The following is a 71,709-nucleotide window of genomic DNA, read 5'->3' on the forward strand; positions in this document are numbered from 1 at the left end:
GAGCTTCTTCTTCGACGCATCTTCACATAACCATGACCACCATGTGGATTGCTCCCCCATAATCCACCATGGGAGAGCTTCTTCTTCGGCGCATCTTCACATATCCATGATCACCATATGGATGGCAAGACTCAAGCAAAGGATCTCTTCGAGATGGCTCATCTTGAACTTGCACTTCATTTCTCCATGGCAAGCTTCAAGCTTATGAACTCTTCGAGTTGGCTCATCTTGAACTTGCACTTCATTCTTCATTCTTCATCATATTGATGTCTTGAAGTAACTTGAGGGCTCACTTCATCTTCATCTTCAAGACATACTTGACACTTGATATCATTCATCAAATTCTTCTTATTGCAACCTTGAAGCCAACATATGGTTCAAGAATTGCCTATGGACAACTCCTACAAATATAACTCAAATGCAAACATTAGTCCATAGGGATTGTCATTAATTACCAAAACCACACATGGGGGCTCCATGCACTTTCAGGTGTTGAACTTGAAAAGTCGGGATCGACCGCCGATAATCCCGATGAGATCGGAATTTCGAGACGATACGCTCCTTCTTTCTCGACGCGAAAGTGGAACCTTCCGAATGTCATCTCCATAGGCTCCTCCAGATACGCATATGCATCCAAACGGGAGGGCGGGTGAGGAACAAAATCGACTAGACCAGTTTCGATCTATTTACCTCTATCCATCGCGTTGCTTGCAGTTGACGAAGTCGACGATTTTGAACGTGCCATCGAGATCAGATCCTTGACGCCTCTAATCCCCACGGACGGCGCCAATTGACAAGGGATTAACTTATCAATGCCTACAGGTTGTAGACTAGGGTTTTAGTCGAAAGTAGAGGGCAAGTAGATCTCGAAGGTTTCAGCCAAAAAGTGCTCGACGATATGAAAACTAGGGTTTCGTGAGACAATGAATCGATGCTTTCTTTGTCCCTCGACTCCCCCTTATATAGGAGGCGGAGCCGAGGGTTTCGTAATACACAAGTTACAGAGTCCGGGAGGGTTTCCAACTCATCCCGCAAGATTACAAGTATTATTTCCTAATACAACTCTAGCTTTCCTTAATAGTAACTTGGGCTTCCGATTCTTCTTATTCTTCGAGTCGTGGGCCTTCAGTAAACCCCGGGTACCATCTTCGGCAGGCCCATTGGGGATGCCTATGTCACCTGGGGTGTACTCCCCTGTGACTCCGCCGTAGGCATTCCCACCATCAGTATCCGACTCGATTAGTATCGGATACTCCTCATAGTCTCCCCTACTATACTGATGGTTTTGAAACTGGGTTGTGGCGTCCTCATCCATCTCAGGATTACACCTGACTGGATCGCTATAGGTTCCCATGAATGATCCCCAACACCAACCTGTAGAGTTCTCAATAGGAGTCTCGGAACGCTGATGGTTTCCGGATTGCTCTCCACCCTCATATCCGCCTTGGGAGCTACTAGGAAAGTACCTAGGTGTTATAGGTGTGGTTTGTTGTTCTGGATGATCAATGCTAATGAAGTCACCAGCTGAATAAACTGGTGTGTGAACCTCACCCTCCATTGGTTCCTTTCCCTTCGACTCCTCCTTGGGCTCAGTGAATTCTTCCAACATTGTGTCAATTGCCCCCGACAGATGTCGGTTCAACTGAAAGAACAATGTCAGTAGGTTTCGGCAGTTATCCATGTACTTAGCGGCTTCTGCAGGTTCGCAAAGTTGAAGTGGTTCAACATAGGGTCATCTTCCTCCTCCATATGTGGAATATGTGCGAATTCGGAACCAATAAGCTCCTTAGTCTTATGTTCCCGAATATCTGTGATGGCTTTCATTATGGCTATGTGGTAGGCTGTTCTAATGGTTCTAGCCTCACCTGTTGGCATCACTACACTCATTCCTAGGGATTCTGGGAGTCTTAAGCCTACCCTACACTTTACCAATACTCTACCGTCGTAGTACATGTATTTCATTACTTGGATCTGGGGATCGCACCCAAATTCATTACTTGGATCTGGGGATTTTTTTAAATATTTTTTTTAAAAAATAATTTTTTTGAATATTGTTTTTCAAAATTTTGAATTTTTTTATTGAACATTTTTGAAAATTTGAACATTTTTTCAAAAAATTGATTTTTTCCAAAATTTGAACATTTTTCGAAAATGAACATATTTTAATTTGAAAATTTTTCGATTATGAACATTTTTCGATTACGAACAAATTTTTAGCTTTGAACATTTTTTCGTTTTGAACACTTTTCAAATTTGAATGTTTTTTTTTTTGCTTTGAACTATTTTCGATTTTGAACTTTTTAAATTTTGAACAAAAAGAAAAGTAAGCAGAAAAGAAAAGGAAACAAAAAAGAAAAGAAAAAGAAAAAGAAAAAACAGAAACAGAAAGTGAAAAAAGAAAGAAGGTGAAAATAGGTCAGGTCGAATACCCGACCAGGGGGTGCGGTGCGACCTGATCGGTGTATAGGATTTGCCTGTTCTTTGTTGAGAAGAAAACCAGAAACCATCAACGTTTGGCATGGGCCGTAGTCGACTACTCCTTACGACAGCCCACCGGGCCATCCTCGACCTGGCCGTTTGTAGAGATGTACGTCGGGCCGAGATATCGCGTCGGAAGTCTGGATCTGGGCCTGGATGCTACTGTTTGTCCTATCCATTCCTCGCTAGAAAATGCTCGTCACATGAGCGAGCGAGAAGAAGACAAAAGACGATCCAAACAAAGCCCAAAAAAGTTACACATAAAGCTGGCAAAAGCAAAGCCCACTCTCGCAAAGCGGACGCCCGCGTGCTCGGTGCGTGCGCGCACGTCCGTCATCGGCCTTTCGCTAGTGCGGCCGCTGCCTTTTTCTTTCCCTGAAAATGAATGAAAAAGACGACGCTGGCCAAAGCCACTTTTGCTGCGGATGACATGTGGGCCCTGCTTCACGGGGAGCCCACGCCTCAGTGGCTTGGAGGAGATCGCTGCCTGCCTGCACCAAAACCCCTCGGCTCCGGCGGCGCACTAAATGTGCGTGCGCGAGTCCAGGAGACGGAGAAGGTCGATACGCTCCAGACTTGGTCTGCTCCACTCCGCTCCTCTACGCCGCGCGCCCTGCTTCGAATCGCGCTCGCGGCGGCCGCCGCCGCCGCCATGGACTTCCTCTGCCCCGCCGATCCCACGGTGAGACTCCCTAAACCCCTCGCAACGCGCCGCCTTCGCTGCGCCGGAATTTATTTATTTTGTACAAGAGTCGGATGGAATGCGGGTTTTGATCAGGACACGGCGGTGGTAATGGATTTTTTGTTGGGGATACGCGATTTCGATGCAGGTCTGGGACGGGAGGCGGTTCGCTCCGTGCTTCGCGGATTTATATCCTCTGTTTTCCTCCTTCGCTGAGGCCACTGGTTTTGCCTGCGGCGATCGCGAAATGTTTTTCTACGATTAATTTATTTTTGTTGGCTTGCTGCTCCTTAACTTTCTCTGCGTCGTCCTCGCACGGTGCTGGGGCTCGGCGGGAATGTGGTTGCCACCGTCGCCGTCGTCGCGCTCTTCATCGCCAACAGGAACGCGCCAACAACTCAGGTACCTAGTCCTCAAATTTGGCCCAGAGGACTGACGACTTAATAAACTCGATCCTTAGATATACAAATCTCCCTCCACCTCAATTTTTATATAAGATCCCCCGTAGCCTTTTTTTATTCCAGCACTACATGTACTTCAGAACTCACTCAAGGTCTTTGTAGGTGGTTGTTCTATACCAACTAACTCCGCAAATGTTGCTGAAGTGTAGTCATCAAACTCATTGTTAGCAAGAGTTCAAGTAGCTGGCTGTACAATTATGCTGCAATATACAAGTTAATGTAAAAAGATCCTAGGATCCTACACGAACCAAAGTAACTTCAGATAAGAATGTCTGTTAGCATTATTTCAACATACTAATTCATATTCTAAGAATCTGGAGAAGCAATAGGGGCATTTGCTTATTTGCAACAATGGTAATAGTTGACTATTATTGCATTGCCATTTAATTATATACTCTTTCTCTCTGCCATGTTCTATCAACCATCGTAAATCTGGCCTACTTTTTTCAGAATGTCAGGAGACGTTTGCTAGAGAAGTTGTTTGTATTTGGCCTACCTAGCTTTGCAGCCTGCCTTTCTTTGCTTGGGTTAGCTGTGCTTGTAAAGAAGAAAGTTGAAGGCATAGATGTCCCAAACCATGAATTATTGTTCAGATGTTCCCAGTTTCTTGCATGGGTAAGAAGTCCATTACAGTAAGGATTTTCTGCTCTTTCTTTCCAGTCATATGAACAAACGAATACAAACCATTATAGTTTGTCCTCTGAGTAGGTATCTGTGAGTCTTGTCTCTGCCAATGGACCTTGGTTCGAAATACTCTACAACACATTCATATGCATCTGCTGGATGTTGAAGATTCTACTAGAGATACCTCATTTGGAATACACACTCACAGTAATAAAGGTATTCCCGGAAATTCAATTCGGCTCCCGGGTGCGTATTCTCCCTCTACCAAAAAATTATATTTCGAAATGTCAAAAAATTTTGACAAAAAATTCTACATGTGGATCTCCACAATATAAGTGTCTTACAATCTTGCTTCCTTTCCCTTCGCACCATGCTTCTTTGATATGGATACCAATTACATGACTCTAGTCTACAATTTTCTGCCTTATTATGATAACCTATTAATTCTCTGCCCATTCTAGTGTTCCTTTAGCTGGAACGCTACTGCAAGTTGCATGTAAATTGACATGAAATGGCAGCTACACTAAATAGAAGAATCTAGTTTATGTTATATTTTGGTTTCATTGCAGGCAACGTCATATTTTACGGAGATCCTCTCATTCTCAACATCAATTACATTTGGACTTTTCCTTATTGTTGCAACTGCAGCAGGCCGATTATGCAACAAAAGGTACTCGGTTTGTAACTACCTCCAGAAGAGTATTACTTTTCATCTCTTGAATCATTTTTTATTCTTAGCGACTGCTGAAGTTAACTACTAGCCCAAGTGCCAATATATAACTTAAAACTGTCAATATTCTTTGGTTGGAAGTTAACCTAAAATTTCAGTGCTTTAGGTATTAGGAGTTATATTTGGATCTAGCCATGTTTTATCTCAACATGCAACCTATGTCACGTATAAATAACTTATGCTTAGTCGTTTTATCAGTTCACTCATGTGCTTAGTTTTTGTCATGCTTCATTTGATGCATGCAGTTACTAAAATGAGGCAAAATTGAACTTCAACTGTAGTTTGTTTTGGATCCCTGCTGGCTGTATCCTATATTCCTGTTGCATTTATTAATTCGAGGATTTCCCTTTAATCTAGGAATGTTAGACTTTTGTTTTGCTAAGCTGCAACCTAGCTACTTCTTTGAATAACTTTCCCTCTCTGATGTTTTTCATCGTTATAGATTTTACTGAGCTTGGTCCTCAGAAGTCCTGTAAACTGTGTACTGTGTTCTCTTGCAGAGAAGTGAACTCTATCGAAGCTCCACTCATTCTGAACAATGAAAATTCTGAGACTGAAAGCACAAACTTGGTATGCAGTTTTTAGTAATCTTTTCGGGTTTCTGTTGTACATTCAGGATGTGTGCATTTTCATTCCATTACACAAGAGCCAAGTCATAATTCTGCATTGGTTATGTTATTACTGCATTTTTTTTTTGCCTAATCTTGTGTAGTTAGTGTTAGTTTTATTGGCATAACAATATATGGGATCTTTGTTTTGCGTGCAACTGATCTGTGTCATACAAATGGCATCCCTATTTTTGCGCCGTTGCCAAAACCTAAAATATCTGAGAACCCCAATTGGCAATAGCAATGCTGACAAAGCTTACAAGTTTTGGTTGGGTTGTGTATTTGTGCTGACATGGAAGGAATAGCTGAATCAATATTAAGGTTACACCAACCTATTTTTTTTCCTCGAGAAAACACAAAGCTTGTGTCTCGATGCATTGATAAAAAGAATGTTGATTACAAGCCTAAGACTAGGCCAATACACCCAACCACTCAAGGCATGAACAGAATCAACTACTGTGAGACACATGTTACAACCAATACCACAAAACTATCCTCAGCCTACATGCCAACCACGGGAGCACATAGGGCACCACAACTCACCAAAACCCAAGGAGGGAAAAGAGATAACCAATTATGCGAAGGAGGGCAGAACCGGGACGCTCCCGCTTTGGAGAATCAAAATCAATGGCGCTGCGAACCGCAGGACTCGCTTCAAATCCGCCAACCACCATTGGCATCCTTAATGCCGTACCTCTACACATCGTGAACCTATAATCTGGACCTGCAAACATGTTCCTCTAAATGGCCATGCCAATATGTTATGTATTACTTTGATGTGGGAGCGAATATTGCACCTGCTAAGCTACAGAATGCCATATGCGTTTACTTCGGGTTGATTATTTACAACTCGAACACTGGTATTTTCTTTCTGTTAACAAAATAAAGAGGCCAGGTTCTGAATTTCTCTATATGCTTTTTGTGCTGTCCTTTCAGGTATATAAGCACCACAATATCTGGGAACTGTTGACTTTTAAGTCTGTTAATCCAATGATGGACATTGGTATCACAAGACAACTTGATTTCGCAGATCTACTTGAATTACCTTCTGAGCTCAGAGCTGATTCCTGTTATGACAAACTTCTGTCTTCGTGGACTGCTGAACATCAAAATCATCATGCTGATCCATCTCTGCTTAGAGCTATGTTTCACGCTTATGGATGGATCTACTTACGTTTGGGCATGTTAAAGGTACTTTTTAAAATAATTTCAGAAATTGTTAAGAAAATATTATACTCCGTAGAAGAAGTTGAGTAAATATATGCTGTTTATATGAATTGGGGTGCAGGGTTATAATTTTATAAATGGAGAGATTTACGATGCAAATGTACATGATCTTTTTCTGCAACCCCCTTCTGTAACGATGTTGTGTATGTGACCAGACTGACCAAGTGACGAAAAAGACACTATCATATTACTACTGAAAACTCCATGCACTAAATGCTGTGATGGATTTTATCAAATTGATATGTATCTTGGGAGACACACCTTCATTATGGGTGGATGGGGTGGGAGTGGGTATTCGGTTTATACTTTCCATTCTTTTGAATGAATGCTGGCAAACTTATCATTTGGAAAATGGAATTGACCCTTATACATTCATACATACTATTCGTCTTCTAATACATTATCATAATTTCTAATCATGCAGGTGATAAATGACAGTATCAGTTTTGTTAGCCCACTGCTACTCAACAAGTTCATAAGGCTTATTCAACAAGGTGTTTCTTCTCAAAAGTCGACAAGGCTTGCTATAAAATATTCTAAGGAAAATAATGACCGCACTACTTTTTTGGCACTAAAACATACACTACACACAGTTTTCTCAAGTATTTTCTTAGTTTGCCTCACATTGATGGTTCAGAAAAACCAAAGACCACCAGCAAGCATTTTTACAAGCTTTTGAACAAAAAAGTATTTGGGAGGTAGTTCTTGTAGAAGCATTCTATAATATATTGGGAATAAAGTAGGATATCTTTTGAATAATGATTCATATCAAAGTAGTATCCACTTTACTGGTTTATTTGTGCCTTTTTTAGCAATGTAAACAAACCAATCTAGTAATTCATACATTTCTCTCATCAGGTTCTGTTGGCATGGATGGATATACTATTGCCATTTCTCTAGGATTGACTTCGATTATCAAGTAAGCATTCAGTTCAGTTTTGGACGAAATGAACTTGCAATTAAAAATTTACAAATTGCACAAGCCTTTTAGTCACAGACAGACAGTGGCAGGTGTTAGGCATTATAGTCTTCTCCCATATTCTCTTCTGAATAATGCTGCATCACGTTAACACTTGTTAGTCTTGTACATGTAGTAAACCTCTCAGGCTAACAGAATGTTAGCCTTGTACAGTTATTTCTGTTTTCTTTTCCTTTCTTTTTGCCTTCTGCTTTGTAGCCTTGCTACGCGCTTGTTCAACCATCTTTTGACGGTTTCCTCAAAGTGTCTGTTCGAGAAAAAAATAAGTCGTGTACATGTACATTTTGGTGCTGCTTAGCTAAATTGGTTACCCCTGAATTGGAATAAGTATGATAGTGAAAATGACTTTACCAGTTATGATTTCTAATCTTCCTTTGTACTATGAGTATGGTTTTTACTTGTCATAATGAGCATGCTAAACAGTGACACGGCATAGAGGTTCTGACCTTATTAGAGCAGTATCTTTCCAAAAATGGTGGCTAACTCAGTTGTGTGTAACTAAATTTTATTCAATTTTGGTTTCCTGTTCGCAAGGTCATTTTTAGATACCCAGTACTCATTTCGTCTAGCAAAGCTCAAGTTGATGTTACGATCAAGTATCATGGGAATAGTTTACCAGAAGGTATGCCCGTCCCCAATCTGTACCTTTTGCTATCATTCCTTCAGAAAAGAAAAGAAAAAAGCAAAGAACATCGTAGCCAGCTTGCATTTCCCAATAGTAAGTTACACTGGTCATGGGCACATGCTACTAACAGGATTTATTCATTGGGTAACCTTGGCTACTATGCACTTCCCATTAATGATAGATATCAGTCAGATGAGACACCTAGATTTCCCGCTGTTCAATATGGAGCCAACTAGTAGTTTGTATGATAGTTTATACTTGTCTAGACCAAACATGTGACAGTGTACAACTGCGATAGTATATTTTCTGTTGCTGGCTGCTGCTGTACATTGCCTTCTTCCTATCCGATTCAACACTGAATTTCGTAACTTCCACTGTAATGACTTGAAGCATCATTCAAATATTACCTGACTTACCTTTGTTCCTTTTCAATTTTGATGGACCATAAAAAAGTGCCTATGTCTCAGTCTATCTGAGCGTTCTAGGTTCTCTGAAGGAGAAATACAGACCTTCATGTCTGTTGATGTTGACCGCACAATTAACTTATGTAACAGCCTTCATGATGCTTGGAGGTATATCTTTCTCTATCAATGTTAGGCTATTAATGCCTCTGAGATCATATGTTTGCACCACCTTTATTTAATGGTGGGATTGGATACCATGGTGTTTGGCTAGCTTGCCTTTGCAGATTGGACTTGCTCTTTACCTATTGTATACACAAGTAAATTATGCATTCCTATCTGGACTTGCAATAACAATCATACTAATACCAGGTATTGCTATATCTTTTAATTGTTTACTGTGAATTAGATTTCTGTACACATCTTGAGAGACTTGGCAGGTCATGCATCCCCATCATTATGTGTGTAGTCTGTAGATCATTCTTCGGCCTCTTACTTCATATATGCCTCTTTATATCTGGACCATTTATGAGAAATGCACGTATGCCAGAGTGTACACATATAAATGTGCAACTTAACGAAACTGTGATTATATAGAGATTGCATTACGTCATACCAGGCATATTTCAATCATTACTTTCAAGATTTGTGTTCAAATCATATATCATCAACACACTACTATATTATACAGTGAACAAGTCGATTTCTACAAGGATTGCTACTGCCACACAACATATGATGAAGCAAAAAGATGAGAGGTATGATAAGCCGATAAGCAATTCATCTATTACTGTTATAGAACAAAGAAACAATCCTTTTCTTTCTCATGTTTTCATATTGTTTCCTTCCATCGACATATATGAGAACACCATAAGATATTTGCTTGCATGTCATTAGCATAAACTATTGTCTACATTGAATAATAGGAATCAAAAAGAAAGTTCAAGTAATTGTGCAGAAATTGCCTAAGTAGACACAATGGATGTTATAATTTATAACTAGAATAAAGTCCATTGGTATTTCTTTATGGACAGGATAAGTTGTGCAGGAGAACTCTTAGCACACATTAGAACAGTGAAGATGTACAGCTGGGAGAAACTTTTCACCCAACGCTTGAAGAAAAGAAGAGAATTAGAAGTGATGCATCTTGCGGTGTGCAATTGCTCATTACCAATTTTAGTTTTTTTTAATAATTCACATTTTTTGGCATTGGAACTCACAAGCACTTCTTTTCCCAATAGACTCGAAAATATCTGGATGCATGGTGTGTCTATTTCTGGGCAACCACACCAACGTTATTCTCCCTTTTCACCTTTTCCATATTTGCAGTAATGGGTCACTCGCTGGATGCTGCAACGGTAAAACAATACCTTGAATTGTACGGAGTATGTTTGAGGATGCCATCAGCGTGACAAAAAGTCCTTACATGGATTCTTTCTTACAGGTCTTCACCTGTGTCGCACTCTTCAACACATTGATATCCCCATTAAACTCATTCCCATGGGTTATTAACGGGATGATTGATGTAAGTTAGATGCCATCTGTTATTGTAATGCTAGATGTGTTTCTATTGCTGTAACATCTGTATTCTCTAACATTGCAGGCTGTTATATCTAGTAGAAGACTGCGCAATTACTTGTCTTCTCCAGAGCATTGCTCTTCTGAGTTGACGGCATCAACTGACGTTGCAAAGGATGACTTTCAAAGAAATACTGAAACGATTTATGATCCCACAGCTGTTGTCGTCAGGAATGTATGTTGTTCTTGGTCTAATAGCTCAACTGCTGAGCCCAACATTATTCTCAGAGACATATCTCTGCAGCTACCAAAAGGCCTTTTCATTGCAATCATAGGCGAGGTGATTTTCAAATTATATGGCTGTCTACTTACTGGAGTGTATTTTATTTGATGGAGATAACACATATTGAAAAACATACTCCCTCCGTTTTTATATGTAATGCCACTTCGTACTTTGACCAATAAAAACCAAAAATATATTGTTGGAAACATCTTTCAAATATGAATCCAATGATATATTTTTATGACATATGATGATATAACTCAATTTTTTTGGTCAAATTGTTAGTCAAAGCTCTACCTCAAAATGCGTTGTGGCCTTATTTGGGACGGAGGGAGTATTTGAATTTGCAATACTACTACCAGCGCAACCTTCTTAAATGTTCACTGCCCACACTTGTTTCTTTCCACCAGATTTATCTTTTCTATGGCACTTCTGTAATGAAAATTTAAGTTTGATTTGGAAGCTAAGTGTGCGGTGGAACTTCAATAAGACTTTCGGTTAATCACCTTAGTGTCCTACAAGGAATAGAAGTCACCAATCTTGTATAACTGCATGGCAATTGCAGTTATTTTCTGTTAATTGGAAAAAAAGTTATGTTCATTTTCAGGTTGGTTCGGGCAAGTCATCTTTGCTGAATTCTATTATTGGGGAAATGTCTATCATCAGTGGTTCTATCAACACATGTGGTTCGATTGCGTATGTACCACAGGTTGTACTTTATGATTTGGAAATTCCTTAATCGTCGGATGGCACAAAACTGAAGTGTCAATGATATTTTTTAGGTACCTTGGATACTATCTGGTTCTTTACGAGATAACATTTTGATTGGAAAAGGATTTGATACAAAGAGGTAGATTATCTTAATGTTAGCTTTACTAGAAGTCACTTCTTTTGCTTATAGTGTTTCTTTTGTTCGTCTTTCTTAAAAAATCGAATTAACTGTATTTATTGTTTCTTAGTAGTATATTTTAGTATCCTGTGTTGCAACATTCATGCAGATATGAAGAAGTAATACAGGCATGTACCCTTGATGTCGATATCTCAGCAATGGTTGGCGGAGATATGTCACACATTGGAGAGAAAGGTCTCAACTTATCTGGAGGACAGAGAGCCCGTCTAGCATTGGCAAGGTCATATCTAAAAACAATGTGCAGTTGAGAGCGGAAAGTTCAGAGTTCTCTTACTAACACTATGATTGTACACTTGCAGGGCTTTGTATCAGGACTCTGATATATACTTGTTTGATGATATACTTAGTGCAGTTGACTCACAAGTTGCTTCGTGGATCCTTGAAAAAGCGATTATGGGACCACAAATGAAGCAAAAAACACGATTATTAAGCACTCACAATCTCCATGTAATTAATCTCACCCAAACAGATTGTAGCATGTTGCTTCTAAGTTCTAATATAAATGTCTATCATATTTAAAACACTACCTGGTAGTAAGGAGTAATGAACTGTATGTTGAAACAAGAATTTGAAATGATAATGAAGTCTGTTTCTCTAAAAGCAACGCCGTTTTCTTTTTCTTCAGGCCATTTCCGCTGCAGATATGATTGTGGTCATGGCTAATGGATTTGTAAAGTGGTTTGGTACATCGGAATGTTTCTTGGCAACTCCATATTCAACAATATTTGAGCCAGATAGTTCATGTGCTTTGTCAGCAACAATTTCACAAAAAGATAAAGGACCAAGCACCTCTGAACTCATAACTAAAGATATGCTTAACAATGATTCAGTGGTTGATCAGGAGGAAAAAAGTGATCAGACTGAAGCAGAGGCCAGGAAAGAAGGGATGGTTGAGCTTATTGTGTACAAGTGAGTTGTTCTGCAGAACTGTCAATTCAGGTCATTAAATAATGAAAGCTTCTTAATCGTCCTATTTGTACAGAAAATATGCAACATTTGCGGGATGGTCAATGGTACTTCTAATATTTCTAAGTGCATTCTTGATGCAAGCATCTCGTAATGGCAACGATCTTTGGTTGACTTACTGGGTTGATACCAGCACAGGTACCAAAAATACAAGATTTTATCTGGTAAGAATGCTCTCTATCTAAGTGAAGCGAATTTAAACACTTGCCTATAACTGGTCACACTTCTGCGTGAAATAATCTCCATGTGTGTGAATTGTCAAATAAATAAGATGGTATGCACATTCTGTTGATTCAAGATTTTGATCTTTATGTGCAGACTATCCTTGCTGTGTTTGGAATAATCAACTCCCTTTTCACATTGGGAAGGGCATTTTCTTTTGCATACGGTGGCCTATGTGCAGCAATTCAGATACATGCTGATCTTCTCAGCAATCTCATCGGTGCCCCAGTTTCTTTTTTTGACCAAAATCCCAGTGGCCGAATACTGAATAGGTTAGTATGTCAGTTATGTTCAGTAAGCTCCGAAATGTGTAAACGCAATCGATGAACTTTATGACTTTCCAGATTATCGTCAGACCTCTACGCTATTGATGATTCTCTTCCATTTATCCTCAATATATTTGTGGCCAACTTCTTCAGCTTACTTGGCACTCTTGTTGTTTTGTGCTATTCACAGGTAAATATGTAATAGTCTTAATATATTTCTAATGTGGTCAGTATTCTATTCATACAAATTAATTCACTTATCTTGTAATTCATGAACATTGCCATGCAGGTTACATTCCTACTCATCTTAATTCCCCTCTGGCTTATCTACAGCAAAGTGCAGGTACTGTAACATCCATTTATTTTTTCATTAATGACTTCATTAGTTTTAGTTTTTACTTTTTCTAGGCTTTGATCCTTCACATTCTTACTTAAAAAAACTGTTCATAAAATATTCTTAATGCATGCTATGTAGTGAAACTGATAATTGACTTGGCTCTTACGGTATCAGCTATGAAGTTCTATACCATAGCATACCTTTCAGGAGACCCTTCCACAAAACTGAAAAGAGAATGTAAAATGAGCTCATGTGCAGCTCATTGTTGTCAGCCTAAATACATTTACAATGTGGCATCTGATTTTTTATTTTTTTCTGTAGTTCGTATGACTTGTCTCACTGCACACATGCTGTACTTTTGGAGAGTAACACTAATGTTCTGTGCAGTACTATTACAGGTCGACATCACGTGAAGTAAGACGACTTGACAGTGTTGCCCGCTCACCTATCTATTCATCTTTTACAGAGATACTTGATGGTTCATCAACAATAAGAGCATTTCAAAAGGAAGTATGTTAATCACATCTAGACTATTGAACATGGAGTTACCAGAACACTTGCCTTCATTTGATCCTGGCTGTTAGAACACTAACGCTCTAGTGACCTGTGTTGGTGGTTTCTGCAAGATACTGACTGTTTGATACACAGGGATTCTTCTTACAGCGATTCATCCAACATCTGACACTATATCAGAAAACATCCTACTCTGAGCTTATGGCTGGTCTGTGGCTCTCATTAAGACTCCAGGTAGCCTTTTCCATGTGATGATAACTTCATCTTCTGTTATGAAATCATGGACCTTTCTCTATCAGTTAGGCCTACTGGACAGTCAATGCAGTAACCGGCAAATCACTTCAGTTGTTGGCAGGGTCGATCATTTTGTTCATTGCCGTAATGGCCGTCGTTGGCTTCCATAACAACTCGAATGTTAACTTTGTTACACCTGGATTGGTAAGTACTACATGAAGAAAATACGAACTTCAGGCTTAATTTTTTTACATTTCCACTCCTGTTGAAAGTATTGCTTTCAACTACATAGCGATTAAGGCTAAAGAAATTCACTGCAGGTAGGCCTGGCGCTATCATATGCAGCACCTTTTGTATCGCTGTTGAATGGCTTCTTGACCACTTTTACAGAGACAGAGAAGGAAATGATTTCTGTTGAGAGGGTTGTTGAGGTAAAAACCAAAACATATTTTAGCTGTTAGTGACAAGCCTATTTTTCTCTAATAATTTGATAATGCTTGCAGTATGTTGGTATACCTCAAGAAGAACTCCAGGGATCAGAATCTCCTCACAGAAGTTGGCCAACAGAAGGGAAGATTGAGTTTGAGCATGTAACTCTAAGGTACAAAGCAGATTTACCACCTGCTTTGAATGACGTCACATTCCATGTTGAATCTGGCATGCAGGTACGTTACTGCCTGAACATTCTTGTCGAATCATTCACAAAACCACCACTAAACTTGTCCTGGTTTATTAGGTTGGGATAATAGGAAGGACTGGAGCAGGGAAATCCAGTATACTGAATGCACTTTTCCGTTTAGCTCCAATCTGCAACGGCCGCATCTTGGTAGATGGCTTTGATGTGGCCAAAGTTGCTGTCCGAGATCTCCGTGGGCATTTTGCAGTAGTGCCCCAGAGTCCGTTCTTGTTTGATGGTTCTTTGAGGTAAAATATTAGTTGCTCTTATCTGTCATTTCTGCCTTAATAGTATTTTCACGTTTGGATTTGTGGGATATTTGGAGGAAAAACAAAAAAACATGTATATCCAACATTCTAAATTTTTAGATGACAATGTCCACTACAGGGAGAACCTAGACCCTTTCAGTATAACAACAGATCTGAGGATATGGGAAGCTCTTGAAAAATGCCATATGAAGGCAGAGATCGAATCAATAGGAGGACTTGATATCCATGTGAAGGAAAGTGGTGGATCCTTCTCAGTAGGCCAGCGACAACTCCTATGTCTTGCCCGTGCCATCCTAAAATCATCCAAGGTATACTACTTTACGGTTGCAACGGTACCTGTACTACATTGGCATTTTGAAGCTTGTGCAATTTTTTTTTTTCGAGAAAACGCAAAAGACTTTTGCGTTTCATTGCATTGAAAAGATAGGGAGTTTTACAAGCCTCCTAAGAGGGAGAGAACAGAGAAAGAAGTAAAAGCTTATGGTAGATGTTAAGTTGTGTGCCTTGTAGTTGCTAATAGAAGTTAAACCTTTTTCGCGAAAACGCAAAAGATTTGCGTTTCGATGCATTGATAGATAGAGAGAAAGGTTATATGTACATGTCCAAGAGAGGACGAACACCCCGCACTACAACTCGACCCAAGAAAGGAGACCTAGTCTAGGGGAGGAGCTGGCGGACACCCCGGGCTCCCGCGTTCGCCCACTGTCGCGCTTCGGTCTTGATGTCGCCGAGCAAGGAAGGCACTGAAGGCCGTGCGTTGTCGAAAATCGCAGCGTTCCGGTGCTTCCAGATCCACCACGCCGTAAGCATGATTATCGACGATGTACCTTTGCGCAACTGGAGAGGGGTGGTACGCACCACCTGCGACCACCACTCCGCGAAGTCCCCCTCCGAAGGAGGTCCAGAGGTGGATCGGATCCACGAGAGGACCTCGAACCAGACCGTCCTGGAGAAAGAGCACCCAGTGAGGAGATGCGTCATAGTCTCCTCGGATTGGTCACACAATATCCGGGCGCATGTGGTAGACCACGACGCGCTAGCCTCTCACCCGTCCAGCATCTGTCAAGACAGGCCAACCATATGAAGAACTTCACCCTAGGGGGCGCCCAGGATCTCCAGTTCAGCTCCCATGATGGTGAGGTGATCCCCCCCTGAAAGAGGGCCTCATAGCAAGAATGGGAGGTGTACTGGCCATCCGTCGTCCAAACCCACACCATCGTGTCATGCTCCTCCGAAAGCTGGAAATCCCTCAGCCTGCTCCAAAGTTGCACATATTGCCAAAGTGCAAGGGCACTGGGTGCTCCAGTTATGTCGGGGATCCAAGTGCGGTCTACACGGTGCTCGACGCATCAGACAAGACCTTCCGCGCCGTTTAGGAACCGCGCGTACACCTCCGGGGCGCCATCTCCTTTATGGAAACGGCCGCCCAACCATCTGTCCTCCCGAGAGAGCGGACTCTCCATTGCCAACCCTCATCGTGGGTGGAGGCCGCAAAGATGTCCGGCTCAGCTTCGAGAATCGCATGTCCACAGCCCGTTCCACGGACGCAGGGGGTCGGTGTGCATCCTCCAGAGCCGCACCCTTAGGCTTATGGCCATACGTGCCAACTCGGGGATTCCCAGCCCGCCTAGGTGCGGCGGTCGACACACCCTGCCCTTCACGTGGCGTTGACTCCATTGGCCTCTCGCCCGTCCCACTCAGAGGAACCCTCGCAGGATCTTGCTGATCCGCTGAGGGTCTTTGTTCACGGCCGAACCCGTTAGGCGGTGCGGCGGGATTGCCGCCGGCCACGGCTCTAATCGGCGCCAAGCGTCCGCTTGGCATCATGGACGCCCGCCACGTCGGCAGCCTTGTCGGCCTAGTTTGTCCACAAGCGGGCCGGAAGGTCTCGGCCGACGACGCCTTGTGGACAGGGGGGATACCCAAGTACTTCACCGGGAAAGGCGCTAGCCGGCACTCCATGTGTGCCGCCGCAGCCGCACCTCCTCGTCCGAGCACGCAATCGGGGACACCGAACATTTAGCGAAGTTGGTGCGCAAGCGAGGCTCCGTCCGAACAGCTCCAGATGCCGCGTGCACGCACTCAACTCGCATCGTCCGGTGGCAAGATCACCACATCATCCGCATAGAGCGACACGGAGGTCGCCGGATCCTCGCCGCGCCAACCGTCGCAAGACACCCAAATTTCATATGCCTTGGTCGAAGATCTTGTTGAGCGAGTTCATCACTAGGACAAACAGGATGGCGACATGGGGTCCCCCTGTCTCGGTCCCTCCGATGCCGATCGGGGGTCCCGCTCGCCATTGAGCAGACCGAGTACTAGCTGTACAACAGCGAGAGACAAGCTCTCGGGCCTCGGGCCGAACCCTATCTTCTCGGAGAACCTCCATGAGGAATCCCCAAGACACCGAGTCAAAGGCCGAGCAATATCCACTTGATCACCCTCGGCTCCTTCTCCCGTGCGGGAAGCGGGAGGTCTTTGGACCAACATGAAGTTGTCGTGGATGCATCTTTTTCGACCTCGAAGGCGCATTGGTTGCGGTCCACCGGCGACTCCATCCGGGGTGCCAGCCTAGTAGCTGTATCTTCGCCACGGCAGCGAAGATGTGGATAAGGCTTATCGGCTCGTAATCACCTAGCGCCATGGCGTCCGGGCGCTTGGGCAGCAGCACCATCAAAGCCCGATTAAGGCCTTGGAATCCGCGCCCACACATCGTGTAAAGCTTGTCAAAAGCCGCCATGAAGTCAGCCTTGACCACCCTCCAAAGATTTCGCAGAATTCAGGTAGTAAACCCATCGTGGCCGGAGCTTTGCCCCGGCAAGTGCTTGATCACCTCCCAAACCTCCTCTTAGTGAACGCCACCTCGAGCTCGGATAGATCCTCCGTAGTGACACCCGTAAAGTCTAAGTCCGCCGAGTGAGCCCTTGCCACCGAGGTGCCAAGCACCTCAAAGTGTGCGAAGGTAGCCTCGCCATGGCCGCATGGTCGAAACAACCATGTTATCCACACTCAACCGGTGGGATTACATTCTTCCTGCGCCCGTAGGCCGCATGTGCTTTGGTGGAAGAAGGCCGTGTTGGCGTCTCCCCTCCCCGCAGCCTACATGCGATCTTTGCCCGCCGGCGAGCCATCGTCCGCTCGCGAGGCCAGCCCTAAGTGGGGTAGGTCTCGCTTTGAGGTGGGCCGGAGTCGACGCTCACTCCGGATGTGAGCCGTCGGGATTCCATGGCAATGTCCAACCTCGCACCACTTCCCGCGCTAGCATTAGTCAGCTGATAGATCCAACCTTCTTGTCACTCAGCTCATGAGCTGCCGCCGTGAGTTTCAATTTAGCGGTGAGCCGCCTTTGAAGGGCCGTGTCCCCCCGACCTCCTCCCAAGCGCTCGAACCACCTCATCGAACCCGTCAAGGCGCAGCCGTAAACGCTCAATCGGAATCTTTTCCGCCCTCCCGACCGTGTGGTGCGTCAAGGAGTAGGGGCAATGATCCGCCACAACTGCCGCTAAGCCAAGACGCAGCCTACTATGGAGTCCCTCCCAAGCCACGGTGGCAAATACCCGGTCCAAGCCGAACCTCGCAGTAGGGTTTCGCGCTCATTTGACCGAGTGTAGCGTCTTCCATGCGGTAGATCTCCTTCCTACTCACATGGTCGTTAAGGAAGACGGCGGAATCGTCTCCATCATCCTACGGTTAAGGTTACCATTGTTCTTGTCCTCACCGGTAGATCATGTTGAAGTCCCCAGAGAGCCTGGGGTCCCTGGTGGATCCCGCGCGGACGTCTTGAAGCTCATCCGTGAAGGCGACCTTGTCGGCCTCACCGTGGTCCGTAGACGCAAGTCGCCCACCACCATGGTTCCCCCTGTGGGGAGCAACCCTCGCAGTAATGCTATTAGCACCTATGTGGGCGCTGTCAAGCTGCACCACCCTGCTCACCCATGCCATAATCATCCCACCCCGAGTTTCCGTCGCAGGCAAGCAAAAGTAAGCATCAAAGTCCGCGCCCAGCGCTTCCATAACAATGGCAGGGGTTACAACCGCAAGTTTTGTCTCCGGATACAAACGATAGATGCACCCGTGAGCCTACAACACTCCTAACAGCCGTATCGCGCGCGATCATTGAGGCCTCGCACGTTGGCCACCAAAATCTTAGGTTCGTACAACATTGGATCGACTACAAGGCACACCCTAGATAGCGAACATCGGGGTCAAGCTCCACGAGGCGACCACCCGACATCCTCGCATCGGCGAGAGCAGCCTACGATCGTGGAGAGCGTCCATCCGTAGAACTCCGCGATGGCCTCAATCATGTCATCCGTCATGGGAGCTCAGACATCTTGTGGTAAGCTTCGAGGGCACTCAGACGCGCCTCATCACCAGAGTAAGCCAAGCTTGCGCATCGTTCCGTACCGCCTTCATCTCGGCGTTCATCCCTCCCCGGTTGTTTCGCGATCCCGGAGCTCCGGCGCGGGAAAGTTCACTCACTCAACCGTCGCCTAACAAGCAGGGGTTTGGAGGAGAGCATCCGAGCGCGATTTCGCAGCTTCAAGGAACTCCCCAAGCGTCCTTGGTCGCGCTGCAATCGCTGCATTCTGTACCAAGGGTTGTCGCGTTCTACGGAACACCATCGGTGGCAGGCGGCGACACACTGGGAGAGGGGCCGCCAGGGGCAGTGTAGTCGTCCTCTACCGTGCGCTGTGGGGCCGGGTCTGCCAGGATCTCCTCGTCCACCGCGTCGTCGTCAACCAGAGCCTTCCCCTTGTCAGCGTCGAGCATCTGGCCGACATGTTGTTAGGGCTTGGCAGGGAAGCATCCCATCCGACGGGAGCCTGTCCACGACTTGGCCCAAGATCCCATCGCCCCTCGGATTCGGCCCGCACCATCCCACCACGTGAGGGGCGGGTGCAAGCGGCCGTGCCCAGCAAATGGCCTGGGGATGAAAGGCCCGCCTAGGTCCTCCAAAGCGTCAACCTTTGGGCGTAAGGGCTCTTCCCGTTGGCGCGCGGAGGCGCGGGGAGAGCCGCCCAACGGCACGAAAATCCCACCCACCCGGAACCTTCCCGCACCGGCGCCTCCCCATCGCCCGCAAGATGATTTGAAACCGCCGTCCCTTTTGGACCGGATCCGTCCAACGGCGCCGACAAAGTCGACTCGGCGCGCCCGGCAGCCTCCTCTGCCCTCCACCGCCCCACCGCCCCCGACGCGAGTTCGCTCCTTGGACCGATCGTTGACCGCGACTGTGTCCGGCGATCGAGCGCCGGTGCATGGACCGGGTCCATCTCCGTCCACGTCGGCCCGTGGACCGCGCCCACCACGTCCCTCGCGCTGGAAGCGCCTGCGTGCGCATCCATGGCGCCCACGACCGATATGGTGGCGGCGCTCCTCGCCGGCGTTCGCACCAAGACGGTTCCCACGGCAACCTCCGCCCGTCCGGCTCAATGGCGCTCTCGGCGGAGACCTCCAGCCAGCCCTCCGGTTTCCACCGCGCCGCCCAGGCGCTCTCCGCAACGTCTCTTTGTTCAGCCACGGCGCCAATGGCAGCCTCACCGACGTCGGCCGCCATCACCGGCGGCCAGGCAGCGGGCGCGTGCCCGCAGCTCACCCGACCTTGCGCCTCCACGCCTCCTCCGCTTGTTCGCCGGCACGGCGCGGCCGCCGGCGCACCCACGGCGCCTTCGAAGACAGACCCTCGTGGAGCCACCGCGGCCGCCGCCACCTTGCTCGGAGGAAGCGAGATGCCTCGCGATCACCGCCTCCGCCGCTTCCCGGCAGTGGTGTCGGGAACCCCGCGCGTGTAGTTGTATTGGCGGCGTGTTGGCCATGCCGGGGTGCTCCCATCACCATCGTGTGCACGGCCGCCGACGTTCTGTTCGGAGCGTTGCGGCGGAAGTCGACGGTGCCGGGTCACATGGACGATCACGATAAGCCAACGTGTTGATGTGTGGCGGCACGATCACCGCGCCGGCGCCGCCAAGTCCTCAAGCGACGGTGGCTCATCCGGCTCCACAATGTGGAGATCAACCTCCTTCGGGATCGCCGCGGGGTCGAGGCACCACGCCGATAACCGAAAAGTGCCCATGTCCGCGCGGACCTCGTTAGCGGGTGCGCCGCTCCACCCTGTGCCGCCGCGCCAGATCGCCTCCGCCATGGACGGGTTCCAAGCGTTGGCACGGCACCCTCCACTTCGACCTCGACGTGCACACGTAGGCCGCCTGACACGGCGTGCGTGCGGCGCGCCCATGGTCCGAGCAGCTCCCGAAGAACGGAGACGCGATGACCTCATCACCCGAAGCACCGTCCCGATCCTCTCTCCTCGCGAAGAAGATCGAGAAGTCCTCGTGGCGGCAAGGCGTGCACCGAGAAGCTTCCCGCCGGCAGACCGTGGACGTCTTCCGGGCCGCCATGGCTACCTCCTCCGTGGTGACCGCGCGACGGACGCCAACAATCACGAGCGAGTGCCTTGGCGAGCATGTCCTCCGCGTCGTCGATCTCCGCCGTGCGAGGCAAAGACGCAGCAAAGACGCGCGGCGTCGCGCCACCACCACCCACTCACCGGAGCACGCACGCTGCGGCAACTTGTTGATCCTCGCGGCGTGGCCTGATAGATCTCGACGCGGCGAAAGCCGGCGCAGTGACCGCGCCGACGCCTGCCGGCACCGGCGCCACCGCGCGGGCCTCCCCACGGCTCTGCCGCACACCACGCTTACCGCCGCGCATCGCTCAACCTGCGCCTTCTCAGCGACCCTTGGTGGCGGGACCTCCCCTCCTCGGCGCGGCCCTGGCCCTATGGCACGATGGTCCCACGCGGCGCGGCGTCGGCCCCGAGTGGGCCTGCATGCGGCGCGGCGCCTCCATCCTTCGTTCCATCCCGTCAGCGCGGCGCCACGGCGAGCTGGAGGCTCCCCAGCCTGGTTGGTCCCCGGCGCACGCGCGCGAGCACCGGCGCCATCATCCATGCGGCGGCCGCGGCCCTCAACATACGCCCGTCTCGCGTGCCGGCCTCACGTCCCACGGCGGGCGACTCACCTGGTCGCGGCGGGCGGGGAAAGCGCACACTCCCGTGCCATATGCCCAACCTCTCCGCGGCAGCGACACCGGCCGACGGCAGGCGATCGGCGGCGCGGTGGCCGAGGCGCGTGCAGAGGATGCGAGCTCCGCGGTACTCGTCGTAGGCGCCGACGACGCGCTCGGTCCGCGCCGCCTTCGCCGCCACCTTCCTCCCAGCTCGCCGGCCGCGCGCACGCTTGCGCGTCACATGTGTGGGTTCCTCCCACGGGTTGTCTTCGTCGTCATCCATGGGGTCGTCGGAGGTCGTCAAGGCCGTCAAAGGCGACGCCTTCCTCCTCCCGGAAGATCTCTCAGACCTTACCCGCTGCGCCCTTGACGCGATTCCGGTCGGTCGCCGTGCTCCGCCCGCCCGCCGCCGAAGCTCCACGCTCGCGACCGCGGAGTGTCCTCCGAGTCCGAGCCGCGGCCGCCGCGCCACCTGTCTTCGCGCCCGCGCGGGCCCGACGTCGGCGGCGAGGACGGGGTCGGTGAAGAAGTGGTCGTCGTTGCCATGGCTCGGCCGCCGCCGCGAACCGACGGAGGCCCTCGGCACTCGCGCAGCACTCCCTCTCGCTCTAAATGGATATTTGCACTTAAACCTGTCAATGACTCTACAGGTTCTTTGCCTTGATGAGTGCACAGCCAACGTTGATAATCAAACAGCATCCCTGTTACAGAATACTATTTCTGCTGAATGCAAAGGCATGACAGTGCTCACCATAGCCCATCGTATTTCAACGGTGATGAAGATGGACAATATTCTGGTTCTTGATGACGGCAAACTGGTAAGTCGTGCTATTATGTTATTTTAACTTCTCAGTAGTGAGATTACTCGGAAAGTCATATCTAGACACACAGTAAAATACTTAATGGAAATGAAGTAACAGTACCATAAATCAGACACCACTACTCTGTTAAAATCACTAACTGCCTTTCACTCATCAAGCTTTCATAATTATTTAACTCTATTTTTTCCTCCAAATTTAGGTTGAAGAAGGAAACCCAGAGTTTCTTATGAATGACAGATGCTCAAGATTCTCCCGATTTGCGAAGGCATCTACAATGTGATCCCATGAAAATGATGTGCTACTCTGTTATACCAGGGGAGACAGTAGGGCTTATTGGTAGCTCATTTTGATCATTAATAGGAGTACCTTATTCTCCGATGAGCAAATTTACATGGTAGTTGATTAGCCAACAGTGATCAACAGCTTTTCTTGGAGATCTTTAGTTTAAGAACTGACTGAACATTAACACAATGTTTCCTTTTTTTTGTATATGTCAACACAATGTTTCCTGATATGGATTTACGATGTGATCAACTACATTCTGGTATCCCAAAAAAGTTAAAATGTTTTCGCCAAAAGAGAGAGTTAAAATGAACTACACCAGCAACAGCCAGTGGACCAGGCAATGAGGCAAATAAGCAATCATAACTCATAGTCATAAACGATATGTTATCCACGGTAGCAGCAAAATGTGCATTTACAAGGGGCAGGAACAGGGCCGGTTCTACTAACCTAACCCCACAGAAAGACACGCGGCGGGTGAGGGAAGCAGGGGGCACGGGTGAACCGCGGCGGCTCAGGCGACGTAGATGTAGTCGTCGGGGTCGCCGTTGCGGCGGGCGCGGTCGGGGTCGACGGAGAGGATGACGTAGGCGGCATAGAGGACGCCCGGCAGGTAGCCTAGGATGGTGAGCAGGACGCTGATCCAGAACTCCATCTGCTCCACCAAGAAGAATCGAGTCAAAATGGACGTGGAGACATGGGGATGCAGCATCCGGTGAATTAGCAGGTGAGAATCATCGGTGAAGAAAGAAAGTGGGGAGGAGATTATAGAGGGGGTGGGGAATTAGTTGACGTACGGAGCAGCAGCCATGGCGGAGGCAGACGCCGAGAGGCGGGAGGAGGATGGCGCAGAGGATCTCCAGGCACCGGCAGCAGCACGAGCACAGCCCCATCTCCGGTTCTGTTGCTCGCGGTCGCCGGACTCGGTGGTTCTCCCTGAACGGCAGGAGGTCGACCAACGATGGGAGCGTGACTTGTTTTTTGCAAGTTGTGCAAGCGAGGCACGGCAGTCGGCAGCGCGGTTGATAAGTTTTGCACGTTAGCTCCAGGTTATCACACGTTCACATGGAACTCTGCCTCGTCCTGATCAATTCATTGAATTTTCTTGTGTTCCTTTTTTTTTTTTTTTGCAATTGCTTGATAATAGTCTCTGCATATCATCCATCCAAAGAGGCAAAGACTGGAGCTTATCGCATTGTATTCCCTCGCTTCCATACGGCCATTTCTTCAAAGTTCAAACACAACCATGTGTAAGATATTGGGTTTGTTTTACAACGAAAGAAGAAGGATTGGAAAAAGTACCAACTTCTTCTAATTCTATATGCCAGCTCCTATCATATGTGCTAAGACTAGTCACAATAGAAAGTATCATGCACTAGTATCATGTACATGATACTAGTTTGTGATACCACCTCCACAATGCATAGTATCATAATATGGTATCATACTTATGTCATATTTAATGTTTTGTAGAATCTCAATGCAAATGTGTGTACATGATGTATTTGTCATGAAGTTTTCTAGGTTTATGTGTCATGATACGGTATCATATTATGATACTACGCTCATCTCTCACCTCATTAATTGATGTGACACATCAGATTTTTACCAACATGGCATGCATGATACTACTTATGATATTTCCATTGGGGCTAGTCTAAGATATGTGCTAAGAGGACATTAAGAGCAACTCCAATAGTATAACTAGTTATTGGCTATAAGTAAGATGCCATATCATTTATAGCCAACATATAACCAACAAGTACAATAGTTGGCTATAAAGATGTACTACTTTTTCAATGAAGGACTCACATTTTATTCACACAACTTGCCTAGAAGTACGTGCTAGAACTAGCTCTTGCATAAGAGCCACTTATATTTTCTCTCCTCTTCTCTCTCCTTCAACTAGACACAAATATACTATTGTACTTACTCTAAGCTACCATAATGGTGAGCGGCTTTATAGCTTTAGTCGCATTTATTATACTTTTGCTCCTCGTTTCTCAAATGAAAAAAAGTACTCTCTCGCAGTTTATTAGACATGCACGCAGCACGGGAGCGGTGTTTTGGAACATGGGTGCATATGCTCCCTATATTCGAAATGCATCTTACATACATTTTAAATTTTTTAAAAAATTTGAAACTAAAAGTTTGCACGTACATCTTCACAAGCTACATGCTAACAAAGTCGTTTCATAAAAAATGGACTTATCATATGACGTGTGTGAAAAAGACAAAATCCAGTGCTAAAAATAATGCTTTTCACAGGATAAACTTTTTCTTTTTTATATAGATCACACAAAATATTAGTTTTTCGTGAAACTTGATGAACGCACGTATATTATGGAGATGTACATGTAGAATTTTTTGTCCAAATTTTTCGACATTTCGAAATATAATTTTTTGGTATAGGGAGCATATGCACCCGGGAGCCGAATTGAATTTCCGATGCACGTACTTCTATGTCATTAATTTGATCAAGTTAGCATTAGTATTATATTTTAAAAATTATATCATTATAAAGTTTAGATATTTATTTTCTAATAATATAATTTTTTGCTTTATATAATTTAAATTATACAGGTTATATAATTTAAATTATACAGGTTAAACTGATGACCTAGGGATACAGGAAGACTAGTAACACGGAGGGAGTATCTTCTTTCTGGGAACATGCTAAACCATAAATTATTATGCTCGCTGATCCAACTCCTTTGAAGCAAGGGCTAAAAACTTTTGAGCCCTAAAGCAATTGTAGCAGCTCCGGCACTCGCTTCTCCCACCAAATGGACCAAATCCTAATTGGACTTTGAAGCTACGATGACCACCGTTCAAACTGGACCTGTGGAGGCGAAGTTTTGTGTGAGAAATCAAACTGGGACAGCAGAGCTGCCAGCCAAGGTCACTTGCTGCTGCTCCATGCAGGTAATCATGATCAAAATGGAACCGACACTAAGATCTGATAGAACAAACTAGCTCAGCAGAACGCAGGGTTTCAAGTCAAGGATAGCAATAAAAATTCAGAGCAAAGCCATTTGTGCAAATGGACATCTCACAGTATATGGCCACAAGGTGAACTGATGAAGGCAGGAGTCGCCTCCAGGGCAGACCAGCATATTATTGATTTCACAACAGTAAAGCATGCAAGTTATCTCCAGCACTATTTGATTCCCTAGGGTAGTTTCTAGCTTGGAGTCGATGATGTATACTCAAAATCTTGATATATATAATGAGGATCTGTGTTTCAATTATTATGCTCCCTCTGGCACTAAATACCTGTCGCAGGTTACATGAACCTAGACATACATTAGCCTACATTTTGCCTAAATCTGTAACAATTATTTAGGGTTGCAGGGAGTATCAAGATATGCAATGTGGTATGAGGGGATTAGTGGTTGAACTTGAACATGCTATTTCGGAAAGGACATGGCAAACAATGTGCTATTCTCACAGATAAATATCTTGACTGCACCATCATGAACCAGGTTATACAATGCAATCAATACGGACTGTTGTTATGAATACCATGTAGAGAAGATAAAGAGTAAAGAGCGCTTTCTCGCAGGCATAAATACTACTTCAACAATAGTTATTCTAAAGCTGAACTTAAGGAGCAAAAGCAAAATGTGTCGCACTAGTACAGTTTTGTTCTGTAGTTGTTTACATATGGTATGATGTACCTGGAACAGCTTTTTTCTGAATGTCGTGCAACTGCGAGATTTACTTGAAAATTTGCCATTGACAGGCAAGTTTAGCAGCTATCAAGCCTAGAAAAGTTGATGTCGCATGTCGGTGTAATTTTTTTATCCCACATCTCCAAGGAAGGAATTTTGTGCATCTTCTCTACCAGTGGGCTTTGTATCAATCATGCCAGTAGGAGTAACTGTGGGAAGTCGAGTCAGCCAGATAATCCCAAAGAAGGCGGCTCCTATATATGCATCAATCCATCTTGAATCTACCAAGCAGATGTACAGACTTCTCAAGCAGTCATGAATTAGACTTTCTATAACTGTGATGGCCACTAGATCGCAGCAAGACATGCAATTCACCAAAGCAACTTCAATCCGCAGAGTCCCTTTCATCAGAGCCCCTATCACGGCGGGTAAGAGCATTCTGTTGTGGCTGAGAAATCCAGTGCAGCCCACCTAGCAACTCCGAGTACATCCTCTGGTCCAATGCCCCTCGCTTCCTCTGTTTCAGCTCCTCCAGCAACTCGAACGCATCCTCTGTCCGCGTAGCTCGGCACAGCTCCTCCAGCAGCGTCCTGTAGGTGATCATATCTGGCTTCCTCTTGCAATCCAACATATCCAAGAGCACCTCCCTTGATTCTTCGAACCTCCATTCCAACGCTAGCGCGGCTACCGCCGACATGTACACGCCGCCGCTCGGCACGAACCCCTTCTCCCTCATCTCCTTCAAATACTCCAACCCCTTATCGGTCCTGCCCTTCTGGAACATGGCCTTGACAATGTAGCCGTAGGTGAACTCATTCGGCTCGCAGCTGTAAAGGGGCATTTCCCGGAACACCTTGAGGGCGTCATCTATCTCAAGGCAGCGGCCGTAGGCCTTGATGATGAGGTTGAGCAGGTAGGTGTCCGGGACCACGCCGGAGGCCTTCATCTGGCGGGAGAGGGATCTGACGGCGTGGATGTAGACGAGCGACGCGGGCGGGCGGCGGACGCGGCGGACGACGGTGCTGAGGAGCAGCGTGTAGGTCTCGACGTTGGGGCGGCAGGCGGCGGAGGCCGGGAGGGCGCGCATCTTGTTGAACATGTCGAAGGCGATGGGGAAGAGGCTTCGGCGGTCGCAGCAGAAGCGGAGGCAGGCGTTGAAGAGGTGGAGGTCGGGAGGGCAGGCCCCCGCGAGGACGTCCTGGATGAGGTTCTCGGCGGCGACGGGGCGCTTGCCGGAGGCGGCGGCGTTGAGGGCGGCGAGGTAGGAGGCCGGGGCGTGGCGGAAGCCCGGGCGGAGGGCCGCCCAGCGGAAGAGCGCGAGCGCCAGGTCCGGGTCCTGCTCGGAGTTGATGGCGTCGGCCAGGTCGCGGGCGGTGAAGCCCGGGCGGAGGCGCGTGACCCACGCCGCGAACTGGTCGTCCGGCGGCGTGCGGACGGGGGATTGCGGCTCCCATGCGGGCGCAGAGGTCTCGGATTCGCCAAAGGAGGGGGGCGAAGAGGCGCTGGTGAAGTGGTGGGGCTTTAAGAGGCGGAGGCTGCGAGGTAGGCGGCGGGCGGCGGCGGCGGCGAGGAGCGCCATAGCAGGTGGTGTTCGCTGCGTTGGTCGGCGGCAAGGTCACACCATGAAGGTCACGCAGTCGAGAAAGACCTGTCGCGGACCGGAAACGTGGGCCGGCGTAGACGGGCCGACGAGAATAAAAAGCCCGTTAGCATCGAAAAGTAGTGGGTGGGGATGACGAATCTCTCAGACCATGGAGATGCTGCCGTCAGTACCGTCGGCGTCGCGCGCCTTCTCACGGCGGCGCCGTCGGCGGAGGCGGGCGACGAGGGAGACGAGGGCCGCGGCTAGGGCAACGCCAAGGAGGTCGGCGGCGGCGTCCCGGAGCGAGGCGCCGGAGGACCCGAAGAGCCGAGCCTCGTCGGCGACCTCCTTGGCGGCGCCGACGGCGAGGGAGGCGGCGCAGCCGAGGGGCAGCGCGTGGCGGCGGAGGAAGGGGCGGGAGCTCCGGCCGGCCAGCGCCGCAGCGGCGAGCGCGATGAGGAGGCAGGCGAGGACGTGCTGCAGCTTGTCTGGAGCGAGCCACTCGTCGCCCCACTCCATCCGCCGTGGGATCTGTTTCTCTGCTTCTCCCTCCGCTAGGCCAAATCTAATTTCTGCGCGCGCACCATTCACATCTTCATCTCCAAAAGTATTGAGCACCATTTTTTAATTTTTTTGGTTTTTGGCGCCACTTTTTAGGAGCCGAGCCGGCTGCAGCATTTTCAGATACGCTTTGCAAAACTAAACACAAGTGATGAACATACGAATCTAAATCCTTTTACAAATTTATCACGCACGTATAAAGAACACATACATTCAACATCATAGCTTCATCATCATACCATAGTTCAAAAGCATACCATAGTTTAACACAAACAAGTACACAAACACAATCAAAAGTTCACACAAGCACATGACAATCATAAAAACAATGCAACCGGCACTCATGCCTCATCTTCTCCATTGCCATCTTCGTTTTGTGCTTCTTCATTGCAAACGTCGGCGGTGTTGGGAATGTTGTGGGAGCCCACGCCATCACCCATCAGAGCTCCAAAGGCACACCACTCGTGGGAGGAACGGGAGCTACCACGTAAGCCATGAATCAACCCAGTGAAGATCAAATGTGACATGAAACTACTGCTATTTATAAAAATTTCATATCAAGTGCTCGTCTCATCGGAAATATCGAGTTGCTATGGAGGATGGGGCTCTAGCTAAGTTATTCCAGATGCGGCACAGGATGGGTGTCATTGTCCTAGTCCCCGGAGCAGGGCGATGTGATGGTCTGGCGTTGGTCAGGCGATGGATGCTATTTTTTATTCAAGTCAGCGTACGGATCTTTCTACGCTGGCTCGACGAAAGCAGTCATCACTGACGAGATCTGGTGGTCGTGGGCTCCGTACAGATGTTTCTTCGATTGGTTTGCCTCGTGGAATCGTTGTTGGATGGCTGATAGGTTCCAGCATCGGGGACTCCCTTGCCTGGTGGCCTGTCCATTGTGTAACCAAGAGCCGAAGACCTTGCAGCACCAACTCTTGGGTTGTGTGGTGACTCATAAGGTCTGGTCCTAGACGCTGGACTGTTGGGATAAGGCTGCCTGGCTCTCAGATGTGGACTCAAACTTGGTGTAGTGGCGGTCGTCTCGCTCTTGTCCTAAGGCGCATAGAAAGGACATGTCGACAGCAATCATCGTTGTCTTCTAGTACACTTGGAGGCACATGAATGACGTGGTCTTCAACAGTGTGTGTGGCGTCACATGCGGCTCTTAGAGAGAAGATGAAGGAGGGGTATGATAGGTGGCACTTGGCCAAGGTGTTCAGTAGAATCGCCTTTTACTTTCCGGAACCTAGAGAGTTACTGTAGCAACTAGGAGAGTAGGCTTTGGTTGGGAGCTGCCCCCTGGTGGGCAGCACGCACTTTGCCTTCATTGGCACTCTTCTATATGATTGATACACATTTCCAAGGTGTATTTTTGAAAAAAAAAATCTTTTTGAGAAACCAACGGGGACGATCGACCGACTAAACTCAGATCAAGTTCAAACATTGACCAAGAGAAACAAACAATTCAACACATGTAATAGGTAGAGATTTGCTTTATTCAAAATATTCTTATTATTTGATTATTAATAAAGCCATCCATGATGGGCTTCCCTCGACAAAAAATAAAAAGAAAACACTCATAAAAGGTACTCATAAAAAAATTACACCTCGAACAAAGATACCACACGAAAATTTTAGTTTTGAGCGGGAATTTCATCTTCCAAATTTTCTTGTTATTATCAACTAGCGTCTCTGGTTGGATTAGAGCTTTGTACATAGAATCCACTAAGAAATTTCTACTCTTATCTAGACTTCTGAAAGTGCATGGAGCCCCCATGTGTGGTTTTGGTAATTAATGATAATCCCTATGGACTAATGTTTGCATTGAGTTATATTTGTAGGAGTTATCCATAGGCAATGCTTGAACCATATGTTGGCTTCAAGGTTGCAATAAGAAGAAATTGATGAAGGATATCAAGTGTCAAGTATGTCTTGAAGATGAAGATGAAGTGAGCCCTCAAGTTACTTCAAGACATCAACATGATGAAGAATGAAGAAATGAAGTGCAAGTTCAAGATGAGCCAACTCGAAGAGATCATAAGCTTGAAGCTTGCCTTGAAGAAATGAAGTGCAAGTTCAAGATGAGCCATCTCGAAGAGATCCTTTGCATGACTCTTTCCATCCATATGGTGATCATGGATATGTGAAGATGCGCCAAAGAAGAAGTTCTCCCATGGTGGATTGTGGGGGAGCAATCCACAAGACTTCGTCAAGCAAGCACAATCAAGAAAGGCGTTCCATCGTGTTGCGGTCAAGATCGTCATCATCGAGCTCAAGTGGAATACGCAAGTACAAGGTTTGCTCTTGATATGGTTTCTTTCTCACCGGTCTCATAGTGTAGTTGGAGACCGGTTTATAGTTTAGTTGCCGTACTATCAAGAGGGCTCTCGAGTGAGTAACTCGATCGTATCCTTCGGAGAGCTCAAACCTTTGCATCCTTGCATCATTTTTCTTGGTTGTTGTTTGGATCTTATCCATGTGATGTTTTAGAGTTTGTGCTTATTCTCATGACAAGCTCTAGTTCATCAAGAATGGTTTTTGCACGGGCAACTTGTTGCATTTTCAAGGTTGGAGGTTTTTACCGGTATGTCTTTTTTAGATAGGTCAAACCTTTCATCATTTGTTTCTATCCTACATTGTTGTATTATGATGGTTCCCTGCATGATCTTGTAGAGCTTGTTCCTAGCTTTAAAACAAGCCCAAGATCATCAAAATCGGAGTCCGGATGCTAAAGTTATGCCCGTTTCATTTTGATGTTTCTGCCAGTTTTCAGGGGGGCAGATATTCCGGCCCAAGTTTGGGGCGGATAATCCCCCCCCCCCCCCCCGAAAAATCCGGCCTCTGGGAAAATTCAGCCAAAAATCCAGCCCCCATCCAGGGGCATGTTTTTTCTGGTCCTTAGCCGCTTTTCGGGCCCCGAATATTTTGCAAATATCCGGCCCGGAAAATCTGGCCTGAGCATACCCAAACGGTCATATTTCGATGGGAGGGGTATTTAAGCACCCCTTCTTCCTCCTTGGGCTGGTTGGTTCACTCTCTCTCTCCCCTCCATTGTTGTCCTTCAAAGCTTGCCCTAGTTCTTGATTCCTCCCATGATTCTTGCATATTCTTGAGGGAAAAAGAGAGAGGAGATCTAGATCTACATCTTCACCAATCAAATCCCTCTCTTTGTGAGGGGAACCCACTAGATCTTGATCTTGGAGGATTTTTTGTTCTCCTCTTTGTTCTTCCTCTCTTATTCCCCCAATAGCTTTTGTAGCTTTGTTGGAATTTGAGAGAGAAGGACTTGAGCATCTTTGTGGCGTTCTTGCCATGGCATTTGGTGCATCGGTTTGAGTTCTCCACGGTGATTCGTGGTGGTGAAAGCAAGAAGGTTGTTACTCTTGGGTTCTTGGAACCCTAGACGGATTCTAGGCCTTTGTGGCGATTTGTTGGGAGCCTCCAATTAAGTTGTGGAAGTGTGCCCCAACCTTTGTGTAAGGCCCGGTTTCCGCCTCGAAGGAAATCCCTTAGTGGAACCGTGACCTAGGCCTTTGTGGCGAGGGTCACCGGAGATTTAGGTGAGGCGCCTTTGTGGCTTTCGGTGTGTGGTGTGAGTACCGCATCTTGGGGTGAGGCCTTTGTGGCGTTGGTGTGCATCGAGCAACCACACCTCAAGGTGAGCCTCTTGTGGCGTTCGGGAGCACTAAGCCACCGCACCTCTACACCGGAGATTAGCACTCGCAAGAGTGTGAACTTCGGGATAAATCATCGTCTTCCACGTGCCTCGGTTATCTCTATACCCGAGCTCTTTACTTATGCACTTTACCTTGTGATAGCCATCGTGCTTGAAGTTATTTATATCTTGATATCACATACTTGCTTGTATTGCTTAGCATAAGTTGTTGGTGCACATAGATGAACCATTGCTTAGAATAAGTTGTTGGTGCACATAGGTGAACCATAGTATATAGGCTTTGGGCTTGACAAAGTAAACGCTAATTTTATTCCGCATTTGTTAAGCCCATCTCGTAAAAGTTTTAAATCGCCTATTCACCCTCCCCCCCCCCCCCTCTAGGCGACATCCGTGTCCTTTCAATTGGTATCAGAGCAAGGTCTCTCATTTTAGGCTTGACGGCCTTGAGAGTAAAGATGTCGGCTAGAGGATTAGTGCATGTTAACACTCTTATATTAGATGGCACAAATTATGATGTTTGGAAAATTTGCATGCTCAGTCATTTTCGGGACATTGACCCACATATGGAGAAAATTGTAGATATAGGTTTTTCTCCTCCTATGGATTCATAAAATCTATCTTTAGAGGATGAGAAAAATTTATATCTCAATTCTCAAGCTTCTAATGTTCTTATGAATGCTTTGAGAGATGTAGGTCTTTTTCAATTCTTGCCTTTTTGGAGCGCTCATGAGTTATGGACAAAGATTCAAGATAAATATGATGTGTCCAATATTATTAAGGATGATTGCATTGCTTCCACTTCCGGCCGTGATGAGTTCTCATCTTCATCCACTTCACCAAAGTGTGGCAAGACACAAGGTAATGATATGGTGAGTGGTGATGAAAATTGCAATGTTGATATTGAGCTTACTATTGATGATTCATCATCTCTATCTCTTTGCAATGCTTCATCTATGGACATAAACACATCTAGCATTATAAATCATCTACATTCTTGTGTTGATAGTCCTTGCATATCATGTGTAAGTTGCTTGAATAAATCTCATGATGATATGCTTGCTTTGTCTTGTGGCCATGATAAAAATGTTTCTATTTCCTCTAGTTGTTGTGTGACTAACAATGTAGAGGAAACCAAAAATTCTATTGGTCAAGACAAGATCTTGAAAGGAGCCTCAAGTAACTCTTCATCTTTATCTCACGGTTCTCATATATGCATTATGGCCAAGAGTTCCATGGTATCTCCTACTGTGGAACCTAATATTTCTCGTGGTGATAAGGATGAGGATGAATATGAAGAAGAGGATTGGGTTATCTCTCTACGCGATAAGGGTAAGAATGTATTCAAGGTTCTTTGCAAAGATAAAATTGCTAGCACTCACTTCTTTGAAATCTTGACTACCGCTATTGAGAGCCAAAAATGTATTTGGTTGCATGAGAACACCATTGATAAAATGGGTGCTCTTGAACGTGAGTATGCCAATGATGTGGCATCCCTAAAGGATGAACTTGAAGAAGAACAAACCACCAAGGAAACTCTTGAGGAGACCTTTGCTCTAGAATTGTCTAGAGAAAAGGAAAACCATGATAGAGCTCTTGAGGTGGCAAATGAACTAAAGCTAAAAAATGATAAGCTTGTGTTTGTTAATGCTAAACTCCTTGAGGATTTTGAGCAACTCAAAAAGGGCTCAAGGGTCATTGAGAGTGCGCTCACCAAACTCACCGAGTCACATGAGCAACTTAAAGCTTCTTATCTAAAAGAGCATGCCAACTTGCCTTCTCCTATTGCTATTAATAATGATGCTTGTGCTACTAACTCTACTTCTTGTGAAGCATCTATCTTGAAGGATAATGTTGAGAGCTAAGGGCTCAACTTGATTTGCTAACTAGCAATTATGGGAAATGGGAAGAAAATCATGGAAAGCTTTCTAGCTCCCATGAGGATCTTCTAGCCTCTCATGATAGGCTAAAGTTAGCTCTTGAGGCTATCATATCAAAGGCAACCCCTTGTGTGAGCCTCATGTGGATACTAGCACTACTACTCAAAATGCTATATTGCCATGTGCTAGTCCTAGTAATTCATCCACTCATAATATTGCTAGATCTTGTGATGAATTATTTTCCTTGCCTTGTTGCTCTAACAATGAAGATTCTACTTCCTCTAATACTTGTGTTGTTACTAACCATGTAGAGGAATCAAAGAGCTCAAGGCCCAAGTCACTTCTTTGAAGAATGACTTGGTAAAGAGTCATGAAGGGAAATGCAAACTTGACAAGATGTTGAGTGTGCAACAATCCCCCAATGACAAGAGTGGACTTGGATTCAACTCCAACAACAAGAACAAGTCCAAGAACAACAAGATTAAGAAGGGCCAATTACAAGTCAAAGACCCGGCCAAGATTGTTTGCTTCAAGTGCAAAATTGAAGGGCATAATGTTAGATCTTGCCCTTTGAAGAAGAAGCAAAAAGGGAAGCGGCCTCAAGCTCAAACTCATATTCAAACTCAAGTTGAAGAAATGCCACTTCCCAAGAAGAATCAAGCCAATGCTCCCATTGTTGAGAAATCTAGTGAGAAGAAGGAGAAGAAAAGAACTTGCTACATATGCCGCGAGAAGGGCCACATCTCCTCCTTTTGCACTATTGGTATCTCATCCAGCTCTATCACCATTGTGTTGCGGTCAGAAACCCACCGGCGAGCAGCGACGGCAACACAAAGAGAGCCGGGAGGCTCCCAGGACTGCGGCTGGCCCTGGTCCCTCCGAGCGACGGCCCCCAAAGACTCGGCACGCACGTCCGATGCTGGTGCAAGGGCGTGCCACCTGACCTATACCTGGTCAGGAAGGTGATGGATGTGCCTCGCTTAGTTTCCTGCATGGCATACACGTAAACATTAAATACGAGCCTCGATCGGCTCTCAGGTTGTCCTGTGAATCGGCTCAAAGAGCCGATCCACCCATGATCCGTACGGGGTGTACGAATATATGGTGGTCCTGCTTGATCAAAATAAAGCTAAAATGACCTACTACGATTTAGGGTTTTCACCACATAATCGAAACATCCTACTCGTGATTGAGCTCGGCAGCCACGCACGGTGATCGTAAACCGACCCTAGACAAGGCCTAAAAACCAACACGAAGTTGATCCCCGGAACATCCTATCTAGGGCTAGCAAACTACACCCTACGTGCCACTGGATCCTTCAACCCGTTTGTAAGGCCTAACTATGCGGATATTAAACTAATCCTTGAAGAACAAGGAGCAATCATAACGGATCGGATCTACTAAATAATGATCAAGCGGGGTGCCGCCCTTACACCTAAGATAGGTGTAAGGGCGGCTAGACGTCTAAGGGTTGCACGACGGCAGCATATGATACGATAAACAATGCTAACCCTAACACGTCTAAGATAACTACGTTGCTCGCCATCAACAAGGCTTCAGCACGAGCAACGCATGAACAGCGAATAAACATGTACTGCCTAGATCGCAAGATGCGATCTAGGCAGCATGATGCTTACCCGGAAGAAACCCTCGAGACAAGGGAGTTGGCGATGCGCCTAGATTGGTTTGTGGTGAACGTGATTGTTGTTTATTTCATAAACCCTAGATACATATTTATAGTCCGTAGACTTTCTAACGTGGGAATAATCCCAACCGGGCACGGGCCAAACTCTATCTAACCGACACGTATCCCACTATATTACAGATACACGGGCAAACTAGCCCAAACTTTGCATATAAGGCCGATTCATGTATTTCTTCCATGTATATCCTTCAATCCCATCTTTAATCGCGGCCCACCTCTGATCCGGTCAAATTCTGGTGATAACACATGCCCCCCTGGTTTTGGAAATGACAATTCCAAAATCACTCTGCTTTTCTTCATCGGGTCATGTCGTAGTAGAGCAGAACCGTCGCAGTATCCTTCATCATGATGCCTTGCCTCTTCCACTTCTCCGCGTGACCTGGCAATTTTTTTTTCTTGTTGGGCACCACTTCCTCAGAAACTGCTGTGGCATTGAATCTCCACTATATCCCCTTTTATTTAACCGCTCCAAACAGTTTGCTTCTTCATCCCCTTCGCATTAGCACTCCAAAAGCCCTCCTGCGCCACCATGTCTTCTTCCTCCTCTGCCTCATCGGGTCTTTCCACCCAATCCTCCTCCTCCCGCGAACCGACGCCGGAGTGGGACCCGGAGGAGGCCCACGCGGCCAACATCCGCCGCGCCATCGAAGCCGAGGAGGAGTCTAGTCACGACTTCTCCGTCTGGTCTGAGGACGACAAGTCCTCGACCGACGGGGAAAGTGACCTCCGCTTCCTTGCCGACGGGGAAATGGAGGAGGAGAGCGATGACGATCACTTCTCCTGTGATGACTTCACCTCCCCCGAGGAGGAGGAGGAGGAGAAGGAGGAGGAGGACAACACCTCCTCCGACGAACCACCGGCCAAGCGCTTCTGCCCCTGGCCGGGGAACCTCAGCGACTTCGACAGCGACGACGACGACGCTGACGAGGAGGACGAGGACAACGAGGGCCCTGCCGGCGGCCGCTGCAGCAGCGACGACGAGCCCGCCGGGAGTAGCGCCGACAGCGGCGACGACGGCGACGACGAGGGCAGCGACGGCCCGTAGATAGGACCCTTAGCATAGGATCAGTAGTAGTAGATGGGGCAATGTATCCCCTAGTACTTCCTTTTGAGAGCAATCAGCTCTTTATGTAAGAAATCCTATTTATCAATGAAGAATTTCCCCCAGTTTGATTTTGCCAATTTCCTTTAAGCTAATTCAGCCGATTTCCCCTCATACTGACTTTGCCCATTGTTCACTTAGCCAATGCTCAATGAGCCAATGGCAATGCATCGGTTCTTCACAATCTATCCTTCAACTCTTCGACTGATGACTTTGAGATCTGGTGGATAATGTGGAAGACCCTTGCCTTCAAGAGAGCCCTTAAATTCCTCCCACCAGCTCCAGTGATCCTCTTCTGCAAGAACTCACCATTTTTGAAGAAGGTTGCGATGAAGGACCAGCCGATGACACCCCAATCGGCTTCTAAAAACAGAGCATCTACCAGGCCAGCTGCCCCCCGAGCCTCAGTCAAGGCGAGAATAGCGGTGAGGATGCACAGATCAGACAAAGGGTTTTGAACTCAAGTAATTCTGAGACAGCCACCATGCAGAGCCAGCCAAGCTTGCCCCCATCGATCGCCTCTTCTTCCGTTGAAAGCCGATATTGTAGACGAAACACCAACGGCTTAATGAGCAAAAGGCTGCCTTGCATGCCAAAACTGACGCTTCTGACAGTACTGCTGAACTGGCGCAAAGGGTTAGAAGTCCTCGAAGAGAAAATTCGGGCACCAAAATCGGCTCATTGCAGCTGAGGAAGCTCTCATTGTTCACTCCCTCAAGGAAGCAGAAGGCCTCGAAGCTGAACTGAAGACCGACTTGGTGAAAATCCGCATCTTGAACACGCAGCGGGTAGATCCTGTGTAATTTGTACTAGAGTCGATGGTTGTGCATCGGCTTTGTTTCTCTAAAGTCGATGTCCGTGCATCGGCGGTATACCATGAGAAATTTTTTTACTGGCCGATTTTTCTATCGGCCCCCCAATATTTCACTGCACATGTATCGCACATGTTCATCTGATTAGGTGCCCCCCGAGCCGAATCTGTCAGGTAACTGCGGATATCGGCTCTGTAGTTAGCCAAGGCACTGTATTCGAACGTCGGCTCCGTTAGGACTAATGTTGACTCTCATCAGCCGACGTAAAACCGCTGCCCATTAGATCGACGTTGAACACAGGCAGAACGTGTGGTGAGGATAATTTTGGCCGATTGCTGGAATCGGCCTCCATGTTGATTGAATCGCTCAATGAAGGTTTTGCAATGTTCCTCCATAGATCTTTGGGGCCGATCCCAAGGATCGGCCTCGCCACGTTTGTCCATAGGTTTTTTCTTGCTATACGGTCAGGCCGGTGGATAAGACCAGCCTAACCCCGTCCTTCGTCACGTCGATGCGCTCGCAGTCGTCCAAATTGATGCCTGAGAGTGGCTCTTGGCCTGTTGTCTCCCAAGCGTTCATGCCAGCCGTTGAAATCTCGGCTGAGTCATCTGCATGGACGACCTCTACTTCATCTCCATCCCACTGTATTACGCATTGGTGCATCGTGGATGGAATGCAACAGTTGGCGTGGATCCAATCTCTTCCTAGCAGGACAGCATAGGTGCTCTTGCTATCGACAAGACAGAACGTCGTAGGGATGGTTTTCCTTCCGATGGTCAGATCCACGTTCGTAACACCTTGTGCGTCGACGCTTGGCCGTTGAAATCGCTCAAAGGTCACGTTGGTCTTGATCAGATCCGAGCTAGAGCGTCCCAACCGACGTAGCATGGAGTATGGCATAATGTTGATCGCCGCTCCGGTGTCCACCAAAGATCTTGTTGATAGGCTGCCCATTGATATAACCTCGCAAGTACAGGGCCTTCAGATGTCTGTAGCTTCTTTCTCGTGGCTTCTCAAAGATAACTGGCTGTGGGCCGCAGTCAAGTTGTGCCACAGGTGCTTCGTCTAATCCTGGAGCACTAAACTCCGTCGGAAGGATGAACACCATGTTTGTGCCAGCCGATGTTTTATCATCGGCTTTCTTTTGTCTGGGGCGCCACTCTTTCCTTTGTGGCCGACCTTCTTCGTCCAGGGTTCGCTGAATTTTAGCGGCCAGATCAGGCCGCGCCTTCCTCCACGTGTGCAGGTATAACCTTTCGGCTTCCTCCAAACCACGTAGTCGCTGAACCCTACGCTTTTGGGAACGGCTGAGTCCATCAGGGCACCACCTTGGCCGGTGGTACTTATCTTCTTCTTCTTCATCATCGTCTTCCAAATCCTCGAGATCTTCCACCCGAGAGGACTCAGCGTGCTTGTTCCAAGGCGGGAGAGGCCCTAGACGTTTGAACACGGACACGTTAGCTGCATCCTTCCTCTTCTGTCTACATTCTCGCGCTGCCGATTGTAGGCAATCGGCTCATTCCTGAATCCCAGCAGTGTCTGAAGAAGGGACAGTCCCAGTGCCTATCCTCGTCGTCTTGCTCCATTGACTTTTCCTTGGCGTGGCGCTCATATCTCTCCTCATCGCGATCATGCCGACGATGTCTCCTGGCGTCCCTAGCCAGACGATCTCTTTCATCATCGTCGTTGGGTCGTCGGCGTTGGTCATATTGACTCACATACTTGTTGAGGAGGTGATCAGAGAGAGGTCGCTGATATCTCACATTCCTCACTTCTCCCTCTGTGATGTAGCGCTTGCCATCGTGACGGAGCCGATCGCGTGGAACGGCTTCCTCTGTGTCCTTGCTACGAGAGCAGCTGCCCTCGTCTCCGTCCTTACCAGAGTGGTGCCCAGGTCCTACCATGTTGATGTTGAACGAGAATCCTGGCTGGCACCTTCCAGGGTAAGTACACTCCACCATGTTAACGGCGGGGAAGGGGTGTGTGTCGACTTTCATGGCGTACTGGCTGAAAATTAGACGCCCTTGTTCTATCGCCATTTGGACCTGCTGCCGCCACACCCTGCAGTCGTTGGTGGCATGGGTGAACGTGTTATGCCACTTGCAGTATGGCTTTCCGTTCAGCTCCTGCGCCGTGGGGATCTTGTGGCCTTCGGGTACCTTTAGCTGCTTCTCCTTAAGTAAGAGGTCGAAAATCTGCTCAGCTTTGGTAACGTCGAAGTCAAACCCTCTTGGAGGACCTTGTGGCTTAACCCACTTGCAGGACACGGGGCTTGTCCCCCGAGTCCATTCAGCCACTGCTACCTCTTGATCTCCCGCAGAGCCTTCGTCTTCACCTGCCTCAACCAGGACCACCGCACGCTTGAATTTATCCTGGTATACATCTGGGTGGCGCTGTTCATATACTGACAGCTTCTGCACCATGTGCGCCAGTGAAGGGTAGTCTGCTTGGGAGGCCACGTCCTTGATCGGTGATGCGAGACCCACCACCGCCAACTCGACTGCTTCTTTTTCAGTGACACGAGCCGAATAGCATCGGTTCCTAACGGTCCTGGAGCGCTGGACGTATTCTGACACTGTTTCTCCGCGCTTCTGTCGTACTTGTGCTAAATCGGCAATGCCAGCCTCGGAAGCCTCTGAGTGATACTGCATGTGGAACTGCTCTTCCAACTGCTTCCACGTCCGGATTGAGTCTGGTGGCAGCAATGTGTACCACCCGAAAGCCGATCCTGTGAGGGACTGTGCGAAGAACCTCACACGCAGCTCATCTGATGCTGAGACCGTGCCCAGCTGTGCCAAATATCGGCTCACATGCTCGATGGAGCTGGAACCATCTGATCCATTAAACTTGGAGAAATCAGGGAGCCGATATTTGGGTGGTAGCGGGATCAACTCGTACTCGTTGGGGTACGGCTTGGAATAGCCGATTTGTCCTCCTTTTCGGCACCATGCCGAACTGGTCTCTCAGGATTGTACTGATCTGATCCGCGGTGCTGGCTGCAGGAGTCGAACTCTGAAGATTCGCCGGAGTGGCATACTTAGCCAGCCATGCTTGCTTTTCCAGCTCTGAGCCAACCGCAGGAGCTGAGCTCTGGAGGTTTGTCGGAGTGGCGTACTTAGCTAGCCACGTCGCTTCTCAAGATCTGTTCCCGCAGCTTCCTCCGCTGTTCCAAGTCCCCGCTGTTGCAGTACCGGTTTGTGAGTGCCCGATTCGCAGTCTGGCACATATGTGCACGTGTATCCGTGAGGGATCTCCTTAGGCGCCTCATGCAAGAACTGGTAGTCACTAGGGTCACCACCGATCTTGTAGACGACGTATGCCGGTGAATTCGGCACTTCTGGTGCTGCCAACGCGAATGGCAGCGGTGGACGGGACTGGAGTGGCATCTCTCCTTGGTAAGTCCCTAGAGCTGGTCCTGACGGAGAGTACTGATGCCTCATGATTTCCTGGATCACCCGAAGAGCGACACGCTCCAAAGTGTTCACCAGGCTCTCAGAATGGCGGTGCAGCGAGTGAGCTACCATGAAGTTAATCTCCTGACGCAGGGACCTGGTGCGTTCTTTTGACGGGGCGGACAGGTCCACTCCATCGAGCGCGTCAGTGAGAACCCTTTCCACCTGATGCCATGTGAGCGGGTTCTGTGAAAAGAGCCGATGAGGTCGGCTTCGAGGATTGCTTTGACCTCGTCATACTTCTTCTTGAGCTCCTCGGTCAGATCCTCGTACGTGACTGGAGTGCCTTCCGCCATCTCAGATGTAGATGGCGATGCGGTTGATGTCGAAGACTGTCCCACCGGGCGTGCCAGAATGTGTTGCGGTCAGAAACCCACCGGCGAGCAGCGACGGGCAACACAGTAGAGCCGGGAGGCTCCCAGGACTGCGGCTGGCCCTGGTCCCTCCGAGCGATGGCCCGCAAAGACTCGGCACGCACGTCCGATGCCGGTGCAGCGTGCCACCCGACCTATACCTGGTCGAAGGTGATGGATGTGCCTCGCTTAGTTTCCTGCATGGCATACACGTAAACATTAAATACGAGCCTCGATCGGCTCTCAGGTTGTCCTGTGAATCGGCTCAAAGAGCCGATCCACCCATGATCCGTACGGGGTGTACGAATATATGGTGGTCCTGCTTGATCAAAATAAAGCTAAAACGACCTACTACGATTTAGGGTTTTCACCACATAATCGAAACATCCTACTCGTGATTGAGCCTGGCAGCCACGCACGGTGATCGTAAACCGACCCTAGACAAGGCCTAAAAACCAACACGAAGTTGATCCCCGGAACATCCTGTCTAGGGCTAGCAAACTACACCCTACGTGCCACTGGATCCTTCAACCCGTTTGTAAGGCCTAACTATGCGGATATTAAACTAATCCTTGAAGAACAAGGAGCAATCATAACGGATCGGATCTACTAAATAATGATCAAGCGGGGTGCCGCCCTTACACCTAAGATAGGTGTAAGGGCGGCTAGACGTCTAAGGGTTGCACGACGGCAGCATATGATACGATAAACAATGCTAACCCTAACACGTCTAAGATAACTACGTTGCTCGCCATCAACAAGGCTTCAGCACGAGCAACGCATGAACAGCGAATAAACATGTACTGCCTAGATCGCAAGATGCGATCTAGGCAGCATGATGCTTACCCTAAGAAACCCTCGAGACAAGGGAGTTGGCGATGCGCCTAGATTGGTTTGTGGTGAACGTGATTGTTGTTTATTTCATAAACCCTAGATACATATTTATAGTCCGTAGACTTTCTAACGTGGGAATAATCCCAACCGGGCACGGGCCAAACTCTATCTAACCGACACGTATCCCACTATATTACAGATACACGGGCAAACTAGCCCAAACTTTGCATATAAGGCCGATTCATGTATTTCTTCCATGTATATCCTTCAAGCCCATCTTTAATCGCGGCCCACCTCTCGATCCTGGTCAAATTCTGGTGATAACACATTGATGATGTTTATTCTCTTCGTAAGGATGAGGGTGGCAATGTGTTTGCCAAATATGTTGGTGCTCAAAGTGGTGTCAAGAAAAGAACCATTTGGGTTTCCAAGCCTATTGTGACTAACCTCTTAGGACCCAACTTAGTTGGGGACCAACAATCCAAAACTTGATCAATAGGTGCTTGTTGGAGGGCATTGAAGACTTGGCTACATCATGAAGAATTAAGGGATCTTCATCATTTATATTATCTCAAGCCAAGTCTTTTAGTTATCTTGCTTCTATCATATATTCAATGTTCCTCCTTGCGGTAACATATGCTCAACTCATTTATATTGAAAGTTACTCACCCCTTTGCATGTGTTAGTTTTGTTCCTAACATGTGGTTGTATATGTTGTGCTTCCTACTTGTTTTCCTTGAAAAATCAAGTCTATGCATGTTGGGTTGCACACCATGTATTTGTGTTTGTGTTGGAGCCACTTTGCATCTTATTGTATCTTATATGGCTATTATAAGCGATTAATGGACTATCCCATTTTGGGGGAGTGATATTCCTTTGGGATTTCACTATCCTAACAATGTGTGTACGTGAAGATTATCACTTAGAATTGATTTTGCAAGATTATCTAGTCTCTATGTGGTATGTCATCTTCATGAGAAATTCAAATTCTAATGTCCATTAATATCTCTAGTTGGATCTTATTTGCCTCTTGTGAATATAAATTCCTTATCACATTATGGGGGAGTAATAAGTTTTGTGCATATTACAAGCCTAGAAAATGTGAACATTTGAGGTTGTGTCACATAGAATTGATATTGTAAATTGTCTCTCTCCTATGTGGCATGTTTGCTCAAACAAGCTCCAATTTGCTTAAATGGCCTCATTGCTAATATATTTGTGGATCTTATTTGTGAAAGTTTTTCTTGGCATGGTTTTTCACAACATATCCCTCAATACATTTTTGGAAAAGCATGTGCTTCAAGTCATACTATTAATTGCTTTGCATGTTGGTATGACTAATTGAAGATATCAAGAAACTCTCTTTGCATTATGGTTAAATATTATCTTTTACCATGATGACCCACAAGTATAGGGGGTGTATCGTAGTACTTTCAATAAATAAGAGTGTCGAACCCAACGAGGAGCAGAAGGTGTTGACAAGCAGTTTCGATGAAGGATTCACTGTAAATGCTCACAGACAAGTATTCAGGGGGGTTTGATATAGCAGATGAATAAAGTACAAGTAAGTAAAATGCGAGAGAAATAATTGCAGCGAGTGGCCCAATCCTTTTTAGCACAAAGGACAAGCCGGTTTGTTTACTTATAATGACCAAACGTTCTTGAGGACACACGGGAATTTAGTCTAGTGCTTTCGCTTCATATAGCTGATTAATCTTCATTGTTTTGATAAGTGTTGTGTGGGTGAACCTATGCTAATGTACCGCCCTTCCTAGGACTAATACATACTTGTGATTATACCCCTTGCAAGCATCCACAACTACAAGAAAGTAATTAAGATAAATCTAACCACAACCTTAAACTCTGAGATCCTGCTATCCCTCCTGCATCGATATACTAACGGGGTTTAGGTTTCACACTCCGGCAACCCCGCAATTAGCAACTGAATACAAGATGCACTCCCCTAGGCCCATAAATGGTGAAGTGTCATGTAGTCGACGTTCACACGACACCACTAGAAGAATAACACCACAACTTAAATATCACAACATTGAATACTAACCAACATAATTCATTACTAACATTTAGACTTCACCCATGTCCTTAAGAACTAAACGAACTACTCACGAGACATCATATGGAACACGATCAGAGGTGATATGATGATGAATAACAATCTGAACATAAACCTTGGTTCAATAGTTTCACTCAATAGCATCAATAACAAGTAGGAATCAACACCGGGAGAGTTTCCCCTATCAAACAAACAAGATCAAACCCAAATTGTTGCAGCGGTGACGAGGTGCAGCGGTGGAGATGGCGGTGATGATGATGAAGATGATGGTGATGATGATGGAGATGATGTCCAGCTTGATGACGATGACGATGGCGTCGATTTCCCCCTCCGGGAGGGAATTTCCCCGGCAGATTTCAGCCTGCCGGAGAGCTCTTTTCTCTCTGGTGTTCTCCGCCCCGCAGAGGCGGCTGTGACTCTTTTCGACTATCCTATGGGGCTTAGGTTTTCGGGACGAAGACGTACGCGAAGAAAAGGAGGCGAGAGGGGGCTGTGGGCCCCCTCCTCACAGGGCGGCGCGGCCAGGCATTGGGCCGCGCTGGCCTATGAGGTGGGCCCACCTCGGGTCCCCTCGGCTCCCCCTTCTGGCTCCCTTCGACTTCTGGAAAAATAGGATTTTTCATATAATTTCCGTCAACTGTTGATCTTCCGAAATATTGCATTCTGACGGTGCTTTTTCCAGCAGAATCCTGGCTCCGGTGCGCGATCCCCAAATAATCATGAAACATGCAAAATAGATGAAATAACATAAGTATCATCTCCAAATATGAAATATATCACTGAATACGAGCAAAGTATGATATAAAAGAGTGATGCAAAATGGACGTATCAACTCCCCCCCCGCTTAGACTTCGCTTGTCCCCAAGCGAAACTGAACTCGGTAAACAAGACCACATGTTTATGGAGTGAAGAGTCGATAAATAAAATACGGACAAGAAGCATCATATTCATTCACACAAGACATTCTAATAAACAACTTCCTCATATAATTCAACTTGAAACAAGTGGAAGGTAATCACAAATAAAGGTGCATAAAGAATCATAATTGGTGATGGCAAACTTTGTTCTTGGTCAGAGAACAGTTAACAGATTATACTTATCTATTGAGCAGCGCTCTCATATTAAAGCTTATAATAAACTTGCATACTCAATCATAGTAATCTCCTCATAATCATCGATAACTTTCAAAGCTGTATTCATTCAGATAAAATTTGTACTAAACAAGGAAAAGTAAAAGGCATAATGAAATAGATCACAATATAAATGGTTTGATCACAACAACTCAAATGCTTGCCTGAGATGGAGGGAAATAGGTTTACTGACTCAACATAAAGTAAAAGACAGGCCCTTCGCAGAGGGAAGCAGGGATTAAATCATGTGCTAGAGCTTTTCGAGTTTTGAAATCATATAGAGAACATAAAAGTAAAGTTTTGAGAGGTGTTTGTTGTTGTCAACGAATGGTAGCGGGTACTCTAACCCCCTTGCCAAACAGACCTCCAAAGAGCTGCTCCCATGAAGGACGTCATCTCTACCAGCAAGGTAGATCATCCCTCTTCTCTTTTGTTTACACATGTACTTTAGTTTATTTAAGGATAACACTCCCCCCAACCTTTGCTTACACAAGCCATGGCTAACCGAATCCTCGGGTGCCTTCCAACAATCTCATACCATGGAGGAGTGTCTATTGCAAAATTAAGTTGCTTACTGATGAATCAGGGCAAAACATGTGAAGAGAATTATTAATGAAAGTTGATTAATTGGGGCTGGGAACCCCGTTGCGCCTCTTTTTGCAAAATTATAGGATAAGTGGATGAAGCCACTAGTCCATTAGTGGAAGCTGCCTAACAAGATTGAAAGATAAAACACCACATACTTCCTCATGAGCTATAAAACATTGACACAAATAAGAGGTAATAGCTTTTGAATTGCTTAAAGGTAGCATATGAAGTATTTACTTGGAATGGCAGGGAAATACCACAAAGTAGGTAGTTATGGTGGACACTGATGGCATAGGTTTGGTTTAAGGGTTTGGATGTATGAGAAGTATTCCCTCTCGGTACAGGTCTTTGGCTAGCAAGGTTAATTAGCAAGCATAAGAGTCGAGGGAAGCAAACAAATATACATGTGATAGAAACAATCATGCATCTTACTTGTAAGCACAAACAATTTTAACTTCAGAATACTAAGCTAAGAACTAACAAGAAAGATAATAACATATCTACATGTATTTCCTCTTCTCTATTTAAAACTCAAAGTGTTGTTGCTATTGACCAATGCTAAGTTTGCCAAAACCAAATGGATTTACTCAATGCTCCCAAAGTGATACCCCTACTAACAACAAGATCAATCATATAATAGAGATTGCAAACTAAAATCAGATGTGCAATATGTAAATGATAAGACTTCTCATTAATATTCCATAACGATAACTCACACCAAGGGATACATAGATAACCAACTAAAGAGAGATACTTCCATACCGCAACACATCTTATATGATAACTTCCCTACTCATGATATGACACTACTTGAAAGTAAAAAGACAAAAGATAGTGATGATGTGATACCGCGGCACTCCCCCAAGCTTGGAACAAACCAAGGGGATGCCAATACCGATGATGAATTACTCCTTCGGCGGTGGTGAATTCTTCCCATCATCTGACTTCCAAGGAAGAGGCTCTCCATCAACAAACGACATCTTGGTCTCAGGGATCCTAAAACTAGCAGCATAGCTTATGTGTTTAAACCTGTTTTCATACTCACAGTTTTGATTTTGAACATCATAGAGTTGAGCTTGGAGTTTGTTAGTGGTGTCGTGAAGTGAGAGGATGTCGTTCCACAGCTTTGTAGTCTCCTTCTCGTGTTCATCAATAAGTTCAGACACGATCTTGTGGAAGATGTCCACTTCACGCTCAGCCATCTTCTTGTAGTTAAAGACCTCTTGTTCTAGCTTCTCCATCCTGTCTTCCAAGCTTCCTTCTCCCTTAGGACCCCGGACATCTTCAATCTGCAACTCTCCATTGACGAGCAACAATTCCTTGGGGTGCATCTTCAACTCGCTCATGTACGGGCTGACGACGTCTTCAAGGAAGCTGTCCTTCGGAGTTCCTGGCGAAGACATGGTGGCTCTAGATCCGACGTAGATCCTGGCGGAAACAGCTCGACACAAAACACGACGAGAAAACGATATACGGACCTCCAGGGGTCCGGGGGATTATATAGCAAAAAATTTCACGACAAACGGAAAGTACCAGGTCGAACCAGAGTCGGAGAGGGGTGACGAGGCGACCTCCTCACAGGGCGGCGTGGCCAGGCTGGGGCCCGCGCCGGCCTGTGGGGGCACGCCCTCGTGCTTCTCCTCCACTCCGTTTCGATCTCGTAATTTTTCATATTTTCCAAAAGTTGCAAAAACATTGTTCGGAAAGTTAAACGCGGACTTTTTCTTACCAGAACTGTTACCTATTCAAAGTCGGACTCTGCAGGACTGTCAACTTGGCCTTTGATGAAAGCTTCCGGAGTTACCACTTGAATAACATCAACATCTTCATTGTAAGAATCACCCGAGATATAATGCTTGAGTCTTTGTCCATTCACCACTTGTGTGGCATTACCTTGCAGAGAGCTAATTTTAATTGCTCCTGATCAATAAACCTCATCAATGACATATGGTCCTTCCCATTTTGAGAGTAATTTCCCTGCAAAAAATCTGAGACGAGACCGATACAATAGGAATTTATCTCCAACATTAAATTCTCTTTTGATAATTCTTCTATCATGCCATTTCTTAACTTTCTCTTTAAAGAGTTTAGCATTTTCATATGCTTCACTTCTCCATTCATCTAGAGAACTCAATTGTAGCAATCTTTTCTTACCGGCAAGTTTAGGATCTTTATTTAGTTCTCTCACAGCCCAATAAGCTTTGTGCTCTAGTTCTAAAGGTAAATGACAAGCTTTCCCATAAACCATTTTATACGGTGACATACCCATGGGATTTTTATAAGCAGTTCTATAAGCCCATAGTGCTTCTTTCAATTTAATAGCCCAGTTCTTTCTAGATCTATTAATGTCTTCTCGTAAGATAGATTTAATCTCTCTATTTGATAATTCTACTTGCCCACTAGTTTGAGGATGATAGGCAGAAGCAATTCTATGATTAATACCATATTTAGCAAGAGTTTTTCTAAAACCACCATGAATAAAATGAGAACCTCCATCAGTCATAATATATCTAGGAACTCCAAATCTAGGGAAAATAATATCTAAAAGCATTCTTAAAGAGGTCTCACCATCAGCTTTCCACCCATTTAGTAACATAATCAACAGCAACAAGTATATGAGTGTTACCTTCTGAACAAGGGAAAGGACCCATGAAGTCAAATCCCCAACAATCGAATGGTTCAATAACAAGAGTATAGTTCATAGGCATTTCATTGCGTCTGGAGATATTACCAACCCTTTGACATTCATCACAAGATAAAATAAACTTTCTTGCATCTTTGAAGAGAGTTGGCCAATAAAAACCTGATTGTAGAACCTTTTGTGCGGTTCTATCTCCATGATGTCCTCCATAAACACTACCATGACATTTACTCAATATCTCCTGTTGTTCATATTCAGGAACACATCTTCGCAGAATACCATCCACTCCTTCTTTATATAGGTGTGGGTCATCCCAAAAATAATGCCTCAAGTCATAAAAGAATTTCCTCCTTTGCTGAGCTGAAAAGGTTGGAGGCAAGTACTTGGAAACAATAAAGTTAGCATAATCAGCATACCAAGGACTATTTCGCGAGCTCACCTTTATTACAGCCAATTGTTCATTTGGAAAACTATCATTAACAGGAACAGGATCATAAGCAATATTTTCCAATCTAGACAAATTATCAGCAACAGGATTATCAGCACCTTTCCTATCTATAATATGTAAATCAAATTCTTGCAAAAGAAGTACCCATCTAATAAGCCTTGGCTTAGCATCTTTCTTTGTCATAAGGTATCTAATTGCAAAGATGATCAAGATGAATTGTAACTTTTGAATCAACAATATAGGATCTAAACTTATCACAAGCAAAGACTACAAACTAATAATTCTTTTTCAGCTTGTAGCATAATTTCTTTGAGCAGCATCAAGAGTTTTGCTAGCATAATGAATAACATTCAATTTCTTATCTACTCGCTATCCAAGAACAAATACCACAAAGCAAAATCACTAGCATCACACATAATCTCAAAAGGCAAATTCCAATCAGGAGGTTCAACTACAGGAGCAGTTGTTAAGGCTTTCTTTAGAGTTTCAAAAGCTTCCTTACAATCATCATAAAAAACAAAAGGTACATCTTTTTGAAGAAGATTAGTAAGAGGCTTTGAAATCTTTAATAAATCTCCTATAAAACCCAGCATGACCAAGAACACTACGAATACCTTTAACATCCCTTGGATAGGGCATCTTCTCAATTGCTTCAACTTTAGCTCTATCAACTTCAATACCTCTCTCAGAAATTTTATGTCCCAATACAATTCCTTCATTAACCATAAAGTGGCATTTCTCCCAATTAAGAACAAGATTAGTTTCTTCACATCTCTGCAATACTTTATCAAGGTTTCGCAAGCAATTATCAAAAGAATTCCCATAGACAGAAAAATCATCCATGAATACCTCTACAATACTCTCACAAAAGCCATGAAAAATAGCAGACATGCATCTTTGAAAAGTTGCAGGAGCATTACATAGACCAAAAGGCATACGCCTATAAGCATAAGTTCCATAAGGACAAGCGAAAGTGGTTTTCTCTTGATCTTTAGCTTTAACATCAATTTGTGAAAACCCAGAATAACCATCAAGAAAGCAAAAATGAGTATTTTTAGACAACCTTTCTAACATTTGATCAATAAATGGTAAAGGGTAATGATCTTTATTAGTAACCTTATTAACTTTTCAATAATCAATGCACATTCTATACCCTACAACTACTCTTTGAGGGATGAGCTCATCATTATCATTAGGCACAACCGTCATTCCTCCTTTCTTAGGAACACAATGCACAGGACTAACCCATCTACTATCAGCAATAGGATATATAATACCAGCTTCAAGAAGTTTTAATACCTCATTCCTTACCACATCCTTCATCTTCGGAATTAGACGACGTTGATGTTCAACAACAGGCTTTGCATCATCTTCCATATTGATAGCATGTTGGCAAATAGAGGGAGAAATCCCCTTCAAGTCATCAAGAGTATAGCCAATAGCTCCTCGGTGTTTCTTCAATATTTCCAAGAACCTTTCTTCCTCAATATCCTAAAGCTTAGAACTAATAATAACAGGATATATTTTCTTATCATCAATATGAGCATACTTAAGATTATCGTGCAATGGTTTTAAATCAAAAACAGGATCTTCCTTTGGTGGTGGTGTTGTACCTAGATCTTCAACCTAAGCAAGTCATGTTTAAGAATAGGTTGACGAAGGAAAATTTCATCAAGCTCATTCCTTTCTTCCCTAAAGACTTCACTCTCACTATTCTCCAAATGTTGCTGCAAAGGATTATTAGGAGCAAGAGCAATAGACGCACACTGTTCAACTCTAAAATCATTATTAGGCAAATCAGCTTTATAAGGAGTTTTGGCAAATTTAGAGAAATTAAACTCATAAGATTCACCAACAAATTTAGTAACAATTTTTTCCTTCTTGCAATCTATAACAGCTCCACAAGTATTTAGGAATGGTCTACCAAAAATAATAGGACAATACTTACTAGCAGCAGAACCAAGTACCAGAAAGTCAGCAGGATATTTAATCTTACCACACAGAACTTCCACATCTCGAACAATACCAATAGGAGAGATAGTTTCTCTATTAGCTAGCCGAATAACCACATCAATATCTTCAAGTTCACAAGAACCAATTTCATGCATGATCTCCGTATAAAGCTCATAAGGAATGGCGCTAATACTTGCACCAATGTCACATAAACCATAATAACAATGATCGCCAATTCTAATAGAGAGCATAGGAACACTAGCTTTCCTAGACTTATTAGGATGCGAAACAATATTAGAAGCATCTTCACAGAAAATAATATGACCATCTTCTACATTTTCAGTCACAAGATCTTTAACTATTGCAACAAAGAGGTTCAACCTTAATTTGTTCTTCGTGTTCTATAGGTTTCTTTGCACTTTTATTAACCGCACTAGATATAACAGAGTACTCCTTCATTTTAGCAGGGAAAGGAGTTTTTTCAATATAAGCTTCAGGAAGAATATGATCAACAGTTTCAATTATAGCACATTTATTTATAGATGGATCAATTTTATCTTTATATGGTTCATGATACTTATCAAAATTCTTCCTAGGCAATTCAAAGTGAGACGCAAAAGCTTTATAAAGATTTACAACGACTTGAGAATCAAGACCATAAGTAGCACTCATATTACGAAATTTATCAGTATCCATAAAAACTTCAATGCATTTATAATCATAGTTTATACCTGACTCTCTATCTTTGTCGTTCTCCCATCCTTCAGTATTTTCCTGGATCCGATCAAGAAGGTCCCTTTTAAACTCTTCTTTGTTGCGTGTAAATGATCCAGAACAAGAAGTATCTAGCAAAGTCTTATCTTGAAAAGACAATCTTGCATAGAAATTATCAATAATAATATTACCAGGAAGCTCATGAATGGGGCATTTGAGCATTAAAGACTTCAATCTCCCCCAAGCTTGGGCAATACTTTCTCCATCATGAGGCCAGAAATTATATATGCGGTTACGATCTTTGTGAATCTCACTTGGAGGATAGAATTTGGAATAAAATAAAGGCACAATGTCCTCCCAATTAAGAGAATCCCTATTCTTCAGCAATTTATACCAGTGCGCTGCTTTACCAGACAGCGATATAGAGAATAGTTTCTTCCTAACTTCATCCATATCAATACCTGCACATTTGAATAACCCGCATAATTCATGTAAAAACAGTAAATGATCACCAGGATGGACAGTTCCATCCCCTTCATAGAGGTTATCCACAACACGTTCAATAATTTTCATAGGTATTTTGTATGGAACCTCTTTCTCACCTGGCGCCTCATCCACTACCTTTGCAGTAGTAGTAGATTTCCCAAAGAGGAATTCAAGAGAAGACCTCTCCATAATGAATTATGGCAGCAGGCAGAAATAAAAACATCACGTACAGTAAAGGTTTTCCTTACCAATTCCACTTACCAATAGCGCTTCACTCCCCGGCAACGGCGCCAGAAAATAGTCTTGATGACCCACAAGTATAGGGGGTGTATCGTAGTACTTTCGATAAATAAGAGTGTCGAACCCAACGAGGAGCAGAAGGTGTTGACAAGCAGTTTCGATGAAGGATTCACTGTAAATGCTCACAGACAAGTATTCAGGGGGGTTTGATATAGCAGATGAATAAAGTACAAGTAAGTAAAATGCGAGAGAAATAATTGCAGCGAGTGGCCCAATCCTTTTTAGCGCAAAGGACAAGCCGGTTTGTTTACTTATAATGACCAAACGTTCTTGAGGACACACGGGAATTTAGTCTAGTGCTTTGGCTTCATATAGCTGATTAATCTTCATTGTTTTGATAAGTGTTGTGTGGGTGAACATATGCTAATGTACCGCCCTTCCTAGGACTAATACATACTTGTGATTATACCCCTTGCAAGCATCCGCAACTACAAGAAAGTAATTAAGATAAATCTAACCACAGACTTAAACTCTGAGATCCTGCTATCCCTCCTGCATCGATATACTAACAGGGGTTTATGTTTCTGTCACTCCGGCAACCCCGCAATTAGCAACCGAATACAAGATGCACTCCCCTAGGCCCATAAATGGTGAAGTGTCATGTAGTCGACGTTCACACGACACCACTAGAAGAATAACACCACAACTTAAATATCACAACATTGAATACTAACCAACATAATTCACTACTAACATTTAGACTTCACCCTTGTCCTCAAGAACTAAACGAACTACTCATGAGACATCATATGGAACACGATCAGAGGTGATATGATGATGAATAACAATCTGAACATAAACCTTGGTTCAATAGTTTCACTCAATAGCATCAATAACAAGTAGGAATCAACACCGGGAGAGTTTCCCCTATCAAACAAACAAGATCAAACCCAAATTGTTATAGCGGTGACGAGGTGCAGCGGTGGAGATGGCGGTGATGATGATGAAGATGGAGATGATGTCCAGCTTGATGACGATGACGATGGCGTCGATTTCCCCCTCCGGGAGGGAATTTCCCCGGCAGATTTCAGCCTGCCGGAGAGCTCTTTTCTCTCTGGTGTTCTCCGCCCCGCAGAGGCGGCTGTGACTCTTTTCGACTATCCTCTGGGGCTTAGGTTTTCGGTACGAAGACGTACGCGAAGAAAAGGAGGCGAGAGGGGGTTGTGGGCCCCCTCCTCACAGGGCGGCGCGGCCAGGCCTTGGGTCACGCCGGCCTATGAGGTGGGCCCACCTCGGGTCCCCTCGGCTCCCCCTTCTGGCTCCCTTCGACTTCTGGAAAAATAGGATTTTTCATATAATTTCCGTCAACTGTTGATCTTCCGAAATATTGCATTCTGACGGTGCTTTTTCCAGCAGAATCCTGGCTCCGGTGCGCGATCCCCAAATAATCATGAAACATGCAAAATAGATGAAATAACATAAGTATCATCTCCAAATATGAAATATATCAATGAATAACAGCAAATTATGATATAAAATAGTGATGCAAAATGGACGTATCATACCACATGCTTTATTTGTTGTAAATATGATCTTACGTATACTTACAAACTACCACCGGGAAATATTTCCTAATACCTCTTGTCCTAGGACAATTGGCAATCTATTATGAGGTAGATATTTATTGATCATATTTACATTGGCTCTTGTATTTAATTGCCTTATTCATTACCATGAATTTGTTGTGCATTGACTCCCATGTGTCTTCCTTGCATCTTATGGATCTAATTTGTCTATTTAAACTTTCTTAGCATTTTTAGTAAGATATAGGTAGCGTGATGATCCTAGTTTTGTGCATTTTGTATGCACATGAAAAATCCTATATAATGCACTAATCTTGGGGAGCTCCCCTATATTTGTTAGAATGCTTAACATCTCTTGATCATTATCAAAAATTTGGTTTTGGGAGACATAAATTTTCTTTTTGGTACTTTGTGCCATCATAAAAAGTGTTGAGGGTTTGGTTTATTTGTTGGAACCTTGCTCTCTTGGGAGTTGGTTATCTCATTACTTTGTGTTTAGGTTTAATTAGCTACTTATAATGAGATAAGTCTTTGGAGTTAATCTTGTGTTCATTTGATTCTTTGATATAATTTGGACAACCATTCTCTCTTGATTTATTTGGTGTTTTGTCCAAATTGTATCTTCCTTTGGTTCTTGAAAGTATTATGCATGCATATTTAATATATGTATATCTTATGGCATGTGTTACTTTCTTTGATCTAATATATAGGGTAAACTCCATCAAATCCTAATTTGGCTAAGATGTGCATAAAATTCAATTTTATATCTATATGCACATAGTATTGTGGAGTTTGTCCTATATATTGTAGTGTGTCTAACTACTTCGGACCCAATTAGTTTGGGACCATCTTGTACTTACCTTTGTGTTAGGTACAATGGATATGCATTGGATGCTTGTCTCACTCTTGGGAAGAAGTGGTGACTCAATGGTAACTTGAGACAAGCTAGGATGGACAATGAACACATATCTACTACATTCACACCAATGCTATCTCAGTAACAAGTATCTTCTCATGCATATATTTCTAGCATCCAACCATGTGGTTGCATCATGGCATGAATCTCTTGATTTGCAAATATTGTGCTTCTTGCAAAAGTCTTAATGAAACCTCTTTATTGTGAATGTGAGTAATTTGAGATGAGTGCATTTGTTGGGAAGTATATTAAATCATGCTCATGATTCATCCATCCCAACTATGCCTATCTAGCAATTTTATTGCATATCAATTCCTCAATCCTCTCACATGTGCAATATCGATGAAAGTGCAAATTGAGTTATTTCTTTTGGTATCTTCATTTGTGATACTTGTTTCCTTTCTCAATGCATCCCAACTATCTTCTATCCCTTGTTGATATTTGTGATGTATTTTAGATGTTTGTGGTTGAAGTTCATGAATGTACAATAAGATAAAATTGAGCCTTTGGCCGTGCTATTAAGCAAAAATTCTTATTGGTATATTGCATGACTTCCTCTTGGATATCATGCTATATTTTTTGTGTATCTATTTTGTGTGTGCATGTTTCTTTGTGGATAAATATCTTTGTGATATTGCCCACGTAGAGAAACTTATACACATAAGAGATGATACATCTCCATTTGATATCGTATTTATTTGTTGCGTGTTGATTGGTCATGCTAAGCAATATAGTTCATTGAAGACTATGATGATGTTTCTTCCTCATCCTTGTAATAGTCTTATAATATGCTTTATCATGCCTTTCACATATCCTATTGGTTGAGCCTTTTATTATGGTGCCTCTTACTTGTTGCTCAACCATTTGTTTGTTGCAAGTGTTAAGCTTATTTTTCTATCTACGATCTATTGCAAATGTTTGTGTTTTAAATGGTAATGAGGGAGTGAGGATTCCATGTTATGCATATTGTATTCAAATGCAACATTTTAATTTATACATTTATCTTGGGGAGCTTCCTCATTTTATTTAAGGCACTATTTTGTGGTGATCATTAGTGTTTGATTCACCTGATATCTTTTGTTTTGAATGAAATTATGGGAGTGATGATTCCATGTTTGTGCACTTTATACTCCAATGCAAATTGTCTAGTTTTGTGCACAAACCTTAGGGAGCTTCCTCATATTATTTAGAGAAATCTTCTTGATCTTATCATAATATCTATCTTTCTTTTGGTATCTTCTTTGTGGTTCATTTGGTTGTTTGCTTCATTTGTTGAAGCTTCTTGACTTTGTTTTCTTTTTGCAATCTTTGATCCTATCTATAGTGTGATTCCTTCCGAATATTCGTCATTGGATACATGCATTTGATTCCACTAAAATTATGAGAAATGCACACGCTATGGAGGAACTCTCACTATATTGGCCTTCTAAATTTTTCACCCATTTCGGCAATTGGTGCCAATGGGGGAGAAGTTTGGCGGGTTTAAGGGAATTTGGTTATGTCTTTGCTTTGTGCTTAAGCATGTGCCTTTATTGCATTGCATCTTGTTGCTTTGCATAGTTGAATATTTAGAGGAAACTCCACTAGGCTTTGAATGCCAATATATGCAATGAAAGTCAGGATCATTCACACATGCATATATTATGGGGGAGTTTGCTCTATATATTCAACTTGTTTGTTACTTAAATTCCTTATATAAACCCTCTCAAAGAGATTGTCATCAATTACCAAAATGGGGGAGATTGAAAGTGCATGGAGCCCCCATGTGTGGTTTTGGTAATTAATGACAATCCCTATGGACTAATGTTTGCATTGAGTTATATTTGTAGGAGTTGTCCATAGGCAATGCTTGAACCATATGTTGGCTTCAAGGTTGCAATAAGAAGAAATTGATGAAGGATATCAAGTGTCAAGTATGTCTTGAAGATGAAGATGAAGTGAGCCCTCAAGTTACTTCAAGACATCAACATGATGAAGAATGAAGAAATGAAGTGCAAGTTCAAGATGAGCCAACTCGAAGAGATCATAAGCTTGAAGCTTGCCATGAAGAAATGAAGTGCAAGTTCAAGATGAGCCATCTCGAAGAGATCCTTTGCTTGACTCTTGCCATCCATATGGTGATCATGGATATGTGAAGATGTGATGTCTACGCACGCTTCTATTCCTATAGACAGTGTTGGGCCTCCAAGAGCAGATGTTTGTAGAACAGCAGCAAGTTTCCCTTAAGTGAATCACCCAAGGTTTATCGAACTCAGGGAGGTAGAGGTCAAAGATATCCCTCTCAAGCAACCCTGGAATTAAGATACAAGAAGTCTCTTGTGTCCCCAACACACCTAATACACTTGTCAGATGTATAGGTGCACTAGTTCGGCGAAGAGATAGTGAAATACAAGTAATATGGATGATTATAAGTAGTAATTGCAATCTGAAATAAAAATGGCAGCAAGCGAACATGTAGCAGAACTTGTTGGAAACGGTGTTTCAATGCTTAGAAACAAGGCCTAGGGATCATACTTTCACTAGTGGACACTCTCAACAATGATCACATAATTGAATAAATAAATGCTACTCTCAAACACTCTCTTGTTGGATAACAAATACCATTCATTGTGTAGGGCTGCAAAAGCACACCTCAAGCCGGAGTAAACAAGCTCCACAACGTCATAAAGGAATCACACATGATGCGCACACTGTCACCATCACACCGTGGAGAGTGACTCCGGAGTTCATATTAAAGTAACCTCTAGAGTGCATAATAGACAAGAGTAACATCTACATATTCAACTAGATTACAAAGCTCATGATCACATAAAGATCACACCATGGTAGAGAGAGATGAACCACATAGCTACCGGTAGAGCCCTCAGCCTCGGGGGAGAACTACTCCCTCCTCATCATGGGAGTCAGCAGCGGCGATGAAGATGGCGGTGGTGTCGATGGAGATGACTCCGGGGGCAATTCCTCGTCCTGGCAGGGTGCCGGAATAGAGACTTCTGTCCCCCGAAACTTGTCGTCGATGGCGGCGGCGCTGCGGAACTCTTAGTGGAAATTGGCTGGATTCTCTAGGGTTTTCGCGTCTGGGGAAATATATAGGCGAAGGGGTAGCGTCGGGGGAGCCAGGGGGCTCCCTCACCACACCTTGGCGCGGCAGTGGGCCCCCCGTGCCGCCCTATGGTGTGGGCCCCTGCTGGCCTTCCTCGACTCTTCTTCGGTCTTCTGGAACACTCCGTGGAAAATAGGGCCGTGGGCTTTTGTTTCGTCCAATTCCGAAAATATTTGTAAACCAACTTTTCTGAAATAAAAAACAGCAGAAAACAGGAACTAGCACTATGGCATCTTGTTAATAGGTTAGTCCCAGAAAATGCATAAAAACATTATAAAGTGTGAATAAAACATGTAGGTATTGTCATAAAACTAGCATGGAACATAAGAAATTATAGATACGTTGAAGACATATCAAGCATCCCCAAGCTTAGTTCCTACTCGCCCTCGAGTAGGTAAACGATAAAAAGAATAATTTCTGAAGTGACATGCTACCAACATAATCTTGATCAATACTATTGTAAAGCATATGAGATGAATGAAGTGACTCAAAGCAATGGTCTATAGTTTGCTAACAAAAAGATAATGACTAAACAACTGAATCATATAGCAAAAAAAAATCATGAATAGTACTTTCAAGACAAGCATCAAAAAGTCTTGCATAAGAGTTACCTCATAAAGCAATAGATTCTTAATAAAAGGTTTTGAAGCAACACAAAGGAAGATTTAAGTTTCAGCAATTGCTTTCAACTTTTAACATGTATATCTCATGGATAATTGTCAACACAAAGTAATATGATGAGTGCAATAAGTAAACATGTAAGAATCAATGCACACAGTTGACACAAGTGTTTGCTTCTAAGATAGAAAGAAGTAGGTAAACTGACTCAACATAAAGTAAAAGATAGGCCCTTCGCAGAGGGAAGCAGGGATTAAATCATGTGCTAGAGTTTTTCAAGTTTTGAAATCATATAGAGAGCATAAAAATAAAGTTTTGAGAGGTGTTTGGTGTTGTCAACGAATGGTTGTGGGCACTCTAACCCCCTTGTCAAACAGACTTTCAAAGAGCGGCTCCCATGAAGGACGTTATCTCTACCAGCAAGGTAGATCACCCCTTTTCTCTTTTGTTTACACATGTATTTTAGTTTTATTTATAGATGACACTCCTCCCAACCTTTTGCTTTCACAAGCCATGGCTAACCGAATCCTCGGGTGCCTTCCAACATTTCACATACCATGGAGGAGTGTCTATTGCAAAATTAAGTTACTTATTGATAAATCAGGGCAAAACATGTGAAGAGAATTATTAATGAAAGTTAATTAATTGGGGCTGGGCACCCCATTGTCAGCTCTTTTTGCAAAATTATTGGATAAGCGGATGTATATGCCACTAGTCCATTGGTGAAAGTCTGCCCAACAAGATTGAAAGATAAAACACCACATACTTCCTCATGAGCTATAAAACATTGACACAAATAAGGAGTAATAAAATTTTGAATTGTTTAAAGGTAGCACATGAAGTATTTACTTGGAATGGCAGAAAAATACCACGTAGTAGGTAGTTATGGTGGACACAAATGGCATAGGTTTTGGCTCAAGGTTTCGGATGCACGAGAAGCATTCCCTCTCAGTACAAGGCTTTGGCTAGCAAGGTTGTTTGAAGCAAACACAAGTATAAACCGGTACAGCAAAACTTACATAAGAACATATTGCAAGCATTATAAGACTCTGCACTATCTTCCTTGTTGCTCAAACACTTTTACCAGAAAATATCTAGACCTTAGAGAGACCAATCATGCAAACCAAATTTCAACAAGCTCTACGGTAGTTCTCCACTAATAGATTTAAACTACATGATGCAAGAGCTTAAACATGATCTACTTGAGAGCTCAAAACAATTGTCAAGTATCAAATTATTCAAGATAATATACCAACTACCATATGAAGCATTTTTTGTTTCCAACCAAATAACAATAAGTGCTGAGGCTTTCAGCTTTCGCCATGAATATTAAAGTAAAACGAAGAACACAAGTGTTCAAATGAAAAAGCGGAGCGTGTCTCTCTCCCACACAAGCATGCTAGGATCCGATTTATTCAGAGAATGAAAATAACAAAACGAAAATAAAAGCACACAGACGCTCCAAATAAAGCACATAAGATGTGACGAAATTAAAATATAGTTTCACTAGAGGTGACCTGATAAGTTGTTGATGAAGAAGGGGATGCCTTGGGCATCCCCAAGATTAGACGCTTGAGTCTTCTTGAAATATGCAGGGGTGAACCACGGGGGCATCCCCAAGCTTAGACTTTTCACTCTTCTTGATCATATTATATCATCCTCCTCTCTTGATCCTTGAAAACTTCCTTCACACCAAACTCAAAGCAATCTCATTAGAGGGTTAGTGCATAATCAAAAATTCACATGTTCAGCAAGGACACAATCATTTCCAACACTTATGGACATTACCCAAGGTTATTGAAATTTAATTGAGCAAAGAAATCCACTCAAACACAGTAAAAGAGGCAATGCGAAATAAAAGGCAGAATCTGTCAAAAACAGAACAGTCCGTAAAGACGAATTTTTTCGAGGCACTTAACATGCTCAGATGGAAAAGCTCCAGTTGAATGAAAGTTGCGTACATATCTGAGGATTACTCATGAATTTTTTCAGAATTTTTAGACTTTTCTACAGAGAGAAAAACTCAAATTCATGACAGCTAAAAATCTGTTTCTGCGCAGAAATCCAAATCTAGTATCAACTTTCTATCAAAGACTTTATTTGGCACAACAATGCAATAAAATAAAGATACAAAGGTATTGCTACAGTAGTAACAAGCACCTTGACTCAAAACAAAAAAGAAAATAAAAATAACAGAAAATAAAAACGATGGGTTGTCTCCCATAAGCGCTTTTCTTTAACGCCTTTTAGCTAGGCATAGTGATTTTTATGATGCTCGCATAAAGATGAGAGTTGAAAAGAGAGCATCAAGAAGCATATATAAAACATGTTTAAATTTAACACTCTTCCTATGCATACGATCCTTGTAAGAAAACAAGTCAATGAAGAACGAAGTGAGTAGCATAGGAAGACAAAACAAGTATAACTTCAAAAATTTCAACACAAGGAGAGGAGACTTAATATTATTGTGATATATGAAATCGTGTCTCCCTCTCTCGCAAGGACCAGTAGGTCTTAAAGTACCCAACAAATAAAAGCAAATCAAGAGAAAGCTCAAAACATTCATCATAAAGAGAAGAAATTTAGTAACATGAAGATTTCTATACCCATACTTTCCTCTCTCAAAATAATTTTCAGTGGCATCATGAGTAAACTCAACAATATAGCTATCACATAAAGCATTCTTATCATGATCCACATGCATAAAAGTATCATTACTCTCCACATAAGCATAATCAATTTTATTAGTAATAATGGGAGTAAAACTATCACATCCATCATTGTAATCATCATAAATTGGAGGCATAGAATAATCATAATGAACTTTATCCTCCATAGTAGGTGGCACCAAAATACCACTATCATTATAATCATCATAAATGGGAGGCAAAGTATCATCAAAGAAAATTTTCTCCTCAAAACTTGGGGGACTAAAAATATCACAACCAGCTTCCTGATACGTCTCCAACGTACCTATAATTTCTGATGTTCCATGCTTGTTTTATGACAATACTTACATGTTTTGCTTGCACTTTATAATGTTTTTATGCATTTTCCGGAACTAACCTATTAACGAGATGCCGAAGGGCCAGTTGCTGTTTTCTGTTGTTTTTGGTTCCAGAAAGGTTGTTCGGGCAATATTCTCGGAATTCGACGAAATCAATGCCCAGAACCTTATTTTTCCCGGAACCTTCCAGAAAGTCAGAGGGGGACCAGAGGGGTGCCCTGGGGGCCCCACACGTGGTGGCGGCGTGGCCCAGGAGGGGGGCGCGCCACCCTAGTGTGAGGAGGCCCCGTGGCCCCTCCGACTCCGACTCTTCGCCTATTTAAGCCGTCCTGACCTAAAACATCGATACCGATTAACGAAACTCCAGAAAGACTCCAAGGGCGCCGCCACCATCGCGAAACTCCAATTCGGGGGACAGAAGTCTCTGTTCCGGCACCCTGCCGGGACGGGGAAGTGCCCCCGGAAGCCATCTTCATCGACGCCACCGCCTCCATCATGCTCCGTGAGTAGTTCCCCCATGGACTACGGGTTCTAGCTGTAGCTAGTTGGTATTCTCTCCCCCATGTACTTCAATACAATGATCTCATGAGCTGCCTTACATGATTGAGATTCATCTGATGTAATCGGTGTTGTGTTTGCTGGGATCCGATGGATTGTTACATTATGATTAGTCTATCTATAAAGTTGTGAAGTTATTGTTGCTGCAATCTTGTTGTGTTTAATGCTTGTCACTAGGGCCCGAGTGGCATGATCTTAGATTTAAGCTCTATACTTATTGCTTAGATGGTATCTACAAGTTGTATGCACATGTCTATGTCCGGAACCAAAGGCCCCAAAGTGACAGAAATTGGGACAACTGGAGGGGAAGGCTTAGATATGAGGATCACATGTTTTCACGGAGTGTTAATGCTTTGCTCCGGTGCTCTATTAAAAGGAGTACCTTAATTTCCAGTAGATTCCCTAGAGGCCCGGCTACTACCGGCTGGTAGGACAAAAGATGTTGTACAAGTTTCTCATTGCGAGCACGTATGACTATATATGGAAAACATGCCTACATGATTAATAATCTTGATGTTCTGTCTTAATGCTATTTCAATCCTATCAATTGCCCAACTGTAATTTGTTCACCCAACACTTGTTATTGGAGAGTTACCACTAGTGTAGATAGTTGGGAACCCCGGTCCATCTCTCATCATCATATACTCGTTCTACATGTCATTGGAAGTAGTATCAACTATTTTCTGGTGCCATTGCTCTCATATTACTGCTACTGCTTGTGTTATCATACTACCGCTCTCATATTATCACGCTTTCACATCACCCCTGTTACTAGTGCTTTTCCAGTGTGCAGCTGAATTGACAACTCAGTTGTTAAGGCTTATAAGTATTCTTTACCTTCCCTTGTGTCGAATCAATAAATTTGGGTTTTACTTCCCTCGAAGACTTTTGCGATCCCCTATACTTGTGGGTTATCAAGACTATTTTCTGGCGCCGTTGCCGGGGAGGCATAGCTCTACTCATAAGTTCACCTGGGGAGTACACTCTACCTCTCTCTCTCTGTTTTTATTTTGTTTTGTTTTGCTTAGTTTACTTTTGCCTAGTTTATTTGTGCTTAGTTTATTTCTTCCTAGTATTATTTTGCTTAGTTTACTTTTGTTTAGTTTGTCTTGTTTTATTTCTCCTATATACCCAAAAATCCATAAAAATTAAAAACTGTTGCTATGGGAGAACCTACAACCTATTTGGAGCTTATTGAATTATATAATAATTATAGAGAATCAAGAACGGGAAAAGTTATGAGTGCTGTGATAGAAAAATTGAATACAATTGCTAAAATCTTGCTTAAACACCATGATATAAACTGTTGCTCTAAACAGGATACTAAACATCTTAAATTTCAATGTGGCTTTAGTGAGGAAGTTTTAATTAATAACTATAATTGGAATAACTATATTCATTTTGGGTTCGAAGAAGTAGAACAATTTGTTTTGTTTATGGGAGCCTCTGAGATAGAATCCTTCATTGCTAAAAATTATGAAACTTGTGTTGTTTGTAAGGACCTTAAAGATTATGTCTCTTCTATCCTTAATTTTTGCATAGAAAGCTACAGTGATAATCCTTATATCATTGATTATAAAGATAGACTCATTAATGCACAAGAATGCACTCACAATTTGCAGGAACCAGTGGAAGAAGAAATTGATGAACCTGAAAGCGCATTGGATGAAAAAGAGGAGGAAATTGATGAACCTGAAAGCTAATTGGATGAAAAAGAAGAGGAGAGTGATGAACAAAAGGAGGAAGAATGGATTAGCTACCCATGCCAACCTTCTAATGAGAGTAACTCTTTATCTCTTACACTATTTGATTGTCCTCCATGCTTACCGAAGGAGGATGAATGTTATGTTCCTGTGGATTCTCTTGAAATATTACCTATGAGTAAAACTTGTGAGAATAATTATGCTACTGTTATCTATGATAATCCATGCTACTTTGATAAATCTTATGATAATGCTTTGTTTATGCCTGATGTCGAAATGCATGGTACTAAAGAGTTTTGCTTAGCAAATGTTTATGATAAATCTCTAGATGATGGTCCTATGTTACTTGATAATAATAATTGTACTACTAATGAAAATGGGATTGGAGAAGTCTTGACTTTATCTATGAGTCCCATATCTCTTGAGATTGATCAATCATCTTGTTATATTATTGCTAAAAGTGGATTCGAAAGTTTTGATCGCACTATGTTTGAGCTTGATAAAAATATATGTTTATGGATCATGAGAAACATGCTTTATGTGATAGTTATATTGTTGAGTTTATCCATGAAGCTACTGAAAATTATTATGAGAGAGGAAAATATGGTTGTAGAAATTTTTATGGTACTAAACACCTCTCTATATGCTGAAAATTTTGAAGTTACTCTTGTTTTATCTTCTTATGCTTGTCACTTTGTTCTTCATGAATTTATTTGTGTACAAGATTCCTATGCATAGGAAGTGGGTTAGACTTAAATGTGTTTTGAATTTGCTTCTTGATGCTCTCTTTTGCTTCAACTCTTATTTCTTGCGAGTGCATCATTGAAACTACTGAGCCCATCTTAATGGCTATAAAGAAAGCACTTCTTGGGAGATAACCCATGTCTTTATTTTGCTACTGTTTTGTTGTGTCTTGGAAGTTGTTACTACTGTAGCAACCTCTCCTTATCTTTATTTTATTGCAATGTTGTGCCAGGTGAAGTCTCTAATAGAAGGTTGATGCTAGATTTGGATTTCTGCGCAGAAACAGATTTCTTGCTGTCACGAATCTGGGTATGATTCTCTGTAGATAACTTAGAAAAATCTGCCAATTTACGTGCGTGATCCTCAGATATGTACGCAACTTTCATTAGTTTTGCGTTTTCTGATTTGAGCAACGGAAGTACCTCTTAAAAATTCGTCTTTACTGGCTGTTCTGTTTTGACAGATTCTGTCTCTGTTTTTTGCATTGTCTCTTGTGGACTTTAAGTGAGGCTTTCTAGACGTAGAGAGTTGTAGCTAATGTTTTATTGAGTTCTTGCAATGTGTCACTACAGGACTAAAGTGGATTAAAGTTTTTTGAGTACTAACACCTCTAATGAAGTTTATGAGAAGTTTGGTGTGAAGGAAGTTTTCAAGGGTCAAGAGAGGAGGATGATATATGATCAAGAAGAGTGAAAAGTCTAAGCTTGGGGATGCCCCCGTGGTTCATCCCTGCATATTTCAAGAAGACTCAAGCGTCTAAGCTTGGGGATGCCCAAGGCATCCCCTTCTTCATCAACTTATCAGGTTTCTTCTATTGAAACTATATTTTTATTCGGTCACATCTTATGTGCTTTACTTGGAGCATCTGTGTGTTTTTATTTTTGTTTATTTTTAAATAAGATTGGATCCTAGCAATCCTTGTGTGGGAGAGATACACGCTCCGCTTTTTCATATGAACACTTGTGTTCTTCATTTTACTTTTAATGTTCAATGATAAAAGTTGGAAGCTATTGCATTTATTGCTATTTGGTTGGAAAAAGGAAAATGCTTCATAATGTCTTGGATAATTTGATACTTGGCAATAGTTTTGAGCTCTCAAGTAGATCATGATTAAGCTCTTGCATCATGTAGTTTAAACCTATTAGTCGAGAAATACCGTAGAGCTTGTTGAAACTGGTTTGCATGATTGGCCTCTCTAAGGTCTAGATATTTTCTAGTAGAAGTGTTTGAGCAACAAGGAAGACAGTGTAGAGTTTTATAATGCTTGCAATATGTTCTTATGTAAGTTTTGCTGTACCGGTTCATACTTGTGTTTGCTTCAAACAACCTTGCTAGCCCAAAGCCCCTGATCGAGAGGAAATGCTTCTCGTGCATCCAAAACCTTGAGCCAAAACCTATGCCATTTGTGTCCACCATATCTACCTACTATGTGGTATTTCCTGCCATTCCAAGTAAATACTTCATGTGCTACCTTTAAACCTTCAAAATGCTTCTCAATTTGTGTTGATGTTTTATAGCTCATGAAGAAGTATGTGGTGTTTATCCTTCGATCTTGTCATTTACGCCTGACAGACTTTCATAATGGACTAGTGGCACATCCGCTTATCCAATAATTTTGCAAAAAGAGCTGGCAATGGGGTTCCCAGCCCCCAATTAATCAACCTTCATTAATAATTCTCTTCACATGTTTTGCTCTGATTCATCAGTAAGCAACTTAATTTTGCAAATAGACACTCCTTCATGGTATGTGAATGTTGGAAGGCACCCGAGGATTCGGTTAGCCATGGCTTGTGTAAGCAAAAGGTTGGGAGGAGTGTCAACCATAAATAAAACTAAAATACATGTGTAAACAAAAGAGAAGAGGGATGATCTACCTTGCTGGTAGAGATAATGTCCTTCATGGGAGCCGCTCTTGAGAGTCTGGTTGATAAGGTAGTTAGAGTACCCATTACCATTCGTTGACAACAACAAACACCTCTCAAAACGTTACTTTTATGCTCTCTATATGATTTCAAAACTTAAAAAGCTCTAGCACATGATTTAATCCCTGCTTCCCTCTGCGAAGGGCCTTTCTTTTACTTTATGTTGAGTCAGTTTACCTACTTCCTTCCATCTTAGAAGCAAACACTTGTGTCAACTGTGCATTGATTCTTACATACTTGCTTATTTGCATTCATCATATTACTTTGTGTTGACAATTATCCATGAGATATGTATGTTGAAAGTTGAAAGCAATTGTTGAAACTTAAATCTTCCTCTGTGTTGCTTCAATGCCTTTACTTTGAATTTATTGCTTTATGAGTTAACTCTTATGCAACACTTTTTGATACTTGTCTTGAAAGTACTATTCATGAAAAGTTTTGCTATATGTTATCTATTTGTTAGCAACTATAGATCATTGCCTTCAGTCACTGCATTCATCTCATATGCTTTATAATAGTATGATCAAGATTATGTAAGCAGCATGTCACTACAGAAATTACTCTTTTTATCGTTTACCTACTCGAGGGCGAGCAGGAACTAAGCTTGGGGATGCTGATACGTCTCCAACGTACCTATAATTTCTGATGTTCCATGCTTGTTTTATGACAATACTTACATGTTTTGCTTGCACTTTATAATGTTTTTATGCATTTTCCGGAACTAACCTATTAACGAGAAGCCGAAGGGCCAGTTGCTGTTTTCTGTTGTTTTTGGTTCCGTAAAGGCTGTTCGGGCAATATTCTCGGAATTCGACGAAATCAATGCCCAACCTTATTTTTCCTAACCTTCCAGAAAGTCAGAGGGGGACCGGAGGGGTGCCCTGGGGGCCCCACACGTGGTGGCGGCGCGGCCCAGGAGGGGGGCGCGCCACCCTAGTGTGAGGAGGCCCCGTGGCCCCTCCGACTCCGACTCTTCGCCTATTTAAGCCGTCCTGCCCTAAAACATCGATACCGATTAACGAAACTCCGTAAAGACCTGTGGGCGCCGCCACCATCGCGAAACTCCAATTCGGGGGACAGAAGTCTGCTCCGGCACCCTGCCGGGACGGGGAAGTGCCCCCGGAAGCCATCTCCATCGACGCCACCGCCTCCATCATGCTCCGTGAGTAGTTCCCCCATGGACTACGGGTTCTAGCTGTAGCTAGTTGGTATTCTCTTCCCCATGTACTTCAATACAATGATCTCATGAGCTGCCTTACATGATTGAGATTCATCTGATGTAATCGGTGTTGTGTTTGCTGGGATCCGATGGATTGTTACATTATGATTAGTCTATCTATAAAGTTGTGAAGTTATTGTTGCTGCAATCTTGTTGTGTTTAATGCTTGTCACTAGGGCCCGAGTGGCATGATCTTAGATTTAAGCTCTATACTTATTGCTTAGATGGTATCTACAAGTTGTATGCACATGTCTATGTCCGGAACCAAAGGCCCCAAAGTGACAGAAATTGGGACAACTTGAGGGGAAGGCTTAGATATGAGGATCACATGTTTTCACGGAGTGTTAATGCTTTGCTCCGGTGCTCTATTAAAAGGAGTACCTTAATTTCCAGTAGATTCCCTAGAGGCCCGGCTGCCACCGGCTGGTAGGACAAAAGATGTTGTACAAGTTTCTCATTGCGAGCACGTATGACTATATATGGAAAACATGCCTACATGATTAATAATCTTGATGTTCTGTCTTAATGCTATTTCAATCCTATCAATTGCCCAACTGTAATTTGTTCACCCAACACTTGTTATTGGAGAGTTACCACTAGTGTAGATAGCTGGGAACCCCGGTCCATCTCTCATCATCATATACTCGTTCTACATGTCATTGGAAGTAGTATCAACTATTTTCTGGTGCCATTGCTCTCATATTATCAACTATCGCTGTGTTATCACATTACTACTGCTCTCATATTATCGTGCTTTCACATCACCCCTGTTACTAGTGCTTTTCCAGGTGCAAATGAATTGACAACTCAGTTGTTAAGGCTTATAAGTATTCTTTACCTCCCCTTGTGTAGAATCAATAAATTTGGGTTTTACTTCCTCGAAGACTGTTGCGATCCCCTATACTTGTGGGTTATCACTTCCCCAAGCTTAGACTTTTCCATAGCATTAAAAATAATAGTGTTCAAAGAATTCATGCTAAAAACACTGCTGCAACTTTTTTGCAAACAAAGTTCCATGGGTTTTTTAATTCTCTCTTCAAACACATCATGTCCTAATTCAAGATAAAGTTCATAAAGATCTCTAATTTTTTTTGTTGTTTTCCATTAAGCCTAACTAGTGAAATAAAAACAAGAAACAAAAAGATATAATTGCAGAATCTAAAGGAAATAGCTTCGAGCACTCACACACCGGCAACAGAGCTAGGAAATAGCTTAGTAGTCGGAGGATGTGAATACCTTTACCTTACCTCCCCGGCAATGGTGCCGTAAAAATAGCTTGATGTCTACGCACGCTTCTATTCCTGTAGATAGTGTTGGGCCTCCAAGAGCAGAGGTTTGTAGAACAGCAGCAAGTTTCCCTTAAGTGAATCACCCAAGGTTTATCGAACTCAGGGAGGTAGAGGTCAAAGATATCCCTCTCAAGCAACCCTGCAATTAAGATACAAGAAGTCTCTTGTGTCCCCAACACACCTAATACACTTGTCAGATGTATAGGTGCACTAGTTCGGCGAAGAGATAGTGAAATACAAGTAATATGGATGATTATAAGTAGTAATTGCAATCTGAAATAAAAATGGCAGCAAGCGAACATGTAGCAGAACTTGTTGGAAACGGTGTTTCAATTCTTAGAAACAAAGCTTAGGGATCATACTTTCACTAGTGGACACTCTCAACAATGATCACATAATTGAATAAATAAATGCTACTCTCAAACACTCTCTTATTGGATAACAAACACCATTCATTGTGTAGGGCTGCAAAAGCACACTTCAAGCCGGAGTAAACAAGCTCCACAACATCATAAAGGAATCACACACGATGCGCACACTGTCACCATCACACCGTGGAGAGTGACTCCGAAGTTCATATTAAAGTAACCTCTAGAGTGCATAATAGACAAGAGTAACATCTACATATTCAACTAGATTACAAAGCTCATGATCACATAAATATCACACCATGGGAGAGAGAGAGATGAACCACATAGCTACCGGTAGAGCCCTCAGCCTCGGGGCAGAACTACCCCCTCCTCTGTTGGAGATATGCCCAAGAGACAATAATAAATTGGTTATTATATATCTTTGTGTTTATGATAAATGTTTATATACCATGCTATAATTGTATTAATCGAAACATTGATCATACATGTGTGTTATGTAAACAACAAGGAGTCCCTAGTAAGCCTCTTGTATAACTAGCTTGTTGATTAATAGATGATCATAGTTTCGTGATCATGAACATTGGATGTTATTAATAACAAGGTTATGTCATTATATGAATGATGTAATGGACACACCCAATTAAGCGTAGCATAAGATCACGTCATTAAGTTCATTTGCTATAAGCTTTTGATACATAGTTACCTAGTCCTTTCGACCATGAGATCATGTAAATCACTTACGCCGGAAGGGTACTTTGATTACATCAAACGCAACTGCGTAATTGGGTGGTTATAAAGGTGGGATTAGGTATCCAGAAAGTATGAGTTGAGGCATATGGATCAACAGTGGGATTTGTCCATCCCGATGACGGATAGATATACTCTGGGCCCTCTCGGTGGAATGTCGTCTAATTAGTTTGCAAACATATGAATGGTTCATAAGAGACTACATACCACGGCATTTAGTAAAGAGTACTTGTCAGAGACGAGGTTGAACGAGGTATAGAGATACCGATGATCAAACCTCGGACAAGTAAAATATCGCGTGACAAAGGGAATCGGTATCGTATGTAAATGGTTCATTCGATCACATTGGTCATCGTTGAATATGTAGGAGTCATTACGGATCTCCAGGTCCCGCTGATGATTATTGGTCGGAGAGGCGTCTCGATCATGTCTGCACATTCTCGAACCGTAGGGTGACACACTTAAGGTTGCGATGTTGCTAGGGGTAGTTTCGGGATTAAATAAATAGTTTTAGAGAGTTACGGAATTGTTCCGGGAAGATGATTAATGATTTATTAATTAATTGAATTAGTAAATATTAATATCAATTTATTTAGTAGAAATAAATGTGGGGCTAAAAGTAGTCTATAAAATATTTTGCTAATGTGTTAATTAAGTAACACGTATAAATAAAGTATTAAGTAAAGGCAAAAGAAAAAAAAAGGAATCGGGTGGCCGGCCAGGGAAGTCCTCGTCAGATCGGCCAAATACAACCAACGTAGGAAAGCCAATATTTGGCCGATGCGATCGGTAGCCAAGTTGGATGATTGGGCAAGTAATTGTTTTGCTTGGTTTGCACGTTTGGCTGTCCTGGCCAGCTATAAAAGAAGCACGCGCCCGGCGCAAAAGATCAGATTTTTGTTCCGCG

The 71,709-nt window shown here is 44.0% G+C and overlaps 4 protein-coding genes across 5 annotated transcripts; 1 reads left to right on the top strand and 3 right to left on the bottom strand.

Moving 5' to 3' along the window:
• The first annotated feature begins 2,893 nt into the window (after positions 1-2,893).
• Positions 2,894-23,282, top strand: LOC127317939 (ABC transporter C family member 13). 2 transcript variants are annotated; one of them, XM_071824761.1, is made up of 36 exons: positions 2,894-3,160; positions 3,309-3,349; positions 3,478-3,562; positions 4,072-4,236; positions 4,330-4,461; positions 4,815-4,915; positions 5,476-5,545; positions 6,520-6,774; positions 7,235-7,304; positions 7,669-7,729; positions 8,324-8,411; positions 8,868-8,986; positions 9,090-9,187; positions 9,507-9,573; positions 9,850-9,967; positions 10,057-10,173; positions 10,260-10,340; positions 10,419-10,673; positions 11,224-11,325; positions 11,399-11,466; positions 11,615-11,746; positions 11,826-11,973; positions 12,152-12,435; positions 12,509-12,656; positions 12,811-12,986; positions 13,059-13,170; positions 13,270-13,323; positions 13,705-13,827; positions 13,966-14,064; positions 14,176-14,268; positions 14,385-14,495; positions 14,568-14,729; positions 14,801-14,988; positions 15,128-15,317; positions 22,671-22,838; positions 23,041-23,282. In XM_071824761.1, the coding sequence occupies exons 1-36, from the start codon at positions 2,909-2,911 to the stop codon at positions 23,119-23,121; spliced, it is 4,614 nt and encodes a 1,537-aa protein (XP_071680862.1). In that variant the 5' UTR covers positions 2,894-2,908; the 3' UTR covers positions 23,122-23,282. The 2 variants fall into 2 exon arrangements, with proteins under 2 accessions (XP_071680862.1, XP_071680863.1); XM_071824762.1 differs by having other exon boundaries at positions 11,826-11,889.
• Positions 23,283-23,476: 194 nt separating this feature from the next.
• Positions 23,477-24,137, bottom strand: LOC139834267 (hydrophobic protein OSR8-like). The gene is made up of 2 exons (XM_071824758.1): positions 23,921-24,137; positions 23,477-23,778 (listed from the first exon to the last, which is right to left on the bottom strand). Exons 1-2 carry the CDS (start codon positions 24,014-24,016, stop codon positions 23,638-23,640), a joined length of 237 nt encoding a protein of 78 aa, XP_071680859.1. The 5' UTR covers positions 24,017-24,137; the 3' UTR covers positions 23,477-23,637.
• A 1,557-nt stretch (positions 24,138-25,694) lies between these two features.
• On the bottom strand, positions 25,695-28,676 carry LOC139834268 (pentatricopeptide repeat-containing protein At3g25210, mitochondrial-like). The gene is made up of 3 exons (XM_071824760.1): positions 28,571-28,676; positions 26,804-28,445; positions 25,695-25,965 (listed from the first exon to the last, which is right to left on the bottom strand). The coding sequence occupies exon 2, from the start codon at positions 28,374-28,376 to the stop codon at positions 27,183-27,185; it is 1,194 nt and encodes a 397-aa protein (XP_071680861.1). The 5' UTR covers positions 28,377-28,445; positions 28,571-28,676; the 3' UTR covers positions 25,695-25,965; positions 26,804-27,182.
• LOC127317937 (uncharacterized) lies at positions 28,374-29,061 on the bottom strand. Its single transcript, XM_051348537.2, has one exon. The coding sequence runs from the start codon at positions 28,998-29,000 to the stop codon at positions 28,542-28,544; it is 459 nt and encodes a 152-aa protein (XP_051204497.1). The 5' UTR covers positions 29,001-29,061; the 3' UTR covers positions 28,374-28,541.
• Positions 29,062-71,709: the final 42,648 nt, after the last annotated feature.

The sequence above is a fragment of the Lolium perenne genome, unplaced genomic scaffold (assembly GCF_019359855.2).
Source record: "Lolium perenne isolate Kyuss_39 unplaced genomic scaffold, Kyuss_2.0 unplaced11, whole genome shotgun sequence".
Classification (NCBI taxonomy): Eukaryota; Viridiplantae; Streptophyta; class Magnoliopsida; order Poales; family Poaceae; genus Lolium; species Lolium perenne.

Coding starts and splice junctions, on each gene's coding strand:
- LOC127317939 (XM_071824761.1), top strand. CDS start 2,909: ATGTGGGCCCTGCTTCACGGGGAGCCCACGCCTCAGTGGCTTGGAGGA. Junction 7,305..7,668: donor CATAAGGCTTATTCAACAAG/GTGTTTCTTCTC, acceptor TTCTCTCATCAG/GTTCTGTTGGCATGGATGGA. Junction 14,989..15,127: donor TTGTTTGATGGTTCTTTGAG/GTAAAATATTAG, acceptor TGTCCACTACAG/GGAGAACCTAGACCCTTTCA.
- LOC139834267 (XM_071824758.1), bottom strand. CDS start 24,016: ATGGGGCTGTGCTCGTGCTGCTGCCGGTGCCTGGAGATCCTCTGCGCC. Junction 23,779..23,920: donor TCCGCCATGGCTGCTGCTCC/GTACGTCAACTA, acceptor TTGGTGGAGCAG/ATGGAGTTCTGGATCAGCGT.
- LOC139834268 (XM_071824760.1), bottom strand. CDS start 28,376: ATGGCGCTCCTCGCCGCCGCCGCCGCCCGCCGCCTACCTCGCAGCCTC.
- LOC127317937 (XM_051348537.2), bottom strand. CDS start 29,000: ATGGTGCTCAATACTTTTGGAGATGAAGATGTGAATGGTGCGCGCGCA.